Source organism: Ambystoma mexicanum, chromosome 6p (genome assembly GCF_040938575.1).
Source record: "Ambystoma mexicanum isolate Mex_15411 chromosome 6p, UKY_AmexF1_1, whole genome shotgun sequence".
NCBI lineage: Eukaryota > Metazoa > Chordata > Amphibia > Caudata > Ambystomatidae > Ambystoma > Ambystoma mexicanum.
The window spans coordinates 732,466,211-732,538,299 of NC_090935.1; positions in this window are offsets into that span (position 1 = coordinate 732,466,211).

Sequence of the window (72,089 nt, forward strand, 5' to 3'; positions counted from 1 at the left end):
GCTGTTTTTGGCCAAATTGAACCAAATGGATCTAATTCCCTAACTTTCTCCTCATAGGAGGCTTCCTGGTCAGAGACATCAGCTTAAATCTTTTTGTATCTATACAGGGATGCCCATCTATCAATTTATGAGGGGGGTGATCTGTCAGCTCCATCAGGCTAGGCCTTTTTAATTCTGAATGCCTCATAGGTTTCTGGCTCGTGAACCAGTAGACATGAAGTCAGCAGTGCACAAAGTATTAAATGGGTTTGAGTCCCTTATTACAGATGCCATCACACTGTCATCCGGGGTAGCCCTGTCCCTCTCTACTTTTTCAGGGTCCCTCAAGTTTGGTTTTAGCCTGGCATGCTCTTACTCCAACCTCCCTAGTTTCTCCTTGTCAGCCCCTACCTCTTGATAATAGGCAAAGGTCTGGGATTTTTACTCTGCTATCAGGGCATGACTGGCCTCTATGACCCGCTCTTGAGCTGCCACCTGCTTGTGGAGTCCATTGTTCTCTTCACAGAGGGCCTCATTGTCTCTTTGTGCTAGCTGTATGGTCTGGGAACACTGAGACAATTTCTGATGCAGGAGGTAAATCTGCTTTTCTTCACATTTAGAACCTCTACGGCCTTCTCTAACTGGAGTTCCATTTGTCTCCTATGTCCCATTCATTTATCATATTCTTCTTTTATGCCAGTCAGTCCCTGGTGGTCTGACTCCCTTCTCTCCAGATTGCACATTTCCTGATATAGGGCCTCTTTCTCCTGATACGGAGTGTCCCTTTGTTCAGCCAGGTCATCCCTTTGTTTTTTTATGGCACCCAAATTCTGCCGCTCTTTATCAAATTCTGATTGAGAGTGGAGTACTCTCAAAATTAATTTATTCTTTTCCTCTTCCAATTGTTTTATCTGATTCTCTAAAGTGACCATTTGCTCTGCGCTGGTGTTATTGTATCTCACTTGTTGTTTTAATTTCAGTGGACCCTCTTCCAAAGAGTCAACCTTTTCTTGACACTCCACTCTTAAGGCATTTAACCAGCCAAGTCCTCTTTTAACTGTTTGATCGAATCTTGGGTCTTTTGCAATTTGTGTTCCGCTAATTTTAGCTCAGTTTGGATTTGAATTAAGAGTTCAGATTGGTTGTGCGCAAGAGTTCTATTTTCTTCATGTTTGCCTGCATCAGTCCCATATGGAGCTACATGTATGCTGTGATGCTGACAATTTTAATCTGCTCCTCTTTAATATTCAGAATCATGTACAACTCGCTCAAAGCTTGATGTAATAGACTACCGTCCTGCCACAGATCCATGTCCATGGTGGTGACCTGTTGCATCATCTCTTCTAGCCAGACCGCCTCATCTTACTGCGCGCATTCTCCTCTGACAAATAATGTTTGCAGAAGGTACTCCCTGGCCATATTTATCTTTCCTGTGGTCATTTTGGAAAGTGTTGTTTCTTTGCTAATTTATTTATATAAGGGTTAGCTGCATTCTATTGCTTTTTGTCTAGTTTTGGGGTTGATTTTGCATTAATTTATTACACAGGCCTAGTACTTAGGGTCTATGTTTGAGGAGGCAGGCACTTTTTACAGTGTAACACAGCTTTCTAGCCACACAACGTATCACTATCTTGAAAGTTAGCCTGTTGTGTTAAGCTGCCACGGGTGGCAACACTTACCCAATCCCGGACGAGCCCACAATCTGTTAAGGATTCTAATCGGGCATCACACACCAGACCAGGACTCTTGCCCTTATCCTAGGATGCAGCACTCAATGAAAATATGTTTTCTTTACTTCCTAGAATTCAGATTAAACTGGCAGCCAGCCCGTCTCACAGCCCCTTTTACAAATACCCCGGGTCACAATGGACCATGAACTAGGCCAGTTGGTGGGAATACAATATTTTTTAATTTTAAAATCAAGGAAAATCACACAATTTTTATATTGTGCAGCAATCACCAATGGGGTGATAATTACAATGTAAACTGATGAAATACACTTGGTTAACATTCTACTAGAATATATCCAAAGCACAGAATAATAGGAGAAATTTTACTGGCCGTGTAGTTAGCACACAAGTTAAGTTTTTCCCCTGCAATGTTTCCTCAAACCACAATTAATCAGATTTTGAGTGGATAGAAAGGAGCGGCAAGGAGCCAGGGATACTAGGCAGCAAACATAATTAAAATCCAACCTTCCGTCAGGAAATGGGAGGCATATTTTTTGAAAACCTTTGCAATTGCATAAATGACACTAGGAATTGGTGAATAATTATTCTAAACATGCGGTTGAATCAATGAGGTAAATATGAGTTATCACAGTATCAGGGATGAAATAACACTAGCAACTACAAGGCAAGGTACCAACAAAGGGCATACAGTTCAAAAATCAACTTTGAAGTGACAACGCAGTGCAGCCAAAATCACACGCACAGAATTTGCATTTACTAAATTACACAGGCTTAAATGTCAAAAGCGGTTTGAAAAACGGGTGAAATAGACAGAAGAGAAATACAGTTTTTAGGCAGGGTGATAGATGCCCATCACAGGGATAATAGGAAAGTGAAAGAGGAACTCTAGCTGACTAACTGGATGAGATAGTCAATCTGAAAGGAAATTCGGTTTTGGGAAATAAAAGCAGTTGGCAGGGAAACTTGTTTTAAAAAGGAAAGAACATGTTTTACAGAAACTAGATTTAGTTGCTAGATTGTTAAAGAAAGACACGGTATGCTGCAAGGTTAATTTACAAGGTTAACCTTTTCACCCCGTGTTCAGCTCTATGTGGAAATTAATTCAATTATTCAAAATATGTCTAAGGATTTATGCAAGACAGAAATTAATTGAAGAATTGTGCTAACACTAGAAAATCAAGTAACAGAATACACAGAGGATGCAGACTATCTTAAACAAGTTATCAGGGTGTGGATGGGATTACTTAGAAGTTGGAACAAAGGCAAGGTATCAAGATGGGGTAAGCTATGTGTTGCAATGGGATCAGGTAATACTCACAATCAGAACTTGAGTTTGGGATTTTGGGACAACCAACCGAGTTTCTGGACAGCGAGGCACTATCTGGTCATTGATCATAGTGGCAGGCTCTCCTAACAGAAAACAGCTGGGCAAAGGTCTGGTCACGGCACAGCACCATGCATGTAGTGGGGTAAAAGCTGGTCTGGTGACAGGATACTCTCAAAAAGGGTACCACAGCTTTCCCCCTCTCTCCCTGAGTTAGTGGGATTTTGTTATGGGGTTTAGTTCTGAAGGGTGGTTCTGCCTGGATAGGAGAACCGGGATCAACTATCCCTTTCCTGGCAGTTGAGTCTGGAATCTTGCTGGATGAATATAAAATGTCTGGATAAGCAGGCGCTGGAAAATTCAGAAGAGAGTGTGTCCTGTCTCTGTGAACCTCTACCTTATATCAGGAGGATGACATCACAGGATTATACGATGGGGCAGGCTTTAGCTGGACATGCCTCTAACAACTGGATTGGACAGGGTTTATTGTTACTGCCTTCCTGTCAACCGGATGAACCTTATAGGCATGATATCAGTTTTATGATGTGGGTTTAGTATGCCCAGTCCCTCCCACAGTGAATTTTGCCCAAAACTCAGTTTTGACATAAATTTCACATTTTTACAGTTGTGGCACTTTTGAAAATTACATAGGCAGATTGCATATTCCACAACAAGCATAGCACTTTCAAATACAGGATTCTTACATCCATTTTCTGAATCTTTCCAAAGCCCCAGTCATGTTTCTAATGCAAAAGCATCTGTCCAAATACAGATCCCTTGAAACCGACATATGCACAGAGAGATAGGGTTTCTTTTGAAGAGTTTATCTGGGATATTTTGTAGCAAAAAGTCAAGCATTTTTCCGTACGGCTGGGAATAAAGTTCTTTGTGATTTCACAGATCATGCCTGACACAGCCTGTCATTCAGTGAAAAATGCTTGCTTTTGCTGGAGCACAACCTGAATATGGCTGGGTCTCACTGGATCAGAACTGTGTATTGTTGAATAGATGAAAAAGGGCATCAGGCATCATCATTTTAAGGCAAAATATGTCCTTTTTCATTGAAAAATTTGGTGCTAGCAGCCAAGCAGCGCTGCTTTTCAACTCTCTTCTTTGGTGCACATCAGGAAACACACTGGCAGCCTTTCTTGGAGTGTTCCCGGTTCCATCTTGCCCCATATGTGCTTGGCAAAGACAGCAAAGTCATCATTTTTGTCACTGCAACCGCAGTTTTGATGCAAGGCAAGGGCACACAAATGAGCCTGTGCCGCCAATCTGCTGGTAACTGCTGAAGTGCAGATTAGTGATGGAGGGGAATTGTACCCCACAGGATGATATTGAGGATTAGATCTCCGCATTCACATCGACGTTTGTGTTCACCAGATTGCCTCAAATTGCTGTTGTAGGGTTAGGCACACTGAAATACAATAGGGTGATCCAACAAAAGAAACAGGAAATTAGGAGGGAAGTTAGAATGGTAAGCAAAGGGGAGGAGAGCAAGGCCACTGAAGTAAGCCGGATTGAGAAATAAAAAATAAATACAGAAATTATATATACTGGTGGAAACCCACCTCCAAAATAAAGCACTGTTAATATTTAGTTAAGCTATTAAAAGAAAGAAATGGTGAAATATATGGAAGTCTTTGGGAGAGGCTAACGGGAAAACCTGATAAGGGAAAGACAATGGTGTAATTACCTGAATATGAATGTGCGCATGAACAGTCAGTTGTATGGTAGAAATTCTAAATTTATGACTGAAAGAGAGGATATTGAATACAAAATTAGAAGGTTAAATGCATCCAATACCCCAGGCCCAAATGGCCTGGCAAATGTATTAAAGAAGGAGCCAGAGGCCTGGGCTGTCATTCTTAGAGCACTATACGAAAACGTCTTTGATGAGGGAATTATTCCTCAAGGATGGCAGTCATCTATAGAGATCACTGTCCATAAGAACGGAGATGTTATGGACCCTAGAAATTACAGAATCCTCTTATTTCTGATTGTAACAGGAAAGATGTTTGCCTCTTTCCTGCTTCAAAAGCTGCAACAATGGGTAGCAGAGAAGGGAATACTGGATTGATTGCCAACAGGTGTTTGACCTGGATTTTCTACTGGGGATAACTTATGGCTCATGGATATGGTGATTGAAAGAGCAAGAGCTAAAGATAGTTTGTGGCTGTATGTGCTATATGTAGACTTTAAAACACCCTTCGTCTCAGTGGACAGGGATCGATTATGGCAGGAACTTGAGATCTATGGTTGCCCAGGATATATTCTCTACTTCATAAAAAGGCTCCATGAAAATAATAGTCTGGGTGCGACTCGATGGCGACATCCCCAATTTCATTTGGTAGAGGAGTCAAGCAAGGGTGCGGTCTGGCGCCCATGCTTTTCAACTTCTATATGGCTGATCTGCCTATAGCCATAAATAGGGTAGGTATATGCCCCTCATAGAGTAAATGGCCATGCAGGTGCCATTCTGGCGTATGCGGACGATCTGGTCATTCTTGATTGCACCATAAGGGGAATAAAAAGAATGGCTGAGGAGCTATGGACTTTTGCAACAAAAAAAAAACGATTTGAATATTAATAGATAGAAAACTCAGGTGATCTTCTTTGATAAGAAAAGGGATTATGTGAATTGCCTTACATATCGATGAGCAGCTGGTTCAGTATGCAGAACAGTATGGATACTTAGGCATCATCATGGAGCCTCGGCCTGGATATCAGGAATGCAGCAATGAGCGCACAAGAAGAGCTAATCAACTGATGACTCTAATTGCTCAGTTTGCTATCAAAATGGGGGTATTTATGATGCTAGGGGCCAGGATCCTATATTGCCAGTGCTTTATTCCCCCGGTGCTGTACAGGCTTGCAGTGGTTTCCATAACTAACTCGAAATGGCTTCAGGTGATCAAGGGCAATTTCTGGGTGAAGATCCTGGGGCTGCCCAGATGTGTCCCAATTTAAGTTATTCGCCTGGAGCTGGGTCTAATATCCATGGTAAATCTATAACAGCAGAAAAGAGTCCTGATTTACATGAAGACTAAAAGGGCGGCGGAAGACCTCCCCATCTACTCAATTGGAAGGGAAATGTAAATAAGGAAGGCAAAGACGATTAGGGCCCAAATAGAGAGCCAACTTAAAACAATCAATTGGCAACAAGATTGGAGCAAGAATTGTGAGGTATTAAAAAACTGCCTGATAAAGAAAATGGATGAGGATTGGGTAGCCAATTTCACTCATCTTGCTAAATTAAAACAATATCAATATTTGTATCACACATGATTTATAACTTTGAAGAGGCTCAAGCTCATCCATTTTTCCTTCCAAAGAGTTGTGGAGATTCATGCTGTTGTTATGATTAGATCGCCTGCCAGTTTTGACCAACACAGGTGTAATTCTGAAAATCCCAACGAAAGGTAGATTCTGCCAACTTTGTTAGAGTAAACAGTGTAAGAAAACTGGGAAGCATGTCTTGGCATTATGCCCTAGTATGGGTCCTTTCTACATAAGGTACTTGAGCTCCTTAGTACACAATGCGAATTCCACTAAGTAACGTGATTTTTGACTAAGGTTCCTGAATTCAAATTCAAAGGCAATGCAAGCTGCAGTGTATAGAGTATGACTGGAAGTAAAAGCAAAATTGGAATTGGGATGTGAATAATAGAGCAATTAATGAGTTGAATGATTTTAGACTACCGATTTTAGTGTGGTTTATGCCATTTCAACTATTTTATGTAAATCTTAAAGAATTATTATTTCATTTTCTATTTGAGATGTTTAATTTTTTTGTAATATGTGTAAAGTTTTTACTAAGTGTAACACATTAAATTAAATTAAAAACATACTAAGACAAACATTGCCCTTTCGCAAAAAAGGTATTTTTCAATGATTTTTACACCAGGAAAGCAACATTTGCCCTAGTCCTAATACTCATCGTTATTAGCACTAGGGCAAACTTTTCTCTAGTGCAAAAATGAAATGAAGCAATACAAAACCTCACAAGGTTAATGCTTGGCCTAGTGTTAATATTGTGCATAATTGCAAGCATACGTCACTTTGTTTCATTTAGTTTATTTATTTATTCATTAAATTTGTAAAGCACACAAAAATCCAAGGCATCAAAACACTGTAAGCATATGGGTATTTTTTCAGTTACATGCAAGTCAGGTATGAACAAGAAGTTCCAGTTCAGGGTGGTCAGTTAGTTAAACAGAAACGTTTTGTGTTTATTTCTGAAGATGGTCAGAGAGTTCTCTATTGTGAGATGAATTAGGAGTGACTTCCAGAGGACGGTGGCTCGGGCGGGGAAACTGGAGCCTCCAGCTCGGGTTCTTTTGAACTTGGGTGTGTGCAGGAAGTTGACATAGGCATTGCTGGTGGGTCTGGAGGAAGTTAGTTTGATGATACACTCTGAGAGGTATTGGGGGCAGTGTTACTGATGCAGCGATGGGTCAAGGTGAGAATTATGAAGGAGATACATTCATTCACTGGCAGCCAGTGTGCGTCCCTCCTGGCATGTGAGATGGCGTCTGATTTTTTTAAACCCAGGCCAGCACAGAAGGCATTATTTTGGACAATATGTAGCTTTTGCGGGTTACCTTTGGAGGTACCAGTGAGGAAAGAGTTGCAATAGTCTGTCCTGCTTGGAGCAGATGGTGGCTCGTGCAATGTTGAGGCAATTGTCAATGGATACGTAAGGGCTTCAGCCATTGATGATATTGCTGCTACTTGCTGATGAAGAAATGATGCAGATCACATGCTTGGAGAGGGCGATAGTGGAGTCCAGGTGGACGCCAGAGTTTTGACCACAGGGGAGAAAGGAATGGAGCTGTTGTCAATGGTGAATTGGGAGTATATAGAGCTGACGTTGGTTAAGTGTGCTGGGTTGCCAACAAAGAGGAGCTCAGTTTTGTAGTCATTCAAACAAAGCCTGTGGGTTGCTATCCAGGATTGGACAAATTCATAGATGCAGTTGACTTTGGCAATGTCTTTGTGGAGAATACCAGAGATGGGGATGATGATTTGGGTGTCATCCGCATAGTTAGTATATCTGATTTGGTGGGAGTCAAGGAGGTCAATGAGGGGCTTGGTAAAGGTGGGGTAGATGTTTGGGGAGATGCATGAGCCTTGGGAACCCCACAGGGGATGGCAGGCAGAGTGGAGGACTGGTTTCTGGCAAAGACACATGAAGTGCGGTCAGACAAGAAGGATGAGATCCATAGGCAGGCTTTGGGGGAGAATAGGGCGCTGGTGGAGAGGTGGTTGCAGAGTATGGCATGGTCATCCAGGTCACACGCCACAGACAGGTCTAGTGGCATGAGGAGGGAGAGGTTGCCAAAGTCACAGGCATCATCCAGTTGATTGTTTAGCTCCAAGAGGGCAGACTCAGTGCCATGACCAAAGCGGATGCCAGATTGGCAGTGGCTGAGGAGATGGTCTTTTTCTAGGTGATCTTGGACCTGGATGTAGGTGGTGCGGTCTATAATTTTCAAGATGAATGGGACGGACATGATGGGCCTGTAGTTGGCAGGGATGTCAGGGTCTAGGGATGGTTTCCCCAGGAAGGGGGTAATTCACTCTTCTTTGATGGTGGACGGGATGGAGCAGGAGTCAAATGGGGAATTGATAAAGTCAGTGATGAGATGAATCAAGGGGTTGAAGTATGCTATGAGAAGGGGATCTGGGCAGATGTCTGCATTGAATTTGGAGGGTGTGAGGCTGCTGAGGAGCGACGCAACCTCTAGGGAAGTGACATGGTGAAATTTGAATGGGTGCTACACAGGTGTGTAGTTGGGGGGGTGGGTGTATATGGAGCGGTTGAAGGAGGAGCATTGTGCTGTATTTTGGTTAGCAGGAGGGACATATTGTCCAGAAGGCCTTCCTGGACGCTATTACACCAGGCATCATCTTTTGAGACAGTGGAGGGGCGGGGAAGGGACTGTAGCTCTCATAAGATTCTGAAGAGTTTGCGAGAGTCGGATTTTGCAGAGTAGTGGGATGCTTTGGCAAGGTGGATGGCATTTTTAGGCTTTGGCATTGGAGGCAAATCTGGCCTTATTCTCAGTGGAAGGGCAGGATATCCAGGCAAGTTTGCTTGCCCGCTTTTTGGAGTGGAGGGCATGAAGCTCAGGGGTGAACCAGGCGGTGATGGTAGAGGAGGGCTTGGGGGTGTTTATTTAGGGGGCAAGTGTGTCCACAACTGGGGTGAGGGTAGTGTTGTTCAGGGTGACATGTCTGTCGGTGCCGTTGCTAGCAGTGGTGGTGGAGGTGGGTTTGGAAGTGGTAGGATGTGGTCACTTGTGAGGTTGTGGTTGCAAGCAGGAATACAACAGTGGGGGCAGCAGGGGCCTTGAAGGAGCAGGCTGGCAGGTGGGGATGGAGAAAAGTATGAGTTGGTGGTCTGTCCAGGCACAGGGAGTGTTGAAGATGTTGGAGCAATGACAGTTATGGTTGAGCAGCCAATCCAGGGTACGGCCAAGGTTGTGTGTGGGCTTGAGATTCAAAAGGGAAAAGTTGAGTGAGCCGATGGAGGAGAGGGATGTGGCCTCTTTGTCAGATGGGTCCCCGTAACCCAGGTTGAAATTGTCTAGGGTAACAGACTTGGTATGGGGATTAAGGTTGTGCAAAATCATATGTGAGAGGTCATCTTTGAAGGCTGAGGGGTGGCCTGATGAGTGGTAGATCAGTTGAATGTTGATGGTGCTATTGGCAGACAAGCAGAGATTAGCAGATAGGGATTGGCAGTTGGTGAGGAGGGTTGTGGTGGTGTTGCGGAAGTGGAGGGTGTCTTTGAAGATGAGTGCAACTCTACCACCCTTTTGGGATACACCATCATTGCAAAAGATGGCATAGCCTGGGGGTATGGCAATGGAGAGGGAGGGGCCTGTGGCATAATGGAGCCAGGTTTTGGTGAGGAGCACGAGGTCAAAGTTGTGAGAGATAATGAGGTTGTGAATGTCAGTGGTGTGGGCAATGGCACGCTGGTGAGAGTACAGGTGAGAGGGTTGTTTGATGGGAGGAGGGGCCAGGTGGCCGGCAGGTAAGGTGGGTGAGGAGGTGAGGTGCTGGGGGCCAGTGGGGAGTTGTATGTTGTGGAAGTCCAGCGTAGGTGGTTGCATTGCGGGTGTGGGCGTGGGGAGGGTGTGTATGGAGAAGTGTAAGGTGCAGCCAGCAGGCAAGAAGGGTGCAGAGATCAGTTTTATATCTGGGGTGAGAAGAGCAGAGGAGAGAGGAGTAGAGAGGTGTAGGGGAAGCAAGAATGGGGTAGGGGTGGTGGGTGGATGAGGAAACACACTATAAGTGGAAGAAGAGTAGAGAGCCAGCATGCAATGACTTACCTTGGGCTTTGGGCAGATTGAAAGGGCCATGGGAGAGCCATGGCTGGCCAGGGGCCAGTGGCAGTGAGGGTGGATAAGACGGGTATAGCGGGAGGCTGAAGGGTAGCCATTGTGGTCGAGAAGATCAATGGTTTGCCATGCACCTTTAGTGCCAAATACTAGCAGTGCACACCGCTGCACCCTTAGCCTGCATGGGCTTCACCACAGAGGGGTTGGTAGGCAGGTTTTAAGGCAAGAGAGGCATCAAGCATTGATGCATGGGGTGTGTGGCATAGTCGTAGTGAGCACTGATAGGGCACCGTAACCTGAGGACCTGCGGCACACAACACTGCACCATTAGCCTGCACAGGCTTCACAGCTGAGGGCTATGTAGGCATGTTTTAAGACAAGAGCGGCATAGAACGTTGATGCATTGGGTGTGTCCTGTAGTCATATCGAGCGTCGATCAGGTAGCATAACCTGCAGACCTGAGGTGCACAAAACCAGGCCCTTAGCTGCATGCTTTAGAAGCTAAAGTATTGCATGATGATATCAATCCTAGGTACTTTTGGAAAGAAAAGATAGAAATTAAATCTTTGGCCCAGGAGAGACTTTGGGGCTGATTTATAGTATGATTTGCATGCTGAATAGTGACTTTCCGCACTAATCAGTGCGCAAAACTCCTTTCACCAATTCATGGAACCGACTTTGCCCATTCAAGCACAAACACAACCAAATTTATGGATTTCCCTGCACATCATGAAATGTCACACGCAGACCTCCTGATCACACCACACATGATGGTACATGCAAAGTACAATGCGCGTACAACTTGCAATGGAAATAACACGTATAAAGTACTCAATGCATGCCCTTCCAACGTCAGTCAGCCAAAATGAATGCAGGAACAGTGGGAGCCATCGTAGTTGGGCACAGAAGGAGGAGCAGGCTGTGGAGACACCGGATTTTCAAAACATGCACCACAATGTATGGGATGCGAGACAACCAAGTGTATGCAGTGTATGCAAGGTACTGGTCCCACCCCATGTCATACTTGAACTGGTCAGGGAGTGGGAAGAAGACCTTGCATCCTGGACCATCTGCTCCCATGCCCTCATCCCCCTGGAAAAGGTGCTGAGAGCACTCCATTTAATTGCCACAGGCTCCTTTCAGTGCTCAACAGCTATTGTGGGAGGCAAATCTCAAGCCACATAATCCCACTGTCTCCACCAAGTGTTGGCCTGCAATGCATCACGTGCGAGCCTTCATCGGAACATATACATGACGTGCACCATGCAGGAAATGCAGAGAGTGTGCCAGGAGTTATATGCAGTAGCACACGTCCCACATTTACTTAGAGGCATTGATTTTACATATGTTGCCCTATGCCTACCCCGATTGATGGAACTTATTGTTCTAATGACCTGGTCATGTTTGTAAATATGCTTTTCTCACTTTTGTACCTGTTGTTATATTGTAAAGCGCTTTGGCTTAAAGCTCTATATAAATTCAATAAACATAAACATAACATAAGCATTTACCATCACTGCAATCACTGGCATTAAATCAATGTGCAAGTCATATGTGATGCAAATGGAGTAATCATGCAAGTCAATGCCAATTTTCCCGGCAGCACACATGACAGTTGCATCTACCGCCTGTCACCACTCTACTTGGCCCTGGGAAACTTTGGCAAAAGCTGGCTCCTAGGTTAGTATTAACTGACACAGTGAACAACTGACCATGACAATAAATGCCAGTAACAACCATCAACACATTTGCTGGAGACAGAGCCTACCCTCTATCAAGATTCCTGCTCATGGCATTCAGGAATCTGGCAACACCCGCTGTGCAAGATACAATGCAGCACATATATTGAGTGGAGTGCACATTCTGGGAGCCTAAGTCACATTTCCGCTGCCTTGACCACTCTGGTGGGGTATTGCTATATGCCCCACCAGTAGTATGTAAAATGATCTGGCATGAGTCTGGCACAATGTTGCCACAAGGCGTTGCATACCAGTCGATATGCAGGAGGGACATCAGCCTCAGCCACCACCCTTACCTTTGGTCGGCCAAAGGACAAAGGGAGTGGTGCACACAATCAACTTGTGTAAACATACTTCTAATGAAAATCAGTCCCTGTGGAGCACACACAGTGAAGCCACATACCTGGGTTCATTCAATGATGAGCTAGAGGCCAATCTTATGTGGCCATAACAAGACCCTCTGAATGTCTGTCTGGGAAAAGCAAACTGTGCATGGCCATAGCCCTATTTTACAGCTGCCAACAACACTGACACAATCATTGCAACTGTAAACAACAGTGACCATGTTGCACACATCAAAGCACACAACACAAGTAATGGAATCCACAACCACAATCACATGACAACACAAGTGCATGCAGACTCATAACAACACACAGGAGAACACAAGTAGGCAGGCACAGCACAAAATGTAATCCACAACAAAAACTTGTGTGGACCACCCTGGACCCCTATTTGTGACTCACAATAATATACAGCTTGAGTGGCTGCCCAATTCCCACACAGCAGAAATGCCCACAATTCCCATCTACATCAAACTAGTCAAACAGAATGTAAACATTATAGGTCTATTACAAGAACAATGCACATCTCACCCCACACCTTTCACCATGTGAGCCTGCTGCAGCTATAGTCTCGAATGAATTGCACCTGCCCTTGTTAGGCTCACAAACCAGCCTACTCTGCCAATGTGTCACGTGCAGGTTTCTGAGAGCACTGTCCTCCAAAATAAAAGAAAACATCTTTGCACGCAGAATTCCTCAGTACTAAAATAATAACACAGGTTCAGAGCAAGTAACACATCCATGCACACGATTACACTGCAACATGTGCCCCCCTGAGTGGCATGCAACAAATGCAAGCAAGAAATCAACAGCCACCCATCACCATCTCTCTCTACCATGGGGCCAGAGTCACCCACCCCGAGTGAATGCAAGTAAAAAACCATACACACTTACACCTCATCCAACCACAACACATACTCTGCCTGCCCCCCTGAGTGCCATGCAGTGAAGGACCAGGTACCACTTACCTCTCGTTCTGGTGAGGGGTCATTGTGAACACAATGCTCCGGCTAGAGTCAGAATGACAGTCAGAGGACTCCCAAATAGAGATAATTGAGAGGTTTGAAACCGCTTGAAAGCACTCCCAGTGCCACGATATACCATCCCCTGATTAACGGTATTCTATGTTTTTGTTCTACTGTTCAAATATTCACCAGTAATTTAGCTTCACTCGCTTCTTACATCACACACGTTTAACAATGTTTCTTCCAGCGTTCACTTTACAATGTTGCTGCTTGCAACCATGACTTCAACACAGACCAGTCTCCCCAACTCACCAGCTTTGTTGTTCTCTGTTGTTTCTCTGTTTTTGGAGCCAAGGAGGATACCATGGCATCTGCTGATCCTCTCCACCTAGGTCAGTCACGCGGGAGGACCCTCGATATCTCTGACATACAATGCAGGATTGTTTAGCCTTGTTTCCTGGTCTTATGTTTTGTGCCTTGAAGGTTTCTTGAAAGTAATGGCTTCCCATCGATGAGGTCAAGGGTGTTGCCCCACTCACGAACCTCTTGTGCCTGGCCATTTTTCTCCCCTCATTCAACTGCCAACACAAAACTGATGTACCTTTGTGTTTTTTGCCTCACTCAGATTGTGCTTTCATTTTCCACCTTTTATCAGTGTGGGGGCCTGACCATACTACTGGGACAGGTCATGTACATGTCTCGGGTGTGAGTATGTTTTTACAAAGAGCGGGCTGTCCAGGTGAAAGTGTTCATGCAGGTAAAGGGATGCGGGGGTTGAGTTTCTAAATATCCCATCTGATAAAATGGGATAAAGGTGTTATAGGGAACAGAGAGATACTGCGTCTCATTATCGGGTGTCCCGAGGACCCCTCATACAGGTGATACTCCTGCACTGGTCCACCCCAGGAACTGTATCCAAAAGCGATGGCCCTGTCCTGGCCACATGGATGGCAAGCCCCTGGGGACTAGCCGGTGAGGCACCTTCTGGTTTCTCACAGGGTGTATGGGTGCTCCCCTGCATACTAGCACATCGCACCTCTTCCTCTGCAGATCCGTCTCCTATGACGTATCTTGGGATGAAGCCTCTTCCTGCTCTGCAGGGTGTCCCTTCTTGGCCCAGGAGGACCAAGAGACCCTAGGTGTTGGTGCTTCACCTATCTGTCTGCGGCCATGTTGGTGTCCAGGTGCCGGGTCACTTGTGGCCTGAAGCCCGCCATGTCCTTCTAGGGATGGGGCAGATGTTTCCTCACCCCGTCCCTGACCCCGTCCGCTTCCTTTCCCTATCGGGGCCTTTACACTCATGTCTGAGATGCAAAGGTCAATTGGAAGGCACACCAAGAAAATGTTCTGCATAATCTGAGGAAGGGAACAAATTACGTCCTTGGATGCGTGCTCCAGCAAGGCTCCAACGTACCCCAAACGCAAATTATATGGTATCCGATACGCAGAGGAACCACTAAACTCATAAATTGCATATGTGATACCCAGAAAGCTTCCGAAAGGTGTAAAAGGCAGTACACGATACGTAGAGGCACCCCACAACTCAAGAATTGCATACGCGACACACTGTAGGCCTCAGAATGGAAAAATAATACATGCAAGTATATGCAGAGGTAACCCCCGAACACAGAAGGAAAGGGCTTGCACAACACCCCCAAATACGTGTAGATGATGCTTGTCCTTCTTCGTACCTTCTCACGCAACAACCAATGATGTATGTTGTGTGCCTTATATTACACCGCCATTGCCGTGAGCCGCATATGTATGCCCTGTAGGTGTGCTGCATCCCACGCGGCAGACGTAACTTACGCATTAAGGGCCTTTACTCTGCTATCGGCTGGTAGAGATGAGAGATGCACACTAATGTTCCTCCTGCACACGGACTGCTGATTTTGCCTCCTCAGGCCCTGCTTTGCCTCACTAACTTCTCATCTGCTGCTGCCTGCTTGAGTGTTAGTGCCTGTTTGCAACCAGCACTGTCTCTGAGTGCCAGCTCTGCTACTTTTGCCTGTGCTCCTGTGTTGGACATGTAACCACCTGTTCTGTATTTGGGATTTCCACCTCTCCCTGTCCACCACAGCTCCAGAGCACCTACCGAGGACCAAGGAAAGCCATACCTGCCTCAGTGCTGCCATCATCTACATTCTCTGAGGAGTGCAGCACCCCCAAGTTGAGGCAGAGGACAGCCAACTTCACCTCAACTGAAGTTGGTATCCTGATGGATCAGGTCCTGGGAGCCTATGATTCCCTCCTTAACACAGCAACTCAGCTGCGTAATGATGCCAGGCAACAGATCTGGGACGACATCACAGCCGCCATCAATGTAGAGGGGGTGGCCGATCGTGCAAGAACACAGTTTAGAAACATTGGGACAACTTCAAGGCCTGTAGCCATTCCATGATGGCAGCAACCCTCTCCAAGCAGCCCACCATGGAGGTGCACCCTGTGGGCTGCCACTGATTCTCCCAGGTAGTGCTGCGAGTCCTTGAGAGGTTCTATCCGGCCCTTCACGCCCAGATCTGTGCATGGAGACATTGGGGGTCATTACGAGGTTGGAGGTAGCCATGGCGCTATTAGCGCCATGGCTGCCTCCAAACCCGGGTCCGGTCTGGCTGAATGGGGACTTACCGGGACATTCCGACCTATGCGGACCCGGTAAGTCCCCATTCAGTTTACCATTCCCCATTCCCATTTGAGCCCCCATAGGGCTCAATGGGAATGGGGAAGGTGCTAATAACGGGTCCGCAATTTATTAGCTCCAAGGTCCCTTAACGGGATCCGCAGAGAATGGCTGGTCAGACCAGCTGTTCCTGCTGGGACCCGCTAAGGGACCTCAGAATAGGGCAGTAAGGGTTTACCGACACCGGCATCATTACCGGTGACCGTTAACCCTTACCGCCCAACTCGTAATAACCCCCATTGTCTGGAAGTTGAAGGTGAGTACCCATGTGGAGCAATGCTCTACAGGGTATGTGTAGCAAGCATGTTTACAGATGCCACATTATGTTTAAAGCTTGTGTGTGGTGTGGTACACAGTATCTTGCTGGCTCAAGCCACTGCTGGGTGGATTTGGCATTGGACATTGTATACTGGCATATGCATCGGTAGTGGCAGAATTTTCCACAGTGATTCAAGCACATGCTGTGTGAGAATATGGAGCAGGTGCAGGGACAGTACGTATGTGGCAATGCTATGTCGTGGGCATGTGAGGGACGTGCATAATGGACACCTCCATGTGTGGTACACCTGCAAGTGTATCCATGTAGACACACCTGCTGAGAGTGACAAATGGGAATGGATGTCTGTGAATGGGAAGCTGTTGCATTGACATTTCTGAGCTAGGGATGTGACGTCCCATCCAAATGCATTTGGAGCACAGGTGTACATGTGTACATGCAATATGTGTATGCTGGGCCAGACCACACGGGCAATTGGGTCCCAGATATATGTGGCAGTACATGTTGCTTGCTTGCACATCATTCTGTCACATATGCATGTTGGTGACTGTGTTGTGTGAGCATGTGCCTTGGTGCAGTTCCCATGGCTCTGGCTGCATTATGGTGGCATAGCATGTTTATTGTGATGTGTTTGTGGCCACACAGTAATGTGCCACACAGTAGTGTGCTGTGTTGACATGAGCCTTTTTAATGACTGTTATTCATCCTTCACACTATACCCATGCATCAGTTGACTTGCAGTTTGCATGGGCACATACATGCAAATACATGCATTGTGTGTGTGTGTCAGTTCATGGTTGCAACATGCTGCGTGATTGGTGGTGTTAATTTTGTGTATGCCACAGATACATTGACGATGATGACTGATGTCATTGTTTTTGTCCCATTTTCCACAGTTGAAGCAGCTTGTGAAGAGGGAAGAGGCACCGCTGTGGAGCAGAAGGGGAGGGACCGGGCAACTAGTCTGAAGCACACACCCCGGCCAGCCACTTTTGAGAGGGGAATGTTGGTTGGGGGAGCGCATGTAACATCGGACGGAGCTGCTAGGGGTGCATCGCAGGAGGTTTTTGTGGTGGGGGACTCCTCAGTGGCTGTGGGCTAGGGTTCAGTAACATAGGGGCCATCCATGGAGGAAGGTTCTCGGGAGTCATCCAGGGAGATGGAGGTGGTGGTGGAAGAGGAGGCAAGTGAAGGACAGCACACGCGGTATGGTGAGGGCATCCAGGAGGGTGTTCAGCTGCACCCCTGGGCCAGGGACAGGAGGATGTGCAGTGCACCATGGAGGTATCTGCGCAACCTCCTGTCCCTGGTCTATCGAATGAAGCAATGTCCACTGTCGTGGATACCTCCACCCAGACATAGCCCCACCTTGGGCCCAAGGAGATCACCCCTGAGATGTTGCACATCCTACTGGCTGGTCTTGCGAGGTGGATGGCCATGATTCATGATGAATTGAAAGCTACTCATGCAGAGCTGTCACAGCATCATGAATTGATGGCCCTCTACCTGGCCCAGCTGGCACATGTGCTACTCTTAAGCAGTCTCTGTGAACTGGCGCATTCACCGGCCTCCTCTTCTGCCGCCACCTCTTTGCCCCAGTCCTCTTTCAGGGGGGGCGCTTCCTTGCCAGTTCCCATCAAGAAGCCCTCTACATTCATCCCACCCACACTGCCAATTCTGGTGGTGAGCACGTCCCTGTCTCCGGTGGAAGTCCCAACTACAGCATGGGTGGTCACTGTGCCTGACCAGGCATCAACACAGGGACAGGCAGCTGTTGGACAGCTGGCACCTCAGGACAGTGCTGACACTGTACCACCCCAACATGTACCATCCAGAGGGTGAGGTACCTGCAGAGGCTACGCTCAGCCCAGAGGCAATCCTCCCAGGGCCATGTTTCATTGAAGAGGCAAGTCAGGTGTGACAGTTCAGACACCTGGCAGGTGGAACAGAGGAGAATTTGCAATATGGTGTGCATTCAATGGATTTCCAAAGGCAGCTGATTGCAGAGAGGCAGCAGGCTCAGGAGGTGACAATTGCTAGGGTCCGGGCAGAGGTGGTGTAGAGATGGACTCTGTGGTGGGCTGCCATCCTGGAGGAGGATTCCAGGGATGCGGAGGAGGAGAGGAGGATCTTGGGGGGCCTGCAAGCCATCCAGGTGATAACGGAGGCCTGCCTCCATGCGGAGGACCATGAATGTGACACTGCCCTGGAGGATGTAATGATAGACTATTGAGCCTGCTGCCTGTGTATATAGTTCTTCGTTTAGATTTCTGTTTTGTGAAGCAGGGGTATATGCCAACAGTTTGGGTGTGTTGGGAATATGGGGGATATTTCACAGTTCTGCAAGGGTGCAGGCTTTCCTTATGGGGAATTTGTGCAGACTTGCAGGGGTGCAGCCTTTACTTATGTGGGACCTCATGCAGTTTATCTGGGGTGCAGCTTTTACTTACGGGGACCTCGCACAGAATCACAGGGGTTCAAACTTTATTTACGTGGGACCTTGTACAGTTTATTTGGGGTGCAGCCTTTACTTACGTGGAACCTGGAGCAGTTTGACTGGGGTGCAGCCTTTACTCTCGCGAGGCCTTGCACAGTGTCCCCGGGGTGCTGGATGTTGGGTCAGAGTTGGATGCGGAGCCCATGAATACACATGAATATGTGCAGATTCATGCAGACCCTAACTATTTTACCTTTAATTCTCAAGCATAACATTCCACAACAGGCAATGCACAGCAACCAACTCGCAGTAAATCCGGACAGGCTCAAAGTGCGTTCAATCCGGTATAAAAGTGACATTTGGTAAAAAAGGACATTTTATACAAGTTGTGCAGACATATTTCAGTGCTGCATGGGTACCTGAAATATGTCCCACTGTCCTGTATACAAAACGCTCACAATTCACTTGTGCATTTGTAGCCCCATATGAACAGTGATATGTGGATATAGTAACAATGCAAAGGATCTCAAAATATGTCAGTGTGTATTGCGTTTCCCCTCAGTAATACAAATATGTTTGTAGCTCCGTTGAGAACAGCCTTAATAGGGAATTCTTTTAAAGGATCACGGTAAATAAGCTCATTTGATGATTCATGGTCAGAGAAGACGGCCCCAAAAGCTCCAGAATTAATTAACACAAACCTCACACGTATATGGGCTCGGTGATCCATTTAATTTCAGAAGCGCTCAGATGCACGAAAATAGTTATCATACGGTAACTCAGGACTTTCCTCATCATTCTGCGCGCAAACCCTCTGTCGAATCATGGAATCGACTTTGCATGAATTTTACTTTAACACCCTTTGCGAGGGCTTCGGGCAGTCCCTGCACGCCTCTGCAAGAAGACAGGCGCCTTGCTCGAGACTCCTGACAGAGTGTGGGTTGTGCCTATGCAGAGACTGCAATATGGGGTGGAACATGCAGAATGAGGAAGAACAAGGGGAAATTAGGGCATGTTGAGTGACTTCCCATGTAAAGAAATCACAGGCCCACAACTATGAACAACCAAACGTGTTCATGGATCCGATCGTGCAACTACACCTCGTGGAAATCAGCACGCAAAGATCACAATCTCACCTCCATCTGAAGACATGCATATATTCCCGATTGCATAGGAATCACAGCTCAAATGTAAGGTCTGATCAGGAATTTAGGGGCGTGTCCATGCACTTGGGGTGACAATTGGAGTTAGGGGTGCCCGTATGCAGTATATCGGGGTGCAGTCACTGCTTATGAGGGGTCGCACACAGATTTACTGGGGAATTACATGAGTTACAGAAAATGCTACACATGATGTTGTGGTGCTGTTTACAGTTATTGGGGAACCCACATAGTGTCGCCAGGGTGCTGGCTCGCTTGCGGGGGACCCTACACAGGATAACCGGTTTACATGTGTTTGTGGCCAAAGAACCCACAGAGGTAGGTGTTTGTGGCTGGGATCGGTTTTGGTGGGGGTGTGTCGTGGGCGTTCAGGCCGCTACTCGCGCATAGGGTTACTTTGCGGGAAACATTCCATGAATATGAGTTATGCGCACAGGGATAAGCAAAGTAGTTCTCTGCACGTGGACTTTGCAGGATCAGTGTACACTTTCCCATGAATCAGGCCCTATGGCTGCAGTCTTCATAGTTAAAGGAACACGTTTCAATTTCTTTAGACTCATTGGTACATAATCCTGTATATTGCTCAAGTACCTGGTGCCTTCCGAATTTGAAAACAAGTTATAGACTCAGTAGGCTACTCTCCGCTGTTTCATGCCACGAAAACGAAAGTCCATTTAAGGAACATTTACTATTTTCTGAGGTAATTTCCTTGAAATGTGTGTGGGTTCCCTGAAATAGCAGGCCCTTGCCCATGAATGTCTGAGGCCCTGCAGTCTGTATCTCTGGTTCCCGAGACCCCAAATGATATAGCCGCTGACGCTTCCAGTCTAGAATTTGCACAACGCTCACATTCAGTAAAAATAACCCAGCAACTCCATGCATTCAAACAAAGACCCAGGACAAACAGAGGCAGTCCTCTCCCCTGAGCCGGAACTAAAGGAGAACATTAAGGCTGAGAGCGCAGCAAGGATTGGTTGAGAAATCTGCCCATCAGAGTTAGGTGATAGCCAAGGCTTAAGGGAAGAGAACAGCATTGCATTCTGAATCCTGCAGTGGTGGGGAAGGTGTAATGCTGATGGGACCTTTAGTTAGTTCAGGGGCAGTTCAGTGATCACAGAATGCGTGTGAGCACTCGTCTTCAGGGAGAGCCAACTATGAGTTATTTAACGGAAGCAAGTCAGATCACTGTGCTGGCCCAGACTGAAGGCAAGCGTCAAATATGTCAGCACTCCTGATTGCCAAAATGTGTGTAACCTAAGACCTCATTGGTGATCATGGAGGATGTCTTCATTATGCAACAAATTGCCATTTAATAGTACAGGCGTCACTAGTTGCCATGTCAACCAGATATTCTTCATCCTAGCCCACTTTCTTTCTCTTTTACATGTAGCATTAGTTTTGTCATTATGGTGGCACAAGCGTAATGCGCCAAAACCAACAAACCAAGGCTTCTGATTGGCTGTGTAAACACCTTCCTGACATCCAGGGCTTCCTATCTGCCCGAGCTAACTTAAGTGTTGAACAACACCTTGAGAGCCAATGCTCAGTTGGAACTGGCAAAATGCATGTGGGAACCTCACAGACGGGGTCAAACTCCTCAAAAATGGTTGAGGGAATTGAGTTACCGATTTTAGAAGTTCAAGCATGTACACATCACACTATCGATTATTTCAACTCAATAAGGCTACTTCAAAAATGCGAGTAGTACAATTTTTAAAAAATAAGACTTATTGAAATGTACTTTACAGCTAAAATGATTTGCCTTATAAAGTAACACACGTGACGCGAGTTTGGGAATTATTTGCTACAAGTACAAATGCATTTTATTTTTAGACCAATGTCTAGTTCTAGAGCTGTGCAGTTGAAGTTTCACATATTGCAATTGGAATTTAAGACAATGCAAACATATTTTTTATGAAATGAGTAAAAACAGTTCCAATTTGAGAGGCAAATTCCCCTAAAACTCCCACATAGAACCCTACAGTGGCCTATTTTTCACAGTGAAATCAGTGAATCTTTACATTTTCAACCTTTTATTTCCACTCTGAATTCAGGCTGACTATTTTGCTGCAACAATGTAATTTGAAGCAACATATTTAATGTTCCTATTTGTCTTTATGATTTTCACAAGCATGTTTGGAAAGGGGAAACTTGTTAAATTACAAACTTTGTAAATATAGCATCCAGAATTACTTTAATTTCTCTATCAAAACAATTTGCCACACCAATAGTAAACGCATTGTAAAACAAGCTGTTTTTATAATTGCAGAGAGGAGACTTTAAAAAAAGGAGTAGTTTTCTAATAATGCACACCACCCCAATCCTCATCATACTGAAGTGGCTCCCACTGCAATCCTGGATCATCTTCTAGTCTTGCTGCATCATCTGCAAGGCTATCACCCTGAAGTCCCCAATCTACCTCACTGAGAAACTCAGCATCTCCAGAGGCCTGCAACGCACCAGAAGTATAGACATGTACAGACTTGAACTCCACCAGTGGAGGGAGGAAAGAACCTGAAGACAGCCCTTCTCTGTCTATACCCCTCCACCCTCTAAGACCTTGGACCACACACCCTGTACTTTCCACCGTACCTGAGATTGGGTGATCTGGTTACTTTTAGATACCATGCTGCCAAATTGCGCACCCTCTCCCTCCCCATTTGTTAGCTCCATATTCCCTTGTGTATCTGCTTCCCTCGCCAGGTTTTTCCCCCTATGATTGGAAAGTGCTCTGTTGCTTCACAAAGTTAGATCTGCTCAATGCATACCCTAATAATTATAATATTCCCTATTGTTGAATTGATACAATTATATTGCACTGGAATATCTTGCACAGCATATCTGTTCTGGAGGACACTGCCTTAACATTGGGCATACACACCCTTTGACTGGCAGATTCATTTTACCTCAATAACATAATAAGCAACAGCAGCCTCTGGAACTCATTAAAAGTGAATACTCATCAAATGATATGTTGTTGCGACATATTCACAGTATGGCTTTCAACATGATGAGTTACAGAAAAGACAATCTTTCAAAACTAGCCTAATGATCAGTCAAACAACATCTATGCATTGCCCAAAAAAGGCTTGCACAAAATTAGATGAACTTCACAAGGGATGTCACACATGTGACACACAACACTAGTCATAGTTCCAACATTAAGGAACACAGTGTCAAGTGCACCTGTTTTAAGAGTGTGTTTGGTGACACGGCACGCACACTGAAAGAAAGGAAATGCTCCTGGTTTTGCACTTGGCAACATATATCCTTCCATTGGATATAAACATTTCCAACTTCTGCTTTGTGAAATGACAACTCGAGCACATTTCAGTCAAACATAATAACACACACAGCCAAACCTCAAATGTTATGCAGTGAATATGAAAATGTTACTGCAGTAGTTGCTAGCTATAACCAAATAAAGTTAACATGAATATAAACAAGTCATAAACTATTGTATCGGTCACGAAAACAATTACTCCATTAAACATAGTTGATATCGGCTTTCTAAACTTAACACGAGCATGCATGTTGAAATGAAAAAAGAAACAATATCCTAGCCTTCAACGTGCCTGTCAACAAGACACATGCACCTCCGTTCACACTTAAATATATGGGAAACACAGGGTTTTAAAGTTCATTTATGGGGTCTGGAATAGGATAATGTGGCTCATTGATGAATATAGATACTATTTTCAAAGCTGTGGGACAGAAGGGTTCCAGATCCCAACGTGGCCAGAGGACTCAGTGTGGGATAACCTTCTGTAGCTGAACAGATATTGCCAAATTTCACTCTGAATTTTGCTTTGCCCATTTCTCAGTAGAGACACATGTTTAACTACAAAACAGTGCCACAGAAAAATGTGTGTTTCGATCAAAGTGTATTCATGATTTTATAGCAATATTGGGTATGAAATCTATATATGTATCTATATATTCTGCACTGATATCACTAACACCCAGGATATCAAGGATGAGATGACAACTGTTATTGATGACATCACTGTTGACATCAGATATCTAGTCCATTGTTATTGTTCCCTGACAAATCTAGTCCTAGTGGTTTTCTTTAATGACAGTGAGATTTTAAAAAATGGAAAAGATGTTAACCTTGTCCTAAGTTGTTAAGAGTCTTTCCTCAGGGTTTGACCTCAGCTAATGGTGAACATATATGGGGAAATAAGCATGCCACAAACACACAATTCATTTGTATACATGATAATACACTCTAATCTTATTCCCACTTGCTAGTAATACTCCTTCTCTCCTTCTTACTGGAGTTTCACTGTATTGCCTCAGATCCCAATGCATTGTGTCTCTTTATATGTATTTGTGTACTATTAGAAGTGTGTAGTAAGTTTTGTATTGTTACCTATTAATTTCAAGTTTAACATGATATTGTTGCATTCATTATTTTACTGACCAATATCACCAGATAAAAAATACTGTGCCCCTTTGGTGCATGCTGCATCCATTTCCTATGTGTATGTATAATTAGGTTGTTTTAATAACAAGAACACTCCAATATAACATTTTCTTTAAATGAGTACATTTGTGAATACATTAAATAGTTCATGAGTGGGCCCCCAATCATCCGTGATATGTTGCTACAAACACTGTACACACAACCCTGACTTTTGATTTGTCATATGATATGTGATGTCATCAGTGATGTCATCAATGACATTTGTCATGTCATCTTTGATGTCATGGGTGTCAGTGTTAGCAGTGCATGGTGACGGTGTGAGTTATGGTTGCTTAGTGTACCACAACTGCTGAATTTCAATGGCTTTTATGGTGCTACTTGAAACCAAAAGGCCCCTTAAACAAAATGTTTTCACTGAATTTGATAGGAATTTATTGGTGCAACTTAACCATAATGTTCGTTTAACAATGTTTTTTCACTGAATTTCATAGGTTTTTACCAGTGCACCCTTAATTTGCTACACTTTCCTTATATTGTACTGACCCCAAATGTATCACCTATAGAGTCCACAGACAGCAGCATTGTGCATGAACATCAGGTAACATTCACAAAGCCCAGAAGCACAGGGTAGAACAGAAAATGTTGTACCCATCAACCAACAAATACATATACATAAAACAGCATTACTTATATTTACTGCACCCAAATATACCTTTTTGTACAAATGATTACTTGACAATTTACAAATAATTGTTTATTTATAACACACAATGTATGGAATGAACCAAGCATAAACCATAATTGTACACCTTATATTTTCACTTCAATACAACTATTCATAGAGACAGACATATACCAAGGGATTATTCTTAAACAATCTCTCACCAAACAGTAAGTACACTGTGTTCCTTTCTTTATTATTAGCATTCATTATGTAAACATGTCTCAGATTAAACAATCTCTCACCAAACAGTAAGTACACTGTGTTCCTTTCTTTATTATTAGCATTCATTATGTAAACATGTCTCATAAGGAAAAAGCAACATGTTTTCATTATAACAGAAATGTTTCGAGGAGTACTTCCAAAAAGAAGTGAGTAATGATAACATATCTAAGTAATAATTTTAAGGAACTTTTATGATATGTCTAAAATCATGTCATTAAAAATGTTCCCCATAACTGTCCTTATTGCACCTGTCCCTTTTATACTATAAATGTGCTGTATATTGTTCTGTGATATTTCTTTTTTTTAAAAGCCCAATTATGAGCCCACAGACAGTATGACTGGTCGGGGGCACCTCCATTTTGAAAACGGACACCACGGACAGTTTGGGGTGTCTGTTTTCAAAATGGAGGCTCCCCCAGTCATTAGCGGTGTTCGGACATGTACATTCTCAAAATGATGCACTTTTAATTGGTCTGCGGACAGCACGTGCGTTCGACTGACACCCATGTAACCTGCGTCCCCCACCCGATGGTGTCCACGAACAGACATCATCATGTGACTACACCTGCATGGCATGACGGCCTGTGCGCAGGCGGCGTCCGTGACTGTGGACAGTTTAGAAGTGTATTTCCCACCAATCTAGGGTGTTTCAAGATGAAAGTTTACTCTTCCACAGCTCCCAGATCCATTCTTGGTTGATCTCACAACTGTTTACAACTGTTCAAGGCCTATTTGTGACTCGGTAGTCCGTGGACAGCATGACTGTCTGCAGATGGTTCCTCTAAAGGGACCGACCCATTACTTTTCCTCATTCTCAATCTGGTTCCAGGAGAGAGCACCTGTTTTGCTGCTTTGCATATCTGTTTTGCAGAACTTCTTGGAGACCATCATGGCATCTGTTATGGCCATCCCTCCTTCCCAGCCACCCCCACCACCACCATCACATCAACAACCTGGAGGGACTGGACAGGGGAACAGGCGCGGGGATACAGATGATGAGGATGAAGAGGAAGATGAAGGTGATGTGGAGGAAGTTCCTATCTCCAGCACTCAGAGTGAGTCCTAGGTGTGGCAGTTTTTCACCACCGTTGGGGGTGTACCAAAGGCTTGTGCAGCCAATGTTCAATGCACTGAGTGCAAAGTTGTACTGTATTGCAGCAAACTGTGGCTGTATTCCTTCAGGACCACCTCCATGTGGCGCCACACCAAGTCCAACCACCCGGGAGCTCGAGGAAGGTGGTACCTTTCTCAGGGAAAAATAGGTTGATGCTCTCTACCATATCTTCTTCAACTGCTCCTGTTACCAAAAAGCATGCTCCTTTGAGGCAGAGAATGCCAGAGGCCTCACAGGCCATACAGAACGCTGTTGACTCTCACGTTTTGAGGGTCACAGTGCTGTGTTTGTACTGTAAACAATCGATCTGTACGAGGAGTAATTTCAGAGTGCTTTCGAGGCCTTGTTCCACGAGCACGAGAAACACTGCCACCTATCTTAATTAATGCCCACTCAACATCTTCTTCTGTCCACCTCCCCCTTCATCTCTGTGGTTGGTGACCCTTTCCTGCCTTCCCTCCCGCACCTTATCTTTGCATCTCCTGGAAAAAAACACAAAAAAGCCACAAAGAAAAATAAAACCAAAAAAACACAAAAAAATTATTCCTTTGGGAGCCACATTTCCCTGTTAAAAAGAGAATTAAGAAAAAAGGGGTTTGGAAATGGAAATCATGGTGATTGTTTTTAACAGAAAAATGGTGGCTATTAATAGAAATATTGTATTTAGTTTTTTTACTTTTAAATGTGTTTTAGTTGTTTTTGTTTTATATCCTAAACTAACAAAGATTCTACACAGTGATTATTATGTGCTCACAAAAACGGCTTCATTGCATTTTGAAAGTTTTCCAGAAAAATTGGATTGCCCACATCATCAAATTTAATGTTCTCATTATGAAAAGATTTAATGCCAATATATCGCTAATAAACAAACACAGCTTTATTCATGTTGCACCTGGCTTTTTCCATTTGCAGACAAAATATATTTGAACGCATCCACATTTGTCTCTGAGCAATTGGAGAAAAAATAATTTTGGAATTTGGAAACATTTCCATCAACTTTCCAAATGTCTCCTTCATTACAAACTGCAAGGAATTTCCAGTAACATACCCCATACTGTTCCCTCCACAACGAAGAACAATGATGTCTGGATGTTTTAAGTAAACCATATTCTCACAAAAAGGGAGTTAGTCAGCCCACTTCATCTCTCGCACTTGATAGCATGACAATTCAAATTCATGCAGCCAATCTATAGTGCTCAACATAGACCTTCAGCCAATGCATCCAAGCATCCCCCAAACTCCATACACTCTGCCTCCTCAAACATGTAGCCATAGCTATGTTCAGTGCTCACAAAACTCCTGCAAACAAAACTCCTGCTACCCTCTCTTCCTGTACACCACACCCAGGTAACCTGATTGGTTAATCCCCACAGGCCCCTTTCCATGCCAGGCATCATTAAAATATCCAAATGTGGACTTGCTGTCCGCAGACTAACACAGTGTCTGTGGACGTCACAGCCCCTCAAAGGGGTGGGGGGAGTTAAAACTCAATTTCAGTTATTTAGTGGTGGCTCTCAAAAGAACCTTTTGTTTTTCTGTTGTTTTTTGGGGTGTTTGTTAACAAACACCTTATTTATCTTTTGTTTGCTTTTATGTACACTAGTACTATACACTCTACAACTTTCCTTACAATTTCTTACAGGAACCTTTTCAATGCATTGCTAATATTGTAAAGAAAAATTGCATTTCCAACATCTGGCATCAGTAAAATGAACTACATCTTTAGGAAAATAATTTAAACAATCACAGCTTATATTGTTATTCTCAAAATATGACATTCCTGCAGCATATACAAAAAACAGATACAGCTTTATTGACAAGCTGCCTCAATTATTCCATTTGTGGACTGAACATTTTTGGACATCTCCATTTTTGATGTCATGGGTGTTAGTCTTAGCAGTGCACGGGGGTGCTGAGTTATGGTTGTCTAGCGTAAAATAACTGCCTGATTTCTGGGGTTTTTCTATTTTACTTGTAACCATAATGTGGATACGTTTTTATTAGTGCAAAGTAACTATAACGTCCCTTTAATAACGTTTTTGCACTGAATTTGATAGGTTTTTGTTAGCGCAACTTAACCATAATGTCCCTTTAACAAATTCTTTTCACTGAATGGTGTGATGTACCTTTAATTAGTTTGGAGAGCCCACCCCTGTCATGCAGACACCTGGTTACATGCGCATCACATATCCTGTGTTCTATGGACAACGTGCCTGTCCGACATGTCCTCAAAGTTGTGGCATACTTTTAATTAGATTAGTAAACACATATCAACAGTTGCAGAAGGCAGATTCAAATCTGTTATGCAATACCAACAATAGGAATTAATATCTGACGATATATGTATTTAAAACACTTCCTACTGTTGTTGTTTTTACTGTAATGAATGATTAAGATACAGTGACACTACTCCTGAAGAAAGTTCCCAGAAATATCAGAGAACTGAAACATGTCGAGTTTTATTTTTCCATCTAGTGTAACAACTACTAGCTTGATGAAATAACTGCCCTATAACAGGGCATAAGGATCATTGCAAGTGTACGATCGTTTCTCTGCATAGATCAATATATTTATTTTCAGCTACTAGATATTTTTTATCAAAGTATACAAATCATTGTGTCACGACTAAATTGTCTTTTTTTAGACATTGTGTGAATGTTTTACTGTACTAAATGAATGGGGCCGACCCATCATTTCTTAACCTGAAATGTATTTTTTCTACAAACTATTGAATATTAAACGATGACTTTAAATATACTACTTACACTATCGATTTAATGAACACGACTGTAAACTGTTGACATGTGTTAACTACCTTCCTATGTTTTGCAATATTGACATACCCCCGATAAAAGGTAGAGCGACTACTTAAGTAGTACTATTGGGTTTCCCTATAGATGTATATTGATACTTTTAATTAGTTCAGAGATCCCTGTCCGGTGGACAGCTGGGTGTATGAGCATCTTGTCCCCAGGGTCCTATGAACAACGGGCCTGTCTGGCATGTCTGCAAAGCAGTGATGTACTTTAATTAGTTCGGGGAGTCCATCCTTGTCCAGCAGACACCTGGGCACATGCGCATCACGCTCCCTGAGTCCTATCAACACTGTGCCTGTCCGGCACTTTTAATTAGTTCAGGGAGCCCAACCTGATCCGTAGGAAACTTAGGCACATGCGCACAATGGATCCCAAGCATTAGGTGTCCTGAGGACAGCTGTCCCATCTGGCCGCACCCACGCTGAGCGTTGGTCCTTTTTTGCAAACAGGGTCTGGTACAGTAACAGCAAAAAAGTGCTTTTTTGAGCAATCTAAGATGTTTTACTGTGAAACCTCACACTTTCAGAGGTCCCAGACCATGACCCTGCCAATCTAGAGACTTTTTGGAACTTTTTAATCCCAGCTTGGGGTGTGAAGTGTCTGTGAAGCACACAACTGTCTGTGAAGCGTTCCCCAGCACCACTATAAAGGTCCATAACCCAGTGCAGCTCCTTATTCTGTTTTTGGATTTCCTGAACAGAGCACGCTGCCAGATTTCTGGATTGCTGCTTTACTGCTTCACATTGCTGGATTGCTGCATTACTGCTCCACATTGCTCCACATTACTGCTCCACATTGCTGGATTGCTGCATTGATGAGCTGCTGAGTTGCTTCCTGAATAATGGCATCCACTGCTGTTACATCTGCTGCCTCTGCCCTAGCACCACCTCCACCACCATCACCACCACCTTCCGAAGGGCCTGGAGATGGGAACAGGTGTGATGATGCAGAGGGGGAACAAGAAGAAGAGGAGGATGAGGTAGTGGAAGTCCCCACTACCAGCTGCCGACGTGAGTCTTGTGTGTGGAGGTTTTTTACCACCGTTGAAGGGGTAGCCAAGGTTCAAGCAGCCAAGGTTCACTGCAATGAACCTACTGATACTCAGTCACAGCAAACCTGAGCTGTAGAGTTATGACACCCCCTCCATGCAGCAACAACTGATATCCAACCACAAAGCAGCAGTTCAGAGGGTTAACCCCTTTGAACCGGGTAGTAGGTTGATTTCCACTGCAGCATCCTTGACATCTGCTCCTGTCACCACAAGGGACATTCCTGTGGGGCAAGGGATTCCTGACTCAGCCTTGCAGGCCCTATGCACCGCAGTAGATCCTTACCTTTCAAAGGTCACTGTTTTGTGTTTGTATTGCGATGTGGTACTCTGCAGGGGTGGGCAGTTCCAGAGTCGTTTCAAGGCTGTGGTCCAGGTCCATGAAGGAAACTGCCCCCTACCTTCATGAGGCCCACCTAACATCTTCCTCTCGCCATCTGCCCTTTCTTATCCCTGTGCTTGGTGCCCCTTACCTATCCTCATTTCCCTTCCATCCCTTGTTTGTCGTGTTCAAAAAATCTAAAAAAAATAACAAAAATAAAAATAAAATAAAAAATCACTCTTTTCAGAGCCATCTTTCACAGTTCAAAAACAGTACCAAAAAATAGGTGCAGGCCCATGCGCTGTTCGTGAAGTTTGCGGACAGCGTGGTGTTCTACAGACTCCCAAAGCATGCAGAGTGTGGCAGCATGTAAACCATTGCATTCTTTTCCGGGAGAATGTGGTGGCTCTGAAAAGAGCCTCTCTGTGTTTTTTGGATATTGCGCAAAAAAAGGTGATTGCCAGCATCAGTAAGATAGACGCCATCTCTGCGGAAAATGTTGGTGCTACGAAATGTAATATTTTCGGTGTGGAAGGAAGACATACCAACACCTTGCAAAGATGTGCAAAAGGCCTTGTTGACATTGCACCTGGCTTTCTACATTTGCAGACCAAATGAGCAAGAGCTCAGCCACATCTGTCTCTGGGCAATGAGTGAAAAAATTACTCGAGAGTTTGGAAACATGTCCATGACTTTCCCAAGTGCCTCTTTAACTGCAATCTGCAGAGGGATTCTAGTACTGTGGCCTAAACTGTTCCCTCCACAATGAACAATAATAATGCCATGCACTCCATACCAGTGCATATCCACATGAGGGCATCCAAGATGAGCAACCACTCCACATTGTTCTGCATATGCCTGCAATCAATGTATCCAGGAGTCCCCCAACATCCAGACACACTGCCTCCTGAATCCCACAGCCATAGCCACATCCACCTGCACTCCTCTCAGAAAACAGAGCCTCTCCTGCACTGTCTCCTTGAACACCACACCCAGGGAACCTTATTGACCAATCCCCTGGCCTCCATAGTCCCATTTCCATGACTGCCATCCTTAAAAGTCCCAGATGTGGCATGTTTGATCTGCAAACTAATGCACTGTTTGAGGATAAATCGGCCAATTCAGGGGGGGGGGATGTAACCCAGGGTAGGAGATTTCTTCTATTGTGGTGACTCTGAAAAAAGCCTTTTTTATTTAATTTTTTTAGGTGCTACTGAACAAACACCTTTTATTTTTGATTTTTTGGGATGGGGGTTCTCTTCTTTTCCACCTTACTGCCTTACATCAACCTCTGCAAAGCATCCCTTAGATTGTGAAAAAAAATTGCATTTCCAAGAATGGACAACGAAACGCTGTCTATGGTAAAATAGTGCATACTAAGGGAGTCAATGTTGTCATTAGAGAAAACAGAAATCTCAGCACATCTAAAAACTATACCCAAGCCTCTATTTACAACGCACCATCCAACCTTTTGTTGGGGTATTTCTGAAGAAAGAAAACACATTGGAGTAGGGAAAAACAGCATCAGTTCTTCTACCAACAACTTCAGTACAGGAACCAAACTTGGAGCACTGATGTAGCACAAATTCTGTCCTCCACAGTGCACCACCAAAACATCAGGACTACCAAAAGTACCCATGTTTCTGCAAAGAGCAATCAGTGCCTGCATATTGCGGCCAAGCACACTGTACCACAAAGTTTGCAGGCCTGGAAAACCAAGATCAGCAGAAACACCTCTTGCCTTTGTATACCTCTCCAGATCACATAGAAATGAATCTCCCACTATCCCTACAATAACTCCAGCCATCTTCACTACACAACCAACACAGCAATGTAAACGATTATTACCCTCCTTTCAGTAAAGCACACACTGAACACCTAACTGGCTAATCCCCACACTCCCATTTCCATGCCAGGCATGCCGAGAAGCCCCGGATGTGGCACATGTGATCCTCAAACTACTGCAGTGTTCGTAGATCACATAACACAGGGGCAGCCGTTCTTCCCTTTGCAATTCACTCTTTGCAGCACTCTCTCATTGGCTGGTGGTAAGCAGTCCCACACCCATTCACCAACCACATCCAAGATTTCTATATCTATCTCTGTCAACTAAGTACAACACTACAGATGCACTGTTCAAGAGTCACAGCACAAGTCTCCTGTGATACCCAAGCACCTGCATCCGAAAGTACTGTAAAACTCTGCAAGATGTCTACTTCAAGATTCATCCACATCTAAATCCATCAACACAAACTACAGGATAATATGTTTGTAATGCACAAAGAAAATGAAACATGCAAGTATGTTACCAAAGCATAGGAAGTACATAGATTGCATGCATGTGAACAGGGTGCCTGCCTCTTGCTCTACTTAACCTACTCAATAATCATACTCTCATTTGTCCCATCTCCTGACATCAACTGACAGCTACTTGCAATGCTGTTTGCTTTCAATGTGTTCTTGTAATGCCCACTTGCATAACAGCTGCAATCCCCATATTTCAATTTGAGCACCGCTGTCTGTGATTTTTTAAAATAAAAAAAACACATTGGGAACATGGGCACACCAAATTCAAGTGCCGGATCCTATGTACAAATCCCAGAATGCACACAGAAAAGGGAACCTTCATGTCTGTTAGGAAAGCATTGCCAGTACATACATTGCACAATTGACAAAATGCACCATTGGAAGGAAAGCAAAGAAATGTATGTGTGCATTGGAAATAGTGTTATGATATGATAGGATATAATATGATATTTTATTTGTGTTGTGCTCGTACACAAGTGTTTCACAGTGCAGCCAGGCAAAGGGAGGGGAAGATGGGAGAAACAAAAAGGGAGAAACAAAAACAACAAACGTACTAGGTCCAGTGAAATTGAGAACGCGCAGGTGCATGGAAAAGGGAAAAAGGGGGAAAGTGCATGGAAAGGGGGAGAAGTGTAAAGTGTGGAACAGAGGAGAAAAACAGAATAAATAATTAAATAAAATAAATAAATAAAGGCTATGAGCAGTGGAAGTGCGGCCAGCAAGTGGCAAGTGCTAGATTAGTCAAATAGGGTTTAGCTGATAAGTGCAGAAGAAAGTAGGGGGGCAGTATGGGTACGGATACAGGCCCCAGTGCAGGGGTTGCCCAGAGGAAGTGCAGGAAGGAGGCAAGGTGAGCACGTAACTGGGCAAGAAGGTCAGAGTGTGGTCAGGTGCACAGTGCCGAGAGAGCGGATAGATCAGCAGGGGAGAGGACGGGTAAAGGCGGAAGCGAAGAGGAATGCCTTGAGGTTGTTCCAGAAGCAGAGATGGTTCTCCTCAAGTTTCAAGGTGGCCGTGAGGCTGTTGCAAAGGGAGGCCCCACCCGAGGACATAGATCTACCCCCAGCTTGTTTCTTTGAAAAATGATTGACCCTGAGGGAGTTAGAAGTAGAGGAGCACAGGGCAAGAGAGGGGAGATATTTATGGAGGATAGTTGAAAATGTATCTGTAAATTTGGATAAATAAATGAAACAACAGGAAAGGATTTCTGCACTCATCTGGCAAGCATCTATGTGAGAGAAAGGTAACAAAATTCCACACACAGTAACATTCTCCTTTCCAATCTGTACATATTCCTTCCCTTTTTATCACCCTACCAGGACTTGCACTAATCCATTTCCAAAGCAACTAGTGCAACAACATTTCACATACTTCAAAATTGCAGTGCCATAGGGCACAGTTACCACTGCAGTACTGCCCCATACCAACAATGCTGATACTCCCAAGTGCCCACTTATATGCAGTGCTGTACAATTGGACACACACACACACTAACTCTTCCTACCTACCATCAAATCCTCATACAATCTAAAATATTGTGTTCTCCTAGTGCTATTACTGTGCCACTAACACACATACCCACTAACTACCTTATTTTGCAATTGCAGCAAATAACCACCCCCTAAAAGCCAGTGACATCTCTGCTGGAAAGATAAAACCCATAAGAAACCTACTATTCACATCCAACAAAGTAAGTGCAGTATTGTAGTAGTATTCTGCCTGTTACTCAGGCAGTGCAGTGTTGTTGTATTGTAGCCTAGACAATTCTATCCAACCCCACAGCACTCACTTCACCCTTACTTATTGCACCTTGCCAGGTCCACTCTTTGTATTGTCATCAGAACACCAGTATGGTAATACCCACTAGTTTTATGAAAACATTGTAATGTTCTTACTTCTTCAAGCACACTACACTGACATACACACAGAAGCAAACCTTTCCCACAGGAACATACGCACATACCAGTACAACCTTCCCAACCAAAAGTAACAGCCCTTTTCACATTCACACTCCTATATCTATGCCTACCCTCATACTCAGACACTCATGCATAGTACACAAATACATTGCACAACTTCCAAACCCACACTTTCCTTTTTTCTACAACCGACACAAGAGAATGCCTACCAAAAAGCAACTCTTTATAAAACAATGCAGAAACAGAGCAGATACAACTTAAACCATTCACAATAGCCATCCACCTCTAGCAGACATTGTATGAAAAGTTCAAACAAAACAGCTAATACAGTCACTGAGCAAAACGGAACCAAGTAGCAGGAACAAAAGTGTGAATTCTCTTCCAAAATGTAAAATTAAAAGTAAATGTATTAAGAAGAATGCAATTACCAGTAGTGCTAACACTACATCTACCAATGTTAACATAGCCACAAGTAAGCATTCCAAAATTCCCAAAAATTAATTTGACAGAAAATGTTACACCGTAGAATCCGTCACAATCTTATGAAAACAGGACGAGAAATCAGGCTCAACCCTTAAAAAATACCACAGAAAACTGATCCTTGAAGCTCTCATAGACAGTGCAATGTTCCTCAAAAGGAAATTGTTTATATTAATGTTAAGCAAAATGAAAACACTAACAAAATTAATGAGTAAACTACAAAAAGTGCTTCGCAACATATGCAATAGCAACATAGATACCTTTGCAAACCTCTGTGCAGGTGAGTGGATTCACACAACCAGCACAGAGCCATATTTCAATGAAGAGGCATACAAACAAAAGCAAACAAACCCAATTGCCATACATAGCAGTGACTGAGGGTATGAAAAGGTAGACAGTGCCATTATGGCAGAAGATATAGACCACATCCAAAGCAAATATTTCGGAAATGAAGAAAACTTACAAAATTCAGTAACTTTAGAAGAGAGTAGCGACACACTTGCATATGCCAACCTTCTATTACACACGTACAAAAAGGAAATAGCAAAGTTTAAAAGCACATCTGCTGAAGTACCAAACCAAATATGTCTGTGTTGTCGCAGACGTTTTTATACAAAGAGCACCAAAACTGTAGATATAACGTACAAGATAGAAGACAATGAGGAATCCCAATGGTTCCAATTAACTCTCTATCTTATTTTAGAAAACAAATATGAATTACAAACCCCTCAATACTTTGCACATACTGCACTGGAAAACTTTAAAATAACCAATGCCTTCACGGGCCATCACTAATAACTTAGAAATAGTCCAACTTCCAAAACCACTAAAACAGCTTAATTTGGATGAGATCATTGTAGTACCCCCATTTCAAGCGATAATGCGCCTTCAACTGAAAACAGCCAAGTTGTCTCCTTCTGAATTACTAAAAGGCATTTGTGGAAAAGTCATTTATTTGCCATTCGATCTTAAAGAAAATGTAGACACTCTGGGAGTGCAACAGCCAATAGATTAATCTTTGATCATCCTAGTGAATGGTGTACCTACAAGAGACAACAAAAAAAAATTGGCAGCAACTAGTAGACTTAAACAAAGTTAAAGAAGCCCTGCAATATCTTAATGAGAACAATGAATACTACAAAGAAATAAACATTGAAGAAAACCTGAGAGAAACCACCAAAATAATTCAGGATTCCTCATCAACTTTCCAATTTGAACTTCTAGACCCTACTACAACCTCCAATATTTTAGACCAGTGTACAATTCACCCACTGCACTCCAAAGACACCATAGAGGATGCACTATGCACTAGAATCATTTCAAATGTGGCAAGCCAAAGGATCTCCAATCAGCATTTGGGAAAAAAGTGTAGAAGCACAAGCCTTACCTCTCCTCTTTCCTACTGGAATGGTGGAAGGTATGATGAAAGATGCACACGAATTACAGCAACATAATACTGCTCTTTACTGATGTATTCTGAAGATCCCAGATTCAGACAAAATGGTGTATACCTATTCCACCTCCTGTTTGAAAGTGAACTAGCAGCTCTATGTTACAAGGTTGCACACACATTGAAAACAGGTTCCAATTTTATAAACATGTCTGCTACACAGCTATTTCAAAAGGTGCAAGAGAAAGATTAAGTTTTACAGTCAAGTTTTACAAATCTCTTGGCAAACATGCATTGTACGGAAGAATACTGGTTCCGACATCACACAGATGTACATTGTATGCTAGGCAACCTTGCCCACCCACATGGTTTGTCACTTTAAGTTGTGCAGAGTATGCATGGGAAGACTTGCACAATTTCCTATGCATAGCAAACAAAAACAAAGCAGGGGTAGACATGAAAACACCAGGAGAATTCTGTTCTCTTGACCCTGTAAATGTGTCAAAGTACTTCCATCACCACTTTATTGCTATGCTGCACTTCATCTGTAATAAAACAATTCCTCTCCTCTGAGAAGTGCAGCACTTCTTTTAGAGAAAGAATATCAATCCAGAGGAGCACCACACATCCACATGCTTTTGTGGATTAAAGATGCTCCTAAATTTGGTCAGGACAGTGATGCCACTGTTTTGCAGTTCATTCACAAATATGTCACTTGCGGAATCCCTTCAGAAAGTGCACATAGTGAGCGACATGCACACATTTTGAGATTTCAAAGAAATAAATGTGGCAGGTATTGTCAGTGCAGATATAAAAACAAAGGCAAATAATACACCAAATGAAGCTTTGGTTTCAGCAAAAGGACAAGTAAACAGCTTCATTTCTTCTGTTAGACACAGTGTGAAAGGCACATCGCCTAAGAACACATGCTGCATTAAAAGAACTGAAGCATCAAAGTACATCAATGATTACAATGCAATCATTGCCCGCCTTTGGAATGCAAAAATAGATGTGCAGTACATTGCAGACAATTCAACTGCAGTTGCACCATAAGTCACAGCCTACTTAACCAAAGCTGAGAAAACAGAGCTGAAAGACCTCTGGGATGACATATCATCTGACAAAACACTGTCACAAAAATGATACAGTTTTGGCATAAAAATATTCTCCCATAGAGAATGTGGTTGCTACGAAGCCGCAGACCATTTAACCGGCACAGCCTGAATGGGAAATCTGAAAACATAGTCTAGCTAAGCCTTGGTCTTGCTGAACCAGAAAAAGAGTTCTCAAATCGTACCTAGATATAGAAACAATAGCCAAAAATAATCCCAACAGCCAAGACATTTTGAAAAAACAATATATTTTACACTTCTACCTAAACAGGAGTACTGCTTTGGAAATCGCGTGTCTATACTACATAACCCAAAACTTCTCATACAAAACTAATATTAAACCAGATGAAAATAAAGGTGAATACATAGTCGAAAGTTGTGAGGGTAGCCTGGTTAAACTTTCCAAACACAGCCTGATAATAATATGAAGCTATCATTTAAAACACTTCAACATAGAGCAATTTACTACATGTCCCTACTGCAACTTTGTAAACCATGGAGAAAAGAAGAATATGCATTGGACACTCATGCCTCCTATTAAGATGCTTTCAATGCGAGTTATAAACTTCAAACAGTACAAACACATGTTGGACAATGAACGCCAACAAGAGGAAGAACTTCAAGCACAACTAAATATAGACACTTTAGTAAATGAGGCAGAATTTGCCATGACTGAAGTAGAAAACACCATGTATCAGTATGAGAAATATGAAGAAAACTTTGCTCTACTGAAATCACAACTGAATAATGGATAGTGCAGCATTTTCCTAGAAGTAACTAAAGAAATTGAACATGGTGTGCTGTATGAAACTAAAGCTTGTACCTGTCAAAACTATAAACCTGTATTCATGCATGTAAGTGGTGAAGCTGGTTCAGGCAGAACATTCTAAATAAAAATCACCAGAAAGTTCCTCCAACAATTGACAAACAACAAGCTTTCTGCTATTGTAATTGGCCCTATCGGTTTAGCTGCATACAACATAGGTGGTGTAATTTTACACCGATTGCTACTCCTTCCAGTAGAACACCAAACAATTAGACTGCTACAAACTTTCAGCAGAAGCTGCTATGGAGCTATGCAGAATTTTGAAACAAATGAAAATGCTCCTAATAGATGAGGTGAGCATGGTCTCCAACCTAATGTTGGCTTTGATTCACCACAGATTGCAAGAGGTCCTTAGAACGGACTATGAAGAACTCTTTTGAGGAAAACATGTTATTGTTTTCGTAGATCTTCTCCCATTAACATCAGTGAAAGGTGAACATATTTTTAAAACCTTAGGACACAAACTGTGCCATAACACACTTGATATGATATATTAATTTATTTATATAGTGCCTATACACATGTGTTTCAAAGCGCTTCAAGGCAACGGAGGGAACAAGGGAAAATACAATGACATTCTTACAGGCCATGAACAGTAAGGATGAGAAATTAACTATCGTACTCGGCCTGATGACATTTCAGATAGTGAAAGAGCTAAGACATAGATAAGGAAGGGAGGGGGAGAGTGGGAAGGAAATGGAAACAGACAGGCAACTACCATACTAAGCCTGATGACATTTCTGGTAGAGTCGGAGAAAAACAAAAGGCGAGGGAGAGGGGTGTAGAAAGGGAGGATAGGAACAAAACAAACGACTATCGTACTAGGCCTGACAATGTTTCAGATAGTGCTGGAGTGAGGGGGGAACAGTAAGGGGATTGGGGAGCGACATATGAGGTTGCTATCATACTAGGTCCAGGGACAATTCTGATAGAGCAAGTGCGTAGAAGAAAGTAAGGGGAGGAGATAGGAAAAGGGAGAGGGGAGGAGAAAACAGAGAGTAAGCAGTCAAAAAGAGTGGAGAAGCAAGAGGAAATGTAAATATCTGACAACATTTCCAATACAGAGAAGGAACTAAAAACATGTGTCAGTCTGCTGACCTTACCTATGCTATTATTTAGAAAAGCATTCGGATTGGTGTGCTTTCTAAGGAAGCACAGTCTATCTTAAATAGAAGATGCATCCATGAGCTATACGGGCAAAACACATCTGATACTGATTTCATGGAACAATTAGCACGCTAAAATGGAAAATATATGTCCTTAATGCAAACCCTAGCAAGCTGTGCACAATTCAATGAAAGAATGTTGAAAAAAGAAATGCAACCAATAGTGCAAATGATCTCCACAGACAAAGTGGTTGTGCACGGTATGATATTGCCTATGTGTCAACAAGCCACAACACAACTGCATAGCTTATAAAACTCTATCTCAACACTGCTGGTTTGGAGAAAATGTTAATGTTGTGTTTAAACTGTAGAGTAGTGCTAAAGCGTAACCTTGATGTAGAACAAGGTTTCGTTAATGTAGCACTTGGTACAGTTGTTGGCTTCCAGACAGACACACGTGACAACAGAGTTCAGTTTGTCAACATTCACTAAAAGGATCAGACGCTCAACAGACCGATTCCTTCTTTTCAAAGATATGCGTTTACTCTGAGAACATTTTTCTCTGTCTCTTTCATATGCAGTAGCTATTCATAAATTGCAAGGTCTAACCCTAGATCAAGCATTGATTAACATTGGCAGCACAGTCTTTAAAGAAGACATGAGTTACGTAGCAGTGTCCACAAAGGACTATTTCTAGTCAATTTTGATGCAAGCAAAGTCAAGACTGACAATCCTTGCATCGTAGAGTACAACAGACAATGTGCACTCTAAACACTGCATCTCAAAACGTACCTGGTTCCTCAAATGGGCAAACCAGGTAAAAGAAAACTAGTGCAAACACAACTTATACGTGAACTTCCAACAGTACCACCAAAGAAATTGGAAGCAGCTGCTACTCCATCAATTACCACAACCACAGTTGGTTGTACTGAAAAGGTAAATGCATACCCAACTGCACAAACAAAGAGAAGTGCCTCTTCAAAAAAAGCAAGTGACTGTCTGGTCCCTTCAAATTTTCCAAAACAACTGGTATAAATTGCTATGCAAATGTAGCAATCAATGTTCTATTCCAATTGCCACAAAACAAAAGAGGTGATGGCTGGAAGGTTTAGAATGAATCTTAACCACTGGCATCGCTCTGGGCAACCCTCCAGACCATCGTTCTTCACCTGCCAAGCCATTTCAGAAGGGGAAAAACCATATGCAAATCAGGCTTGGCCCCACCCCCAAAGGGATAGACCAGCCCAAACCGCTAGGTCACATCCCTCTGCACGAGACCACAAGCATCCCCAGACATGTTTCAGCCTTGTTGGGTGTCTTCAGTGAGGAGTAGCTTGGGTCTCTAGGCCCAGCAGGCACGGGACCCATGTCTGGGCCTACCCGTCACACTCGGGGTGACAACATCAAAACAAAAGAGGTGATGGCTGGAAGGTTTAGAATGAATTTTAACTTCTGGCATTGCTCTGGGCAACCCTCCAGACCATCGTTCTTTGCCTGCCAAGCCATTACAGAAGGGGAAAACCCATATGCAAATCAGGCTTGGCCCCACCCCCAAAGGGGTAGTCCAGCCCAAACTGCTAGGTCACATCCCTTCTGCATGAGACCACAAGCATCCCCAGACATGTTTCAGCCTTGTTGGGCATCATCAGTGAGGAGTAGCTTGGGTCTCTAGGCCATCGCCTCTTTGTTTATGCTTTTCCAATTGCCACCAATAGTTGAAAACATTTACTTAAACGGCACAGACCAGTTGTATTTTCAAATGCTACTCCTTCATAGAAATGCAACAAACAATCCTGACAACACCTAATGTGTCTCAGGAATAAGGCACGATTTGGACTACTGTGAAGTAATGCTGAGATTCCCTATAAACACACAAGAAATCCACCAGAATTCCTAATGTACTTACTGCAAATACTGGAAAGCAAAACCATACCTATAAATGAAATCTTCCAGATTTCATACATGTGGAAACATACATGCACTCTCTGCACCCATGTGGCGCAGGAACAAGTCCCCAACAAGTGCTTTGTGATTGTATCTATACCTAACTGTGAATCAATTCCATTTCAGCAGCTGGTACAAAATGCAAATTGAAAATTAAATGGCAAGCACCATCCACACTCCAACCACCCCCATTCGTAGTATTAGGTATGTTCACGCCAAAATATGTGATGTATGAAGAACAGATAAACCAGCAGAGAGCCGCAATCGGACTCTGCCCAGTGCCTATCAGAGTAACAGCACCTATTGAAGTACTGATTCTTAAGAAACCTTGGACAGTAAGGTACCCATTGAGAAAACCATATCTGTCAGAATGGAATACCCGAAGAAGCCAAGAAGATACTAAAAGAAGACGAATGGTGACATCATAATAAATCAGACTGACTAACATATAGAAGATATAATGACCTTAGAATACTGACAAAGAGACGAATACCATGGATAAGTGACATATTGAGCCTAAGGTGAAACAGTTGATGTCAAGATCCAGAAACGTATGCCATATGCACAATGAAGATATTCAGTTAGTTTAAATGTGTACAGATGCAAGAAACCGCAAGAAGCAAAGAAATCGTGAAGCTTGCTTATGCTTAGTAGTAAAATAAATTGCAGAAGGCGCCAAATATACATATACGTACCTCAAAAGCACTTCATAGTTGAGTGAAAATCCACTACGCACATGAGCAGAATTGAACAAAGGTTAATAAAAGTCTGCAGCAAAAAAATGGAGAATTAAGATGAAGAAGAAACCCAGCTGAAGGTAACCATGCCAGGAAGCCAAGGTCGTATCTTGCTGGAAAAGGACAACAGTGGATACAATTAAAAAGGAAAAGAACAGAGTATCCTGTTCAGGAAGATCAAGATAAGCCACAGATGGTACAAGACTGGCAGAATTAAATCAAATACACGAAGATTCATAAAGAAGAGGTTGATTTCACGATGTCCAAATCATGTGACAAGGCAGGCAGGAAGGGATGAGACTTTCACACCTACGCATGGATCCCTGCCATACCCATATGCCTTAAACTTTCTTAGACCAAGAAGCAGACTCGAGGCCAAACTACAAAGCAGTAATTGACACATGACCACTGAGGTGATGATTGATTGTAACATAATTGGAGGGAAGCTGGGGTGCAGACAAACTCCCTGCACCTGGCTGGTTGTTTTGCATGCTGCTAGATGTGAGTGGAAAAATAAGAGTGGGTTTGATGCCAACCCAATCATAGTGGACCGTGTTATCTAGGGTCCTAAAGTGAGTAAAACCAATGAGACATCATACTTTTAGTGACTTTTACAGTGGCCATTTTGAAGGAAGGGCTTAGTTGCCCCACCTGACATTGATTAATCAATCCCCTCTTCCCGTTATCACATACAGTTATAGTACCTATGTTAAAGTTACCTTCTTATAACCAATCACGTTGCATGTTAGGTTTTTAAGATTGCACGTCAGTAATGACGAGTTTTTGACATAAATACTGTGTTTTTTCTGAAATTAAGTGGAGTTTAAGCGAGAAGGAAGATTGAGCGATTGCTGATGTTCATTGAACTCCCTGTTTTTTGTGCTTGTCATTAAACAGACTCCCTTTGCCAAACTATTGAGTTGTCATAGTTATTTGGTGCAAGAGTACAAATCTGCATCCCCATCTATCTCGGGGGTGCTGCTACTCATCTTAAAGGGCTGCTTGTAGACCCCCAGTCAAATGGGCCGGCTGGGGTCCATCCAGTTCACTTTGTAGCAGAGGATGGTTAAATTAGATAACACACCCATTGGCCGTCGACATAAGTAACTTTGGGTCCTCTGCAATATCACAAGTCCTTTGCCATCTGCTGAAAGAACGAGAAGTTCCACGGAGATAGTGATTAGTTTAATTAAAACCCCTGCAGGTTATGTGTGAAGGGACTTTTGCTTTCTCCCAAGAACCCTTCCCACGTCTATGAGCAGCTGATCGAACGAATGGCACAGAACGGCGGTAACGGAGGTGTTGATGCCGTGCGTCTGGAGAGGAAAAACATGCGAACAGTGAGTGAAAAAGACTGAACGCTTTTGCAAAAAGTTGCATGCCTTAAAAACAAGTAAAGGGAAGGTGACAGAGGGAGGTGGGACAAAAAATAACATCAGAGTAAGAGTATAATGTATATATAAGGGAGGGTGGCCGAGCAATACAGAGAGGTACCGGGAGTGTTCGAGATAACAGTATACGCCCATTTCCTAGGTTTCAAGAGCGCTAGAAGAAGCCTTCATTTAAGGTCCTGAATTTATAGGATGACATAGAAGACCAGATCGATTAAAGATGATCTGAAAGAAATGAGCTTAAATTCCATGTTAGAATACAAATTAGGGGCGGGATGCATCTGATGTGTTTTGATGTTTTGGTAGATCTATGACGTCTTAAGGTAAACAACTATTTGAAAAAATATATATATAGCATGAAAATTGCACGATTGTAATGATAAGATGTTGCATGGCATGGATGGATGGTTTTAGTTAAATAAAGTAAAAGTGAATTCATTGTTGAAAAAATGGGATTGGAGCTTGCGTCGATTGGTGCTAGCTCATATTGTTGATCTTGTTTGTGAAACGTAAAGCATAACAAAGTGTTGTATAAGGAGAGGATAAACAGGTTAAGCATGGAAGACGTTACCCCATTGATACACTTGTGCAAACAGCTGCCGAAGCATGCACACAAGCTTAAACAGTACAGTGTAGAATGAGTTAAAGGGACCGCAAACAAAATGTTTATGCCATGTCCACAAGGCGGATTGCTATCTAAAATGATCCTGTAACACATGATGACATATTTGCATGCCACGTATACTGGCAAAAAGTTAGACAAACGCCTAGCTAGTTTAGAACTTTGGAAAATGTACCAAGAGGAAAAGGAGCAGGAGCCACCGTTAGATCGGATACGGAATATATGCCCAGAGGGTTGTAAAGAGCCTTCTGCGCCACCTACCCCATCTGAAACCAAAAGCGAAGCTAATAAAGATGAAGGAGTATATCCACTGAGGGAACTTAAAACAGCCACGGGATATAGCAGTGCTTCATAAGAGTCGCCTTTGCAAAGTAGTGACGAAAGCCCAGAGTAGGACAGAAAAAGAGATATTACCTCCAAAGTCCCAAAGGACAAGGAGAGACACGAGAAGGAAAAAGGAGACCAAGCACAAGAAAGTACATTTCTAGATACGGAAAGAGAGGTAAAGAGATGGAAAGGAGATGTGGATAGGACTTATGAGATGGCATTAACAAAGAACAAATGGATGGGAGGTCAGATTTTATTGAAACTCAAGGTTAAAGGCATTGAGGATATGAGACAAAGGGAGAACAAGATTAATTGGAAAGGAAAGAGAAGGAAAAGGAAAAACAATTGAGAGACAAAGGAGCTAAGAAAAAAGATAGGCAGAAACGAGAGCAGTGATATTGTGATGAGCAGGTCAGAAAACAGGAAAAGGCGCAGGAACAAAGAAAACGCTGTCATAATCAGAGAACAGCTGATGATTAGGATAGAATTGTCCCGGGAGGACGAGAGGATAGCTCAGTGGCAATGTGCTCACCTTGGAAGCAAGACGACACGAAGCAACACAGGTTTGATCCCCGGGTCTGCGCTTAGAAACCTCTGAGTATTTAAGCGCATTATAAATATGCAACTAAGACAACGGGGGTCATTACGAGTACGGCGTTAGGAGTTAACAGCAACGGTAAGGATGCCGGTGCCGTTAACCCTCTACCGCCACATTCCGAGGTCCCTTAGTGGGACCCGTTAAGGGACCAGGGAGCTAATAACAGGCCCGCAGTTTGTTTCTTATTCGCAGTTCGAATAAGAATGGGGAATAGCTTTTGAAATGGGGACTTACAGGGTCCACAAGGGTCAGAATTTCCCAGTAAGTCCCATTCCGACACCACAGACCCGGACACGGGTTTGGAGGCAGCCGTGGTGCTATTAGTACCACAGCTGCCTTCAAACTCGTAATGAGCCCCAACAACAAATACAAAATTCTGTAACAGCGCCTTGATGCCCCCGGGCTGTATGAGTGCTTTAAAAATGCAAAAATTAAAAATAAATAGAATAGAAGAAAGAAGAATAGAAGAAGAAGAACAAAATATATGGGAGAAGAGAATAAAAAGATGAAGAGATGAGGAAATGCAAAAGGCAAATGAACAAAGAGATGCGAGGAAGCAAGTAGAAGACAGTGGGCCTCATTCCGAGTTGGGCGGTAAGGGTTAACGGTCACCGGTAAGGAACCTGGTGCCGGTAAACCCTTACCGCCAATTCCGAGTTCCCTTAGCGGGACCCACAAAGGACGTGTGGTCTGACCACACGTCCTTTGCGGGTCCCGCTAAGGGACCAGGGCGCTAATAACGGGCCTGCTATTTGCGGGCCTGTAATTAGCGCCTTCCCCATTCCCATTGAGCCCTATGGGGGCTCAAATGGGAATGGGGAATGGTTGGTTGAATGGGGATTTACCGGCTCCGCACAGGTCGGAATGTCCAGGTAAGTCCCCATTCAACCAGACCGGACCCAGGTTTGGAGGCAGCTATGGCGCTTATAGCGCCATGGCTACCTCCAAACTCGGAATGAGGCCCAGTGTCAAAGAGGAAGCGAGGAAGCATAGAGAGTTTGATGACAACATTTAAAGCAAGCGAAGCCAGAGAGCACGGGATCTCGAATATATGAAAAGAGAGGTTAAAAAACCTGATCCAGTAGTAGACTGGGAAGATATAGAAGACTTTTTTCCTGAGTACGATTCAGTACCGGGCACATCTAGAGCAAATATAGAAGATGACTTCTACACCAGAAGCATCGGAGAGACGGTCAATAGAATATACGATGAGATGGGGCTAGAAAAGGAGCACAGACAATATCAGATGCAGAAAGAGAAGAATGTGAAGAAAGAGAAGATGAGAGAAGATGCGAAAGATGCTTCTCTAGGGTTAAGGGGATAAGATGGTCAGATTCTAGTGGGTCTGCACCTAAGGCATCAGAGTTAGCCATACAATCAGATCGGCATGAAGGAGTATCTTACTGTCAAAGGGGGGTGTCTCCACCACCCTATGTGAGCAGATTACGGACATTACCAGGTAGACGGCGATGCGGTAGACAGAAAAATTATGAGAGAGGAAAAGGAGTGCCATGTGTCACAGTTCCCTTTCATAGAAAAAGGAGGATTGAGGTCACAATATATACCTTGGCCTCAGATGGATAGAGAAAACCTGAAAAATAAGCTCCAATGTTGACATCGGGAGCCGGAAAATGGATACATGAGTTAGAAAAAGTGACGTGAGGGAACACGTTAGCTATAGGGGATATTAAGGGTCTTTTAATTACCATACTTGGTGATAGAGCTGGTGATGTGTGGACACAAGCAGGTTACCCTGGAGAGACTATACTTAATACGTGCATGACGGACCGCTGATTAACAATTGCAGAACCGCGGTATGGAAAACGCTTCGAGTGCTATACCCAGGCACTTCTGATATGGGAGCTATAATGAAACGCAAGATGAAGGAGTCAAATGATCCATTGCTTTACATTCAGAATTTCCAAGACGCCTGGGTATTGGAAACTCGTGAATCTTGGGGGAAATCTATAGCCGTGTTTTATCATATGTTATGCCAAGGGCTGCCAGAACAGGTACAGAAGCAGCTCAAGAAATTGGTAGGGATTGAGGCTAAAATACAGCTGACCACCGTGCACTATTGCAGATTTCTTCAAGAGAAGAATCGCAAAAAGGATGCTGCACGAAAAGGTGAAGAGGCTAAATTAGTGCAGAAAAATTATCAAAGTATGCCATTGAGCGGGCAATGATATCTAATACAGATCAAAGCAATAAAGAGTTTTACCCAAGAGGAAGAGGCTTTCGAGGAAGAGGATGGCAGATTAATCAGGGAGGTTTTCAAAATAAACTAGGAGGTTTTTTAAATATGCAAGTCGGAAAACAGGATATGCAAAATGGGCAAATAATCAGACCACTGCCAAAATGTTGGATGTGTGGGATGACAGGGCATCTAGCACGCACATGCAGAAGTCAAGGAATGGTGAAAAATGACCAATTGACAAGAGGAGGATGGTGAATCCATCTGCATTCTCGCAGCAGAGTGTGAATGGAGGTGCATAGAATCACACTGTGCAGTAGCAAGCACCAAGAGTGCAGCAAAGCTTGCAGCTGCAACAGAATGTGACACATTTATTTTCCACAGGGACAGTTTCAACAGTCCCCAATGCAACTGTCACAAACAACAGGTACAGTACAGGTACTGAATTCTGCAATAGGAGATGCCACTGGTGATGGAGGAAATCCATTCACTCAGAGTGGGACAATATTATATATCTATTAGGACAGCTCACTGGGAGACGTGATGTGTTCTATCCTATCTGTGACACTGAACCCTCATCAGGAACCAAGGGTAGATGTCTGTTTAGGGGATAAAGAATATTCTTTCTTTGTTGACATGGGTGCGATGCGCTCGTGTATACGTGAAGGCAAGTTTTCTTTGTCCCGCAACACCATAAACACTCAGGGCTTTACAGGAGTCACAAGTCATGTTACTTTTACAAAATAACTTCCAGTTTCCATAGGAGAATGTGACATGAGAGTGTCACTGCTATATTCGAGGCAGACACCGGTGAATGTATTGGTACGAGACCTAATGACAAAGTTAAACATGACAATCTGGTTCACGGTGAAGGGCATAGTATGTTCAACTCCAGGATGCATTATTGGAACGTGTGCAAAATGATTAGAGCATACACAGGACAAATGGCTATGAGAGCTATTCCATTAGAACCTGAAATATTCACATATGGAGTGCACATATTAATGTCATGGCTACCAGGCCTTGCAGACAAAACAATGAGAACCCCAGATGAGTTTTTGTTCAGACCAAGAATACCTATGCACAAGGAAAAGGGACAAGTGTTTCCCTTAAAGGAATGGTTCGGTCAGAAATGTTTATTTTCCCTAAGGGTCGGCCATGTGTTTTTAAGCCTAAATCGCTCGATATTAGAAACATTTCCTATGGATTACCCGAGTTTTCGTCCATTAAACGCACGCGAAAACAGGCAGCAGGGCGCAGCCATTTTGCGATAATCACTTGCCCCATCGCCCTGGGTGACCTGCTTTTGCTGCACTAAATCATATCCCAACCCCCTGAGCCTGTCATCAGCAGACGCATAACGCCCATTTCACAACGCCAAAGCACGTCTCGTGTCAACATTCACTGCACTTCAGCCATTGACGTGTCGCCATGGAAATGGCAGGACACCTCTTTACTCAATAAGTATAAACAGACCGTTTGACAACACACAGCAGCAGATTTTAGATTCCATTCCTCTCTCTGTGTTACTTTGAGTATTCTGTGACTCGTTTCTGTGCTCTGGTCAGCTACCTTCGCCGCTTGTAGCCCGTTTGAACACCTGTACCATCGCTAAAAATTATTTTAGTTTGTTTATCACACTACGGCTAGAATAATGCCCTACATGTACAAGCCCGAGTATACCGAGGAGGAACTACTAGAAAGGGAAACATGCAAAAACAATGGGGCTTCGGACGGCAGTTGGAAGGACGAATCAACGGATGAATAAACTGGACCTAGTCGCATGGATGGTGTTTCCACCTGGTGCACATGCAATCGGTGCAAGCTAATGCCAACCGAGGACGAGAACTGCTGCTGCTGTGAAAACTCGGGATGCGTGGCCTACATTTCGGAAGGGGAGACACGGCCGCAATGCATCACCGAGCTGCCAGACTTCAGGGCAGCCTGCCATACAAGGTCCGTGTTGAGGATAATGATGGTGCTTATGCACGAACGTCACGCAACTGTTCATCCTTGTAATCAGAGTAACGAGTAAGTATGCTCTGGTTGTGATGCCGCTACTATTTCATGGTTGTCTCCTATATTCAAAATTACATCTACATTTCATTGTGACACATGAAAGTTGTTCAATAGTGTACAGTGTCTAGATAGCATTTATCCGAGCAGAATGCCATTGGTTACAAGAATTGTCATTGACAACAAAGGTTTAATAAACTTATCTTTGTCATTTAAAAACAGTTTGTATCATTCTTTTTCACAGGTGGTACAGGCTGGGGGCGTATCGTTCCTTTACATGTGGCTTCACGGGAGACTTGGACACCACATTCAAAGAGTAATACCCACCTGTGCCGTTGCTGCCATAAGAAAAACTTTCCCTAGTGACAGCGGTCAGTACAGGGGATTTTCCCTCGCTGTGCTGCAACCTGATCTGTACAATGTGTAAATGTTTGTATTTTTGTGCAATCAAACAAAATAAACACCACATATATTTTAACAACGGTTGTTTCGACTTTCTAAATGAATCAAGTGTGTCTCCATCAAGAGTCTTCCTGTGCCTTGCCTGCACGCCCACCGGCCCATCCACATCCTATCAAAGGCAGTTCGCACCCGGGGATGAGCGCTGCCATGGTGTGCTGTTAGGGTCACAAACGGCCAAGGTGACAAACAGCATGTACACTTCAAAAGGTATCCCACGCCCAGGGGCCATTGCTCACATGGCCTCCTCAGAACCCGTGTCTCCAGGCAGGCCTCCCCTGACGCTGGCCACCCCCCTGCAATCCACATAAGTGTGTCTCCATTCAGCAGTCTTCCTGTGCCTTGCCTGCACACCCACCGGCCCATCCACACCCCCCCTATCAAAGGCAGTTCGCACCCGGGGATGAGCGCTGCCATGGTGTGCTGTCAGGGGCCCACACGGCCAAGGTGCCAAACAGCATGTACACTTCAAAAGGTATCCCACGCCCAGGGGCCATCGCTCACATGGCCTCCTCAGAACCCGTGTCTCCAGGCAGGCCTCCCCTGACGCTGGCCACCCCCTGCAATCCACATAAGTGTGTCTCCATTCAGCAGTCTTCCTGTGCCTTGCCTGCACGCCCACTGGCCCATCCACACCCCCCCATCAAAGGCAGTTCGCACCCAGGGATGAGCACTGCCATGGTGTTCTGTCAGGGGCGCAAACGGCCAAGGTGCCAAACAGCATGTACACTTCAAAAGGTATCCCACGCCCAGGGGCCATCGCTCACATGGCCTCCTCAGACCCCGTGTCTCCAGGCAGGCCTCACCTGACGCTGGTCGCCCCCCTGTAATCCACATAAGTGTGTCTCCATTCAGCAGTCTTCCTGTGTCTTGCCTGCACACCCACCGGCCCATCCACACCCACCCCCTATCAAAGGCAGTTCGCACCCAGGGATGAACCCTGCCATGGTGTGCTGTCAGGGGTGCAAACGGCCAAGGTGCCAAACAGCATGTACACTTCAAAAGGTATCCCACGCCCAGGGGCCATCGCTCACATGGCCTCCTCAGACCCCGTGTTTCCAGGCAGGCCTCCCCTGATGCTGGCCACCCCCCTGCAATCCACATAAGTGTGTCTCCATTCAGGAGTCTTCCTGTGCCTTGCCTGCACACCCACCGGCCCATCCACACCCCCCCTATCAAAGGCAGTTCGCACCCGGGGATGAGCGCTGCCATGGTGTGCTGTCAGGGTCGCAAACGGCCAAGGTGCCAAACAGCATGTACACTTCAAAAGGTATCCCACGCCCAGGAGCCATCGCTCAATGGCCTCCCCAGACCCCGTGTCTCCAGGCAGGCCTCCCCTGCCGCTGGCCGCCCCCCTGCAATCCACATAAGTGTGTCTCCATTCAGCAGTCTTCCTGTGCCTTGCCTGCATGCCCACCCGCCCATCCACCCCCCCCCTATCAAAGGCAGTTCGCACCAGGGGATGAGCGCTGCCATGGTGTGCTGTCAGGGGCGCAATCGGCCAAGGTGCCAAACACTATGTACACTTCAAAAGGTATCCCACGCCCAGGGGCCATTGCTCACATGGCCTCTTCAGACCCTCTGTCTCTGGCCAGGACGCCCCCCTCACGCTGGCTGCCCTCCGGTAAACCACATAATACCACGACATATACACGTCATTCATTCAGAAACACACCCCTGTTTCTAATACTTTATAAACCACTTGACATGTCTCATGAGAACCTCTTTGTGCTTTGCAAGTCAACTCCTGAACGTGCTACCTGAGAACCACTGAGATCGATGCTAATCTGCTCGTCGTCGTGCTGTCTGTGAACTTCTGTGTGCGCTTCAAGCAAACTCGTCAGTGTGCTAGCTGTGGCCATCTACCTGTTCCCCTGCCACAAACTATTGGGCTTGCTGAATCTAACTGTTTGTTGGTCAAGGTAAAGCCATGTACCTGAAGTATGGAGGGGCAAATAGATGGGGCTTAATGTATTTATTATTTAACTTTTATAATGTTATTTTTACATAGTGCTATGGATTAACAGGGAACATTAACTGTGGGTCTTCTCTGCTTGGCTTCTCCTCCAACTGTCGCTTCCCACGTTCCATCTCGTCACCTTCATCCTCCTGCGCAAGCATTCTCTCGTGCAGCTGCACGGACCATTTTACACGTGAGGATACTACACATCTCCCTTCTTTATATAGAAAACCTTTTTGGCATAATCCCTTTATTCTACATAGTCACATAGATATCTTGGCGGTCTGCATTCTCTTCCCGTCCTGGATCTCATCCTGTTACTTCCCTCTTGATGCTCATCTGATTCTGTTGCCAAGGAAATAACTCTCTTAGAAATTCTGCTCAACACCTCACTCTCCCTTCGTATGTTCTTATCACCCATGTCAACAGTTATACCAGCTCTTCCTCTCTCACTATCCACTTCACCCAAGCCAGCAGACTTACTCCCCCAACATTGATCACTTATATCCATTACTCTTTCATTGTTCCATACTCTGCCATCTTGGGTCCTAACGGCATGGGAATATATCTCTACCACTCTCACGGGCTTGGACCATTCGCAACCATCTACTCTCAGATTCGCAGGTAGTTTTATCCTCACCCAACCACCTACTTGAAATTCAGGCAATTTCCTAAAGCGTTTTTTGTCATGTATTTTTTTGTTGTCAATTTGCCTGTGTCTAATATTCTCCTTTGCTTCTTCTATTTTATAGTTACTTCTCACAAGTTCATTCATCCAACCCGGAAACATGTTTGTATTGGCTTTTCTGCCTCTATTGAGTTCAAATGGCGTGACTCCAGTCGAACTGTGAGGAGTGACTCTGTGGGCCAACAGAGTCTCCTTGAATGCCACCTTCCATTCCTTTCCATTGGCCCATGCCAATTTAATGGCATCTTTTATCACTCTGTTGAACCTCTCCACAATACCATTAGTTTGTGGATGGTAAATGGCGCACAATTTATGGTTGATGGCTTTCCCTTTTAAATATGTCTTCATTTCCTCAGATTTAGACTGTGAGCCATTATCAGTGAGAACTATTTTGGGATAACCCTCTCTTTCACACACTTCTTCCATGAAATTTATAATATTGCGTGTGGTAACTTGAGGTAGAAATTTAATTTCAGCCCACCTGGTTAACATATCAATTATCACTAAACAATAAGTAGCACACCCATCACTCCAAACGGGGCCAATCACATCCATAGCTAATTCACTCCACGGACTCTCGGGGACTTCTCTCAGTACCATAGGATAGTCCGCACCCCTGCACACTTTATCACTCTTTGAGCAAAGGATACATTTTCTAACTTGGTCTTCGATCAGCCTATCACAGCCGGGCCACCAATATGTGGTTCTGATTCTCCTTTTAGTCTTCACAATGCCCTGATGTCCCTCATGAGCCATTGTTATAATCTTCTCTCTTAGGCCGATAGGGGGTATTATTTTGTCTCCTTTCATGAGATAGTCACTTTGAAGATATAATTCTTCTCGCACTTCCCAAAAAACTTTAACTTCTGGAGAAAGTACCTCATTCTTCCTCCATCTCCCTTCTTTGACCATCTTCATAACTTCTAATAAAGTGACATCCTTCACCATGTTATCGCTCCAATCTTCCTTGGATATAGCTTGACTAGATATTTCACACACAGCTTCTTGATCTCCAAGATCCACTTCTACATCATTAAAATTGGTCAAACGGGACAAACAATCTGCTGTAATGTTCTTTGAACCTGGAATGTATGTAACCTTGAAATTAAATTCTTGAAGTCTCGTAACCCATCTTCTAATCCTGCTGGATACTCTGTCGAGGCCTTTAGTACTGAATATTTCCACTAAAGGTTTATGATCTGTGTGTATGATGAATTGTACTCCCCATACGAAAGATCGGAATTTCTCAATGGCCCACTTGATTGCTAGAGCTTCTTTCTCAATTGTGGCGTAATTCATTTCTGGTCCTTTAAGTAACCTTGATGCAAAAGCAATTACTAATTCTTGTCCATTATAATATTGCGATAGAGATGCGCCTAAACCCACATCACTTGCATCAGTGGTTATTACAGTCTTCCTGCCTCTAACATAGCTTTGCAGTGCCGGAGCTTGGGCTAAGGCTTTTTTTATGAACTGAAATTCTTTCTCGCTCTTCTTATTCCACAGAAATTTCTTTTTCATTTTCATTAGACTCCTCATTTCAACTGTGTGGTCTGAGAAATTCTCTATAAACTTGGCGTAATATTCAGCCATTCCCAGAAATGTTCTTAATTGATCTTTGTTGTCTGGAGTATTCATGGACTTGATAGATTCTGCCAAGTCTTTCTTGGGTTTAATACCATCACCAGATATTACATGTCCCAAATATTCAATCTCCTTTCTGTTGATTTTCGATTTGGCTTCACTCAACACCATTCCAGCCTGGTGTAGTTTGTGCAAAACTTTGTTCAGCATCATATCATGCTTGTCTTGATCATTTGCATAAACTAATACATCATCTTGAAAAAAAACTACTCCTTCCATATCACCAAGTATATTCTGCATTACTCTTTGAAAAACTGAAGCTGCTGAAATTAAGCCAAACGGCATCCTGCGAAATTGATAAAGTCCCTCTGGCGTGATAAAAGCCGTCAAAGTTTTAGAATCTTCATGTAGTTTAATTTGATGGTATGCTGCTGTAAGATCTAGCATGGAAAAGACCTTTGCAGGGCCCAAAGTGGATATTAGTTCTTGTATATTGGGTAATGGGTGTCTGTCGGGAATTACACATTTATTTAACTCTCTCATGTCAACACATATTCTGATTTTCCCTGTAGATTTCCTAACAATGACCAATGGCGAAACCCATTCCGCTGCATCAATTTTTTCAATAATACCTTGCATTTCCAATTTGGTTAGTTCCTCTTTGACTTCCCTTTTGAGGGCCAACGGGACATTTCTGAGTTTCTGGGCTACAGGTCTTGAATCTCTCTTTAGCAATATGCGATGTGAAAATCCTTTTAAACATCCTATGACATCATCTCTAAATATTTCATTCTTTATCTTCTGAATGTTACCATTGTATGGTCCATCGATTTGGTAAACCATTTCATCAGCATTGGGGTCTAAACGAACTTTGAGTAATTTCTGGTGTGTCCAGCTGAGTAGAGCAGACTCTCCACTTTTAGATACATAAATTCGACCACTTGCTTGCCTCCCTTTGAAGTCTAAATTGGCGACAAACCACCCAATCAATTCTATCTTGACTCCTCCGTAGGCTTTGGGTTTTACATCAACTTCATATAAATACTCTGGACCGCATTTCTTCCACATCTCCTCTGGTATCAGCGTATACTTCGCTCCAGAGTCAACCATCATATTGACTGGAAATCCATTCACAAAAATTTCAGTTCTGGGACTCTCTATGTGTGTATCTTCATCGGTAACCATGAATACACATTCCTCCTCATCGTCATCATCTCCAATCCAGTTAGAGGATTGTTCACCATTTGGGTTGGTCCTACAACACTTTGCTATGTGACCTTTTCCTCCACACTTTCTGCAAATCATCTTTAGAGCAGGGCATTCCTTATTGTCGGCCCAGTGACTTGGACTGCCACATCGGTAACATCCTCTATGTCTGGTCCTTCCCCTACTGTCCTGGGGAAACATGCTCCTGTTTTGACGTTCTCCTCCTGATGTAGACGTCCTTATGATGTCGGGTCTGTTCCCTCTTCTGGATTCTACTCTGTCAGGTCTTCTTGTATTCGCTTGGTTGTTGTACATATCTCTGCTCTCAAACGGTCTTCGCCGAAAATTGCTGGTATTGGGTATTGCTCCATCTCTTTGTGGTTTCATTTTCTTTTTCTTGTTGCCTCTAATTATTCCAATTTCTTCATCTTGATCTGATTGTACAACACTAATCGATGAGTTGATTGATATGTCCTTCATTCTATTCTCTAAAGTGGAAACACACGTTTCCGTATGCTCTACTTCCTTGGCCAATCTAAGTACCACATCGAGTGTGGGATCATCTTCAGACCAAAGTCTCTCCCTGACCTTACTGCTCCTGCACTCGAGCATAAATTGGTCTCTGATCCTTTCATCAAGTTGTTGGTTGAAATTGCAATTCCGGGCCAATTTCCTCAGAGCAGTAACATACTGTTCTACAGATTCTTCTTTCTCTTGAACTCGCTTCCCAAATTTGTATCTTTCTAGGATAGTGCTCATTTTCTTGTCATAATGTTTATTGAGTTTGGCAATGGCAATTTGTATCTTTCTAGGATAGTGCTCATTTTCTTGTCATAATGTTTATTGAGTTTGGCAATGGCAAATTTCATACATGTTCATGTCCCCTGTTTCATCCTCTGTGAGGTCAGGTAAATCCTCAAATTTCTCTTGTCCTGCTGGTCCTAAACAATGTAATAGTAGAGACTTCTTTCTTTCTATGCTGTAGTTCACTCCACAAACCACATGTGCGTAATGTTCAAAAGCTTTAAACCATCGTTTCCACGGAAGTGTAGGTTCGCCAACTTCCGGTAGAAACATGTGTGGTGGTTGCACTCCTTGCATGGCCATATTTGATTGTATTAGATAGACTCAGGGAGTCAGTCCTGATTCTGTACTTTGTATGATCTTAATTCCTTTATCTTTCCACTGTGAAGAGGAGGAGTATGAGGAGTAATAAGGATTACTGGAGGATGCAGCGCGGAAAACTTAGTGTTTGATATTACTTTGTTTTAAATTTCTACTGTGAAGAGGAGGAGTATGAGGAGTAATGAGGATTACTGTTTGCTCGACGTGGAGTAATTTCTACTGTGAAGAGGAGGAGTATGAGGAGTAATGAGGATTACTGTTTGCTCGACGTGGAGTGGTGTGTAATGACAATGGAGTCGGTTATTGGCAGCATAATGTGGTTCCGCTAGGAAAACACGACTTAAAGTTCGTAGGTTAGGCCAGGAGATAAATTGGGATGTTCAGCAAAGAGCAGTGAATAAATTAACTTGTATTGCCAGCTGGGGCCCGCCTCCTCTGGGACACGTAACGCAGTATGCGTAGGAGGTAATGGATTGGCATACAGCCAGGGGCAGTGAATAAATTAACTTGTATTGCCAGCTGGGCCCGCCTCCTCTGGGGCACGTAACGCAGTATGCGTAGAAAGCGGCGGTGAATGAGGCAAAATGCAGATGATATTCAATGTCACGAAGAGTGGGCGGGGACAGCACGATTGCAGCTTCAGACAGTCTGTATGTGCTGCAGGCGATCGCGGCTGGGATGGGAACCGCGGTCCTACCTGTTGCGCGGCCGGAGATCCTTCTCAACGGCCACTATTGTTTCTTCGTTTTTATTTTCATCCTCGTCGCCATTGAAGTATGGAGGGGCAAATAGATGGGGCTTAATGTATTTATTATTTAACTTTTATAATGTTATTTTTACATAGTGCTATGGATTAACAGGGAACATGAACTGTGGGTCTTCTCTGCTTGGCTTCTCCTCCAACTGTCGCTTCCCACGTTCCATCTCGTCACCTTCATCCTCCTGCGCAAGCATTCTCTCGTGCAGCTGCACGGACCATTTTACACGTGAGGATACTACAGTACCACAGTCATATTTCGGTCATTTTTAAATTTCTAGCTATTTGCGAGTAGAGTACTCATTAGTGCTATGTTCATTGGTCTCATTGCTATTGACTTGAGTTTCAATTGTTATGCTATCAATAGATCTATTTATTTTCATCTGTGTAAATTGTCATCGAATTGCATCCTTTGCGGGTCCTATCTATAATGTAAGCATGTTTCCTTCTTGTGCAAGACAGTACATCCAAGGGACGAGTCACATTTTCAGAGTTTAGTTCCATCATTTTTTAATTTTTGAAAGTAATGCAAATACTAAGCCGCACTTGATGAACTGGTATAGTTCCGGCGACTAAAACAAACCTTGCATTGAACATGGTACGGTTCATTTACTTTTTCATGACATTTTTATTCATCAAGGTTTTATAATAATCTTGATATTTACTTTTCAGAATTTTCAACAATGCCTGCTGTTATGTCACACTCTTCAGGCACTGCCTGAGCCAGCTGAGCTAGCCACTTGGTACTGTGATGTCATGCAAGTACCAAGTGGAATGTTGATGTATGAGTGAGAGAAGGCAGTGCTGAGTGTTCTGTTTATGGGTCAGTTGGTCCCTCCCTCCCTGGGTGATGGGTGCCGGTGATCTATCTTAGTATCTATCTTATGTGTTATACCTTATGTCTTTATGTCCTGTAACATGTAACTGAAGAAATGGAAGTAAACTTACTTATAAGCAACTTATCTTATGTCTTTATGTCCTGTGACATGTAACTGAAGAACTGGAAGTAAACTTACCTATAAGCAACCTAACCCGAGTATGGACATTGCTTTACTACAATGGCGACGAGGATCTCTGGAAGAGGAACCCTGGAGAAAGGAAAGCTGGAAAGGTGACTGCAAAGACCTGCTGCGGGGGGTGCAGGAACCAACAGGACCAAGGAAAGAAGAAGACATCACCGCCCCCAAGTAAGCATACCCATCACCCAGGGTGTACAAGGTAGGAGAGGGAGGAGGACGAGGACCATAGCGAGGACCATAGCAGATTGGATCAGTAGCCCGTTGCATTGGGACTGCTGGTCCTTCAGCCCATTGCCTTGGGAGTGAAGGGTCCCGGGGCATGAGAAATCTAAGGGGTCCATGCAACAAGGGTGGCCCTAGAATGGTCGATTGTGGGACAAAAGAAGAGGAGTCCATTTAAGAAAAGTGCCTCTGGACTTATATGAACAGACCAGCAGCCTGTTTTCTACAGGAGTGAAGTGTCTGTAGCCATATGGAACATAATGGGACTGCAGGAGTGGTGAAAGGCTCCTCAATATGATGGAAGGGTTTCTTTAAATTATTGAAGTAAAGAAAGGATAAACGTTTCTTTATACCCTTCATATTGGACTTAAATGGACGTGATATATATGCATGAGGTATGGTTCCTGGGATTGTTTAGTGCACGCATGATCAGTGCTTGGGGAGTTAGAATAAGAAGATTCATTGATCCGCTTTAGTAAAAGTGCTCCTGGACTAATTTGGATGGACCAGCAGCCTGCTATCTAAGGGAGTGTTGTGTCTGGAGCCATAAGGAAATTAAAGGGACTGCAGAAGTGATGAAAGGCTCGCCAATAAGATGGAAGGGTCCCTTTTAATTTGAAGTGAAGCCTTTCCTTTGTGTGCACGCAGTGAAGGGTCCCATAAACAGAAATGAAGTAAAGGAAGGATAATTGCTTCTTCTTGTGCTTCATAACGGAAGGACAATGGACGTAATATATATGTGCCAAGTATGTTTCCTGAGACTGCTCAGTGCACGGATGATCAGTGCTTGGGGAGTTTGAGCAGATCTCTTTTCAGTGGTGCGTGAAGAAATAGCGCGTAGAGCAGAAAGCACAAGAGCTCAACAGACTGTTGGTCTACTAGAGAGCACAGGAGGAGCACAGGAGTTTAAATTGGATTTGGATGGAACGGAGACTAGGAAGGGAGGAGCGATCCTGCGTTTCGGGAACGCGCTCTAATTTTACTGTGTGGGGAGGAACGCTGTACTGCTCGGTATGTAGCAAACATCCTCCGCCTGTGAGGGGTACGATGTAGCGGGCGACATGGCGAAGTACTGTGGAAGACATGCTTCGCTCATGAGGTCGGGTGCAGGTAACGCCGCTCCGCCTCACTACTGAGGCGCTATGCAGCGGCCAACATGTTGGTAAAATTGTTGTACAATGCTACTTGTATGAGACTGTATAATGCTTAAATGCATGTTGAGATGGAGTTTATTTTGTTTTGCATTTAGGATTTAAGTTAAGAACTTAATTAATGCAATGTTGGTTGTTGTTGTACTGAGTATTAGTGTGGGCTTTGGTGAAAACTGTTGTATGAGAAATGCTGGTCTGGTGAGAGTGTGTATGGAATGGGTTAAGTCACTGCAGTTAGAATTTAACCATTTCTTTAATATTTGTAGGTTTATGGACTTTTTACACAGTTCACTGAAAGGTGCATAATTAAATGCAATGTGATACCATGTTGAGCTCTTTGTGTGGGAATGAGCTAGCGTAACTTATTGAGGATTTTTAGGTTCAATGAGTTTTATAGACTTTTGGACTTTTAGACATTTAGAATTAATGCAGGACATGGACGAGCAAAAGAACTATGTAGGAAATATTTTGCATTTAGGATTAATGCAAAACATGGATAAGCAAAAGAACTATGTAGGAAATGTTTATGTTAAATCACCAAGCCTAAAGAATTGTCATTTGTGGTTCATACATTGTACATAAGGTTGACTGTGAATAAGTAAACCTGATGGATATGTATCTGGTTATGAATGATGTGAGCTTAGTTCATGTTCAAATGACTTTGGGTCATTAATCTGTTTGGTAGGTTAGGAGTTACGACAGTTAGGATTACTGTCCATCTGTGTTGAGATGGGGTAGTGCTTTTGCTTAAATATGTGTATTAGGTAGCGCCCCATTAGATGGAGGAAGTGCTTTTATTTAAATTGACGGTATTGAGGTAGCGCCTCAATTAGGTGTCAATTGGTTGTTTTAAGATGACTAAGTGTTACTGGGAGGTAGGATCCATACTAGTTGTGGATTTTGGTACATTGTATATGGAGGTAGCGCCTTTGTTTACTTAAGCATGGTGAGTAAAGTCCTCTTTTGGTTATGGGGACGAGTGAGGTAATTCCTGGGGGTAGCGCCATTTCAGGTGCAGGAGTGAGTAAGTGGAGAAGTGCACTAAGGTGAGTGGGAGTTGTGGTCGGGTGATTTTAGGAAGATCTTAGGAATGGTAGCAGTGCACTGTTAGAAGAAGTCAACTCTTATCTGAAATGGACAGGTGGTTTTTTGGATGAAGATGTGGTAGTGGTTATCTTAGAATTAGCTGTTGTACTGCTTGGGGACGCCCTCTGGTGGTAACATTGGCTAAACGGAAATATGTTGTCCAAGATGAAGAGTTGCCTTGTAGTTGTTTTCTTTTTGTGTTATATGTAAATCCAGGCCAAGGTACCCCAAGGTCAGGATTATGGGACTCGTCAGTGCTGCCATTGAGTTGAGCGTTTAGTCCAACCCACTGTTTTGTTGGTGGTCTTGGAGATGCCTGGCCAGTATCTTCGAGTTGTTGTAGGATCTGTTTATCTTGGTGTGGTTGAGTTGGGCTCTTCTGGCCTAGTCCGTTTGTTGTATTTGTTTGTATATTCGTGATGTAGGCATAGTGGTGATATTTCAGGAGTGGTTAGCGGTTTTATGAATTCTCTCAATAGGCATGGTGATTCTGTTGTTTTCCTGGATGTCTAGTATTGCGCCAGGATCACAAGCCATGCTTCAGGGTGGCATCCAGGAGGCTCGCCTGTGGCAGGGGCGGGCGGAAGGTTATATGTTATGTGAGCAAGTCTTTGGTTTGTAGGGTAGCTTTAGCCTGGTGTATAGGCTGGCATGTGTGTAGGGTGAGAGTCTAGAGTTTATCCATGGCAGGGATAGACAGAAGGTGATTTGTGTTGGTATTGAGGGTGACCTGGATATGTAGGTGAAGTTTGGAATTGCTATAGCTGTGGGATAGCTGTGGGATTGAAGCTTTATGGTGGATGGTGATATGACTTGCCTATATGTAAAGTGCTTATTGTTTGTGTAGACGTTTCGGTAAGGAGGAAGATGTGTTATGTCACACTCTTCAGGCACTGCCTGAGCCAGCTGAGCTAGCCACTTGGTACTGTGATGTCATGCAAGTACCAAGTTGAATGTTGATGTATGAGTGAGAGAAGGCTGTGCTGAGTGTTCTGTTTATGGGTCAGTTGGTCCCTCCCTCCCTGGGTGATGGGGCCGGCGATCTATCTTAGTATCTATCTTATGTCTTTATGTCCTGTGACATGTAACTGAAGAACCGGAAGTAAACGTACCTATAAGCAAACTAACCCAAGTATGGACAATGCTTTACTACACCTGCCTGTTCGATTAGTGGAATACTTGGAATACTTTCAATATCGATATGAGTGTATTGCTTTTTGAATAATGACATTTACCAATAAATTATTTTTCGATTTTATAACCCCCAAAGGAAATCTATTTATGGGCACAGGGAACTGTGCTATATTGCGCATTTTCAATAGCATTATTCTCAAGTATTCTGTCAGCTTACATGGCAATTTTTAATATTGGCATTTCATTATCAAACAATAATTTACCTTTACAACTGCTTGACTATCCATTGAAACTGAAGCAAGAACATTCTACGTCCGTGACGTGCCCGCAGTTATCAACCACTTCTAGCGCGTATCAGGTAATCTTACTTAGCTATTCTGCTACAGACTTGTTTTATGCATGTCAAGTAATAGTTTTTATGTATCGTGTAATTATTTTACCGAATGTTTGGTTAGTGCTTTCCAATTGATATACACCTTAGCTGTCATCCCCTGGTGTTTGTTTTAAGTTATAATTAGTGTTATCCATACTAATGCAAGTACTGTCTTTCAGGGAGATGATGAAGTGTCCACCACATTGACAACATCCATAGATATTCTTCAGCAGCACGAGGTATGGATACTGACAGCTCCATCGAACTAGATCATCAGAGCTGGAATACTTGTCGTTTTATTGTTCTACACAATGTTTTATTTGTGGGTAGCCATTGATATGTACCTGTGCGGTCGACCCCAAGTGTGTGTTATGTTTTCAATATTGTAATCCTTACTAACGCAAGTACTATGTTTCAGGCAGTAGATGGAGCGTCAACCCCTGCACTTGAAGAGGAGCCTGACATTCAAGTAATTCCAGGGGAAGTGGAAGCTGGATCATGCGTATACGAATCGGCACAACAGCTTTCGGAAGTGCGCACTACATTTACAACATCCATAGATATTCTTCAGCAGCACGAGGTATGGATACTGACAGTTCCATCGAGCGTGATCATATAACGTGATTCCATTTGCTATACTTTCTTCCTTATTAACACAAGTACTGTGTTTCAGGGAGACGACGGAGCTTCCTCTACAATCACAACATCCCTTGTAGATGATGCAGATGTGAAGAAATCACAGAAATAAGTCGATTAAATCAGATCATATTTAGAAATCCATTGATTCTTTTAGACAATGCATCATCTGTGCCGTCGACACCAAGTGCGTGTTATGTTTACAATATTGAAAACCATCCTAATGCAAGTACTGTGTTTCAGGGAGTTGCTGTGGTGCCCACTCCAATAAAATCATTCATGGTAGTCTATGCAGAACCACAGGTATGGATACTAACAGTTCCATCAAACTAGATCATCAGAGCTCGAATACTTGTCGTTTGATTGTTCTACACAATGTTTAATTCATGTTTAGCTATTGAGATGTACCTGTGTGGACGTCCTCACATGTGTTTTATGTTTTCAATATTGTGATATATAGTAATGAAAGAAAAATGTTTCAGGGAGTCGATGGAGCATCATTCCGTGCTGTCTGTGCGGATCCAGAAAATATAGTTGTTGCAGAACAAGAGTAAGGGAAGACATGCGGAAATGAATCGGAGCAACAGCATGCAGATGTTGAAGTTCAAGTCAAGAAAGTTGCAAAGAAAAGAAACAAAAATATGGTTAATTACAAACAGGTCATATTTTTAGAAATTGTTTTGTGCTGGGGAATACATTGTGTTTTTTTTCTGTGAATTGTACCTTAATCTTGTGTGTAAACTGAACATCCCTTTTCCAATCTGTCATCTAGTTACCTGTGGGTGTACAAACTATACATACACAGACAGTGAAGCAAATGAGAGATGTTGCTTGCCAGACCATTTACACTATGGAGGAACTATTAATTCAGACGCAGCGTGTTCAGACTCGAGATGCTCATGTCCAATCGCCAGAACATGAATTGAATGTGTCCGGAGAACCCAGTAAAGTTTTATTGGACCATTGCCACAGTGCGACTGCACCACCACAAGAAGATGATAATGGAGGTATTGAAGATAGCTCTGAAGTAGTCGCAGATCAATTCACACAATCTACACCAGCAAAAACAAATGCCACCCAAAATGCTATCAATATTGTTGTGTTCTCCCATAAATGTTCAAGTAACAGATGTTGAAATGACAGAGAATGAACCAGAATCATTATTCACCGACGCATCAGAACCTGATATCAGCGACATTAGTTTCAATTCTGGTGATATGTCCGCAACGATGCAGTCCGAAACAACTGTGATGCAGGATGACAGTCTAATGAAAGAGGGCAAATACATAGTATTCGACAGTTGTTTGATTTATATTATAAGTATGCTGAAATGTGGGCATTCTGTTAGAGGGGAAGTATGTGGGAAGCCTTTGATTCATGTGACTCGTCAAGCAAAAGACAGTAACGTCAAAATACATGCCGCCTGTACATTACATCATATGTTCTCATTGTCTGCACCACCAATGCTGGGGAAACTGCCAGCAGGCAATCTACTGTGTGCAGCTGCCTCATTTTTTAGTGGGTCCAGTTTTAGAAAGTTAGAGGTCCTCATTACGACTCAGGCGGTAAGGGGTTTACGGCGGCGTAAACAGCGCCGACCCTTACCTCCTGATTCTGAGGTCCCTTAGCGCCATGGAGGTTTTAACACCTGCTTTTAGCAGGTGTTAAAATCCATGGCGCTAAGGGACCTTGATGTTAATTACGGCACCGTAATTTACGGTGGCGTAATTAACGCCTTCCCCACTCCCATTATGCCCTATGGGGCAAAAATGGGAATGGGGAAGGGTAAATGGGGATTGGGGACTTACCGCCCCGCCGACCTCGGAATGGGGCGGTAAGTCCGCCAACCACCATGGCGTAAACGTAGTTTACGCCATGGTGGTAAAGGTACGACCCAGGCGGTAACTTACCGCCTGGGTCGTAATGAGGCCCAGAGTCTTTCTTTCAGTTTGTGAGACTCCATTTCATTTCTAAAATGCAGCACTACAAATTCCAACATGATTATCTATTTCCGGCCATTAGTGATGCTTGGAAAATGTAACAATTGTCTCTTGAAAGTACATTCGAAGGCAAAAATTCAGGCTAGCTGGTGATGGACAGTGCGACAGCCCTGGATTTTCTGCCAAGTACTGCACCTACCACTTTCAGGAAATGGATAGTAAGAAAATTCTGAGTTTGGTGGTCGTGCAGCTGTCCCAATGTAAATCCTCAGTGGCCATGGAATACTAGGATTTATAAAATCATCGGAATATCTACAATCGAGGGGAATGCACATTGACCTCATTCCACGGACAGACACATTTCAATAGCCAAGACAATGAGAGAGTAGTTCCCACATATTAAACATCAATTTGACGTATGGCATCTTGCTAAATCAATCAATAAGAAAATCTCAGCTGCAGGGGATAAAAAGGTTTGTAAAGTATTTCACAGTGGTCCCAGTCTATCAGCAACCATCTTTGGTGGAGCTCCAAAACTTGTGAAGGGTCAGTGGAAATCCTACTTGAAAAATGGTGGTCACTGATGCACCACTGTACCAACGTTCACCGCTGGACAGAAATCCAACATTTCCAACAATGTGAACATGGCCCTTTGTACACAGAAGAGGCACGGAAGAAGAAGTGGTTGATTCCATCTTCACCTACACACAAAGCCATTGAGAAGATTGTTTTTGATAAAACTCTATCAAGAGATTTGAAGGGACTGACAGAATTCTGTCACACAAGAGGTTTGGAGGTGTTCCACAATATGTGCCTAAAGTACAGGCCAAAGCTATTGCATTTCGACATACAGGGCATGAAACATAGGACTCTACTAGCGGTCTTGGCCCATAACGAGAATGTGTGCCGTGAACAATCTAGGACTACGGGAAATGTAGGGATGCTTCGCTACACTACGGCCTTTGCAAAAAGAAGTAAGAAATGGGTGGTGAAACCAGTATATGAGGAAATGGAGTTCGACTTTGTTAAAGGCCTTATTGTTAATGTACTAGAGAAGCGCAGACATGGAATTTTGAGCGATTCTGTGCAGAGCACTGATACATTGCCACCAAACATTGCCACTGTGCCATGTCCACCCAAAGCAGAGCTTGTTGACAAGTACAAATCCTGGTTTAAATCATTGTAATCTGGTTGTCTTTTTGAAAAAAATGTTATTGTACAGTGTACATACAAAGTATGCTAACCCCTCCCTTCACCATCCTGGGTGGCGAACAACCTGGGTGTCATCTTTGACTTCTCTCTCTATTCAGCTCATATCGCTGACCTTGTCAATATGTGTATGTATATATTTTTGTTGCTGCAACTAAGCTTTGCAATCTCATGTAAATGCTGCGCACTGTTAACTGAGGGGAAGCTTGCGCATTGCAAATAATAAAACAAACAAACAATAAATCTCACTTTCAACTGAACTCCTTGGGTACTTCCTGACCTTCCCCCAAAAAGTCAATGTCTCCATAGTTATGGTTCTCTCGGGCTGTAAAGCTTGCGGACAACGAGGACAAAATTGGGGGCCATATAACGCGCCAAGCGAGGCATTGCAGATGGGAGAGAAGCCAGTTCGCATTAGCACATTGAGGCCTACTAGAAAGATGGAGTCGAAAATGCAAGTCCTCACAGATGGCTTTACACGGGATGTTGCAAAGTAAGAATGTATGCTCATGTAGAGTGAAGGTCAGCGGCTTTGATTTTTTGCTCGCGGGCTGAAGAGGCCCACGACTCGCACTGGCAGTATAAAGTTCTATTGTTTCTTGACCTTGAAAGACAGGGACCATGCCGAAAGGACTTCATTTGAAGGAAGGATGCAATAACGTAAGAGACAATAAGGTTGAATATTGTGAAACTACACCGAGTTTCATGTTAGTTCAGTATATGAAAAATCGTTGGCACAAACAGAGTGGGCTTTACGGACTGCATTACGCCGACACAATGGAAATGGCAAATATAATGTAAGTAAGTCTTTAGACGATTTTACACCGGAATTTAATACCAATAGCGTACCGTTAAAGGCAGGTTAAGTTGTACTTGTTTGTTCTGTGTGGCATATTACAGTGAAGAGCAAGTAAAACATTTGTGGGATCGTCTTTCTACCGGGCACATTGGCATGCATGTGCCCATTCGACACGAATGTAGACAAACATTTGTTTCTCAGTGGTTCAACGCTAATAAATCATTACATTGTGTGTTAACCCCGATTTCTTTGGTCAGTTTTTGCATTGCTTTTAGAGCCAAACATACTCCATTGCACTATCCTCGCAAGCAAATAGTTTCAGCTCAGCCATAATAAATAAAATGAATAATAGTAATAAAGATCGGCTGGTGAGACTAATTTCAATTTTTATGTTTTCAAAACAGGTACATCCTACCCTACTGCGACTGTCATCTATTCAAGACCCCGGCCGACGGATTCTTTAATCGCCAGCTGCAGCTTCTTGTAAACAACTGCACTACTTTGACAATTATATGGGATGATCGCCAGGGGCCCATATGCCCTTACGCAGTACTAGCGGCTAAAAGCAACATATCAACCTTTACGGTGGCCTAGTGCCTAGTTGATGGAACAGCCTTGCGGTTCACCGTTCGACCAAAGTGCTTGTTTTAACGAAAACCAACACCCTGTGTACCATAAAGGAACAGCGCGTGACTCACGATAAACTTTAGAGGATTTGCGGATCGAGAGCAAAGAAAAAAAAATTCTATTCCGATTTAATATGCCAATTGCTGAATATTCTCTAAACATTTAATGTCAAATAAGTGTACTTTACCAAATGTACCATATTGCTGTTTAATTTAAAGTACAGTTTCATATTCCGAATTGTGGTGTGCTGTGTTATGAGTTGATCTGTGTTGGTTTCTGGGTTCTGTGTGAAGTCGCGTAGAAGACGACTGGGCGTGTTTGCCTACGCAGCACAGTAACGTCACAGAGGGAGGTGGGGAATATGAATGTTTTGATAATGTCAGGCTCAGGGGCGGGGGATATGATTTAGTGCCGCAAACGCAGGTCACCCAGGGCGATGGGGCAAGTGATAGGATTATCACAAAATGGCTGCGCCCTGCTGCCTGTTTCCGCGTGCATTTAATGGACGAAAACTCGGGTAAGGTCCATAGGAAATTTTTCTAATATCGAGCGACTTAGGCTTAAAAACACATGGCTGACCCGTAGGGAGAATAAAAATGTCTCACCGAACCATTCCTTTAACAATACAAGCAGCCATAGTGCGAGGAAAGATGGCTTTGCTTGATGGTTGTGATGATGAAGGCAGACAGTGGTGCGCAGTAATCGCCATTGGGGAGGGGTACAGATTTACTGACGTCACTGATGACAATCTATTTGAAGAGCAAATAGGTAAAGATGAGATGACAGTTGAGGCTAATCTCATTTATTGGATGAAAATAATCAAAAGAGAAGTGCCTCAGAGAATGATGCTGGAACAAAAACGTCCTGAATATTTTGATGATGACATGTCAAAGGTGCCTGTCTCAGTATGGACTACAAGCCCTTATGATGTAGGCTTACCCAAAGGAGTCGGATAAGTCAGAGAAGTGAAGATTAAATAGGAACCAGGAGCAATTTTACCAAAAGCCCGACAGTATCCAATGTCTAGGGAAACAGATGAAGGGATTTTAAGACAATTTCTGCCATGATGGAGCAGGGCATCTTAGTGACGTCAAAGTCGTTATGCAAATAGTTTCAGCTCAGTTTATCCGATTAAAAAATCAAAGGTGGGTCTTGGCGTTTAATATAAGATTTATGACCAATAAACCAGATAGTCGAGGCCGAGTTCCCTCTAGTCCCGAACCCATCCACGATCCTATGTAATATACCTGTTGAAGCAAGGTATTTCACAGTGATTGACTTAAAAATCAATTTTTCTCAATCCCATTGTACAAAGATTCACAAGATTTGACGTCATTTATGTTCAGACAAGTTTGTCTGAAAATCACAAGGCTGCATCAAGGGTATTGTGAGTCTCCTTCGATTTTCATCAGGGTCCTGCAGATGGACTTAAGCAATATCGCATTAGAGAGTGTTGTTTTCAATACGTGGATGACATTCTAGTTTGCAGCACAACAGAGGAAAAGTGCCGACACGATTCCATTCAGCTATTGACTATACTTGCTGAGAAAGGATATAAAGTTGACAAAGAGAAGTTCCAATGTTGTCAACAAGAAGTGCTGTACATAGGCCGGCTGATATCACATGAAGGGAAAAAAGGTTACCCCTGAAAAAGCTGAAGCCATTTAAAAAACAGCCAAGTCACACACAATAAAACAAATGCAGAGTTTTCTAGGATTATGCAATTATGTCAGGCATGGGTCCTTGACTACAGTTCTTGTACCAGGCCCTAGTTACAAGCCTTGAAGAGAACACAGGCAACAAACGAAAACATTGTGTGGACCGAGACCATGGAAGAAGGGTTTGTTGAACTAAAAAAGGCCATTTGCACGGCACCAGTCTTAGGGATCCCCAATTATGCAGCAGAATTTTACCTGTTTTCACATACGAGTGGCAGTGTTATGACAGCAGTACTCACACAGAAAACCATGTTGGGGTACAAGCCCCTTGCATACTACAGTGGGAATTTAGACCCAGTGATGAGGGTTTACTTCCCATGTGAACAGAGTTTGGCTGCCACAGCGTTCGCCATAGAGAAGGCTACAACCATTGTGCTGGGTTGCCCAATGATGTTATTCGTCAAGCACGTATTATTTGCCATTTTAGAGAAACCAAAAGGCACATTGACATCTCAGAGAGCTTCTACTTATGAAGTAGTCATATCAAATCCAATGATTAAAATAGTTTGATGCAAAATAGTGAACCCAGCTATGTTTATAGCAGAGCCAGTCACTGAAGGAGAGCCAATACATGATTGCGCAAACTATGAAGAATTTTATGATGAGATTCCCAGAGTGAAAGAAAATGCATTGGCTGAAGGAGAAATGATCTTCGTTGATGGGTCTTTGAGGATCGATCAAAATGATGGACAGAGATATACAGGTGCCGCTGTGGTGAAGCACAAGGCAAATGGAGAATTCCGAGTACTCATTAGAGCATGATTACCCTCACATTATTCAGCACAAGCTGCATAATTATTGGCATTGATGCTCGCGCTCGGGAATCACGCAGTCCAGGAAGTAACAGTGTACAGTAACTCCGCCTATGTGACGTCGACAGTACACGCAGGCCTAGCGTGCTGGAAAAGGAGGGGCTACCTCAGAGCAGACGACATGCTGGTGCAGTTACAGTCTTATTGGACAGGCTAATTAAGGCACTACAACTCTCAGTGGGTATACCGGTCATGTAATGCGCTGCCCACATGAAAGGGACAGATTTTATCTCACGTGGAAATCAAGCAGCAGACACTGAAGCCAAGTGTGTGGCAACCAAAGACAAAATAATCATGAGTGTGGAAATAATTGATGTGCTTTAGAGAATGATTGTTGCATGAAGTGAGCCGGAAAGCTATAGCAATATGGCAAAGACTCCGTTAATGGAGATTCAAGGAGCACCCGAGGAAGAGAATAACTCATGGAAGCAACAAGGGTGTTATTTAAACCCCTCTGAGAGCTTGTGGTGACAAGACAACACTGGTAAACCAGAGATGCCTATCGCCTTATTGAAAATAGCACTGGAACAGTTACACTATCCAGCGCACATGACAAAGGAGAATCTAGCAGCAACAATTGCCGATGACTGGTTCATACCGAACTTGGCAGAGCACATTGTATTTTTTATGGTAAATTGTATAATCTGTCAGCAGTTCACAGCTGGGCATCTACTACGTGTGATTATAGAAGATATCCCAAGGCCTAATGGGCGTTTTGAGCACTTGCATATCGATTATGTCGTTATGATTCAAGTATATAACGGGTACAGGTATCTAATTGTTGGTGGTGTGTCCATTCTCTAGGTGGATAGAAGCAGGTCCATGTACACACCCAGACTCTACCTGTGCAGCCAAATTCCTGGCGAGGGAGGTGTTTACCAGATGGGGAGTGTGTGAAGTGATGAGGTCACACACCCTCTGCAGTCAAGCTACAGGGAAGAAAAGCTTGGATCTTCTTGGGCGACATAAAGGCATACATCGGAGAAATCCCTCTGCCTGCACCCCACCGCGAAGAGACTACAGACAATGGGGAAGAATCACAGCACGTACAGACAAGATCCATGACGAGGAAGAAGGACGCATGACCAGCCAAGTAGAAGACAAAGAACATTTGTGCAAAGTTGTGGCTTAGTTCTGGACACTTCTGCTGAGCAAAATAAGGGAAGAAGGACATGAAAACACAGACACTCATTGCATCCTAGTTGCACGTTGAAGGAGAAAACTTGCATTTAAGCCACAAAATAACTTGTTGACTTTCAACTTTTGACTGAGGCACACTGAAGCCTTGATAAGAAAAGCTCTGTCCAATTGTGATCGAGTATAAGTAAATTGGGAGAAAATACAGTATCCTGAGTCCTTCATCACAGAATCCTTATTTGGACTCACATATGGTGTCACGCAATAGGGACCTCCCCAAAGACATTCTGATCTATTTTGAATTAGTATTGAGGTCCTACCCATCATTGGTGGGAAGAATCACAAACATAAGAGAGTGTCTTCAAGATTCTGAAAACGAAAAGATAATAAAGAGGCTGCTCACAGTGATTGCAGAACAGTTTCTTTTACTTCCGGAGTACAGCGAAGACAAGACAAATGTCCCTGTCACAAGAGAATAGCAGACTAGCCAGTAATGTATTTTTTCACTTAATTGAAGACTTAAAGAACTTGTGGGGAGACATGCCAATGTCGACATCCTCACATTCATCAGAGACCCAGCGAACACTACACATCTGAGCATGCTCCTTTCCTTTGAGGGGCAGATCGTGAAGGTGTTGCCAAGGACTTCACTTTTGTTTATGCTGACAAGGAACCAACATGTTTTCTGGAGTGAAACAGATTAGAGGCATAGATTGGGAATTGGTTTACATGGAACAGGCAAACTCACACTTAGTGAACTCATTGCCTCATTTGGAAATTTCGTTAATAGAAAAAGAACTGTTTACAGAGACAGTCTATTATTCAGACAAAGAGGATAATCAGTTCAGCACTCGT